General features: G+C 37.8%; 2 protein-coding genes across 3 annotated transcripts; both read left to right on the plus strand.

The window, feature by feature from the left end:
• The first annotated feature begins 4,007 nt into the window (after positions 1 to 4,007).
• On the plus strand, positions 4,008 to 37,240 carry sncb (synuclein, beta). Of its 2 annotated transcripts, none has more exons than XM_088932753.1 (6): positions 4,008 to 5,219; positions 6,158 to 6,291; positions 24,683 to 24,724; positions 27,655 to 27,773; positions 33,115 to 33,204; positions 36,454 to 37,240. In XM_088932753.1, the coding sequence occupies exons 2-6, from the start codon at positions 6,171 to 6,173 to the stop codon at positions 36,484 to 36,486; spliced, it is 405 nt and encodes a 134-aa protein (XP_088788879.1). In that variant the 5' UTR covers positions 4,008 to 5,219; positions 6,158 to 6,170; the 3' UTR covers positions 36,487 to 37,240. The 2 variants fall into 2 exon arrangements, with proteins under 2 accessions (XP_088788879.1, XP_088788880.1); XM_088932754.1 differs by having other exon boundaries at positions 6,161 to 6,291.
• Positions 37,241 to 37,645: 405 nt separating this feature from the next.
• On the plus strand, positions 37,646 to 43,696 carry adirf (adipogenesis regulatory factor). The gene is made up of 3 exons (XM_088932755.1): positions 37,646 to 37,751; positions 40,014 to 40,076; positions 41,042 to 43,696. Exons 1-3 carry the CDS (start codon positions 37,673 to 37,675, stop codon positions 41,143 to 41,145), a joined length of 246 nt encoding a protein of 81 aa, XP_088788881.1. The 5' UTR covers positions 37,646 to 37,672; the 3' UTR covers positions 41,146 to 43,696.
• Positions 43,697 to 56,546: the final 12,850 nt, after the last annotated feature.

The raw sequence follows: 56,546 nt of genomic DNA on the forward strand, positions 1-56,546 counted from the left end.
CAGAGTTGATTATCAAGGTAGCATCTCTGAAGCTGGAATTTTTTATCCTGCAGATATCCAGATTTTGTACGTAAAACGATTTTTGTATCATTGACAGCAATCAGGTTTGGCACTACTTCAATTTTCTGCCAGAGCCTGACCTGGACCAGACTAAATTGTAATATTAATCTAGTTTTGTGTTACAAACCCATTGCTTGATGGCAGATTACATTATGGTAAAAGGAAAGGCCTCTTTAAAATAAATAGCCACCATAGAGTGTCATGTTTACCATTGTGATTGACAGACGGATCTAGGTTTTTATTATCTTGAAAGAACATATTTCTGGGAGAGAAGCTGACCTTTTTATTTGTCTTGATTTCCTACTCATTAAGTGTAGAGCTTTTTTACACTCCTTTGTTGTATGTTTTTTTGTTGTTTTGCCATTTAAATTTATTTCATCATTATTTCATCAGACTGGTAGCAAGCCATACAAAATTAAAAAGACACTGTGAACAAAACCCCATCCCAATCAATACACATTCCCTCCTTCAATTATCCTCTAGTCACTGAAGACACAACATCATCTGGTTTCTGCAGTACATCCCAAGCAGAGAAGGAGGAGTGTGGTTGATCCCAGCCAGGGAATGTTCTAGTTAAATACCATCCTTCAGGCTAAGACCTGCTTAGGAGAAGCTGTGAATAATTGTGTCTTAAAAGTAAATGATTGCAATGCAGTTCAGCAAGGAGAGACAGAAGAAACTACAGTAGCATCAGTCAAATAAACAGTTCTTTGAAGAGGAGAGTGATCAATGGTTACAAATAGTGATGGCTCCAGAGGCTTTCAAAATTATTAAGTATCCTTGAAAATGTAAAAGCAGCCTGTTGTATCCAAAATTCAGTGTGAACCTCAGAACATATGAATAATGATATCATAATGACACTGTTTACACTGCTATTTTGAGTGCTGTTGACATGGAATGAGGTTTTGAAATGTTTTTAACAGGAATTGCACTGGAGAAGAAAATTTAAGATATACTGTACCCTGCCTTCTTTTCTGAATTAAAACGGACTTTTCCCATGACATTTTCTCTCGTTTAGCTCAAAAGCTGTCTTCTAAAATTTGTTTCAGCTTTTGAAATGAATAAATCTGTCAAATAATAACCCAAGCAAACAAGACACCAAAAAAAAAAAACCAAACAGGAGTGGAAAACTGAAATGCAATCTTAGTAATCAATAAAGTAACCTTGAAACTAAAAATGTAACGCATCTCAAATCATTATAATCTGTAGCATTATTATTTTGATGAAAAAATCTTTGTATTTGGCATTTCATTTGATATCATATATTATGTAAAGTATGATGTCAAAATGTCTCTAGGAATTATACATCCATTGAGAAAACAGTATTCATGCAAATGCATTATGAAAGCCAATTTCATTAAATATGCTCCAGCAAGAAGAGCAGCAGCCATTAAGAAACCACAAACTGAAATAACCAGGCTCTGGGCGTTAAGTTAATGTATTTTAAACCTACAGCAGCTCCATGACTCACTCACTGGGTATAGAAATGTTTGCAGCAAATGGAAACACAAACCAAAAACAGCACAGAAAACTGTTAAATCCTGAACGGCATACCAAAACAGTGAGGGAAATGAAATCATCATCTGATTTCTGAAGGGTGTTGTCCATACTAGTAGAATGACTTCCATTTTTTTGTGCTTCTGGTATGCAAACCATGTCAACAACCTCTCTTGATCGCAGGTACCGTCTTTGAATTTGTTAGGATTGATCTGCAAAGTGTGAAAGGAGCAAAAAGAACAGCAATCTTAAGCTTGGCCTTTTTCAGCTGCCAGCCACACAATCTGTGCCTCTTGAGTACCAAACTACAGTTCTGTGCTAAGAAAGACCTCTTTCAATATGTCAGCAATTTTGGCATTCTGATTCAAGGAATCTTTGTTGTTCAGACCTGCCTATAAAGCTTTCCCTACAATTCACATCTTGATGGAAGAAGTTAGTTTCTCTTCCTTCTTAATTCAGTTGCCAATACAACCAGACTTGACGGAGCCTCTGACAAAGGAAGCAATTTCCTAAAGACAGAAGCAATTTCTGTTAAACCCATGGAAGAATGCTGTTGTTAAATAAGAATTTTGATATCAGAGTTATCAGGCAGAGGGGAGTCTGAACTAGAAATACACATTCCTGATGGGTATTCAAGGTTGCATTTTCGCTGTTGAGCTCTGCCATTTTTACTGCCAGTTACCCAATGTGAATCCAGTGAGAGACAGATCTGCTGGAGTTTCAATATGGAGCCTTTACCGTTTGGTAAAACTAGGAGATCACTAGAAATCAAATGTGTTGTTCAATTTTCATTCAGAAAGGAATGTAAGAGACTGTTTTTAGGTCTGTTTTTTCATTTATGTAAAAGCCTTCTAGGTTTCCCTAGGTGTTTCCTACTCTGCCTGTGAAGACGTGAAGACTACACTCATTTTGCTAACCTAATCCATCATCAAGACTCATCAGATGCAGAGATTCTGAAAGAATGATTAATTACATCGATTCCAGTAACGTCAGATGAAAATCAGTTTACTTTTGCCAGCTAATATAAAATATAGCCTAAATCTAAATTAAAACCTCAATCATACAGTATGTCTTAATGAGAGTTATTAAACGGATGCTGTGAGAAAATGTTACTGTATATGACTTACAGTAGCTGAGTAGCTCATAGTGTATTGTTGCATACTCGTTCATACAGGTAGGTGTTCATGTGATATTCTTTGCATGTTAAAGGTCTGGGTCATTAATGAGAAACATGAATTGTAAAACTAGATCTATCTCTCTTTTCTGTTGCAGAGAAATGCTGGAAAAAAATGTCAGAGTATCCCGTCTACATAGGATTGCTGTAATTGGTGAGGATGTCTTTAATGTGATGATTTTAACCAGGTAAAGTGGTGCTAACGGCTTCTATACCCATGTAACATACAGAGTTTTACCAATCTGTTTCTGGGATTAAATGATTAAAATAAGAGTTCTGAGTTTTTTCATATATGTGGGTTTATAATCAATATATTGGCAATAAATAAAAAACATAGTTTTCCTCTTTTAACTTGATTATCATAGTCCAATGGAAAAAAAATATTGTATGCAATCAATCCTGAAAACTATCATATTGTTGTTATTATTAATACAAAAGTAAGCTTTCATCTTTATGAATCTGCCTTCCTTTGTGGAAATTTGTGCTAGTTCCCTTACAATCATGACGTTACAAAAAGTCGTTGCTCTGGAATTAGACCAGTGAGACAGGAGCTGTCAGATTCATTTCTGAAACATACCACACTGACAGGCCGAAGGAACCGAACCTTTTCGGTCTTGGAAAGAGAAGACCAGGAGGGCACCTGATCCACATCTTCAAAATCCTCCAAGACACTGACAAAATCAACCCAGTGGACTTTTTCTGGATCAGCCGGAAAACACAAACCAGTTGACACAAAAGGAATCTATGTGGGTTTCCAGCGTATTTAAAATTGAGAACAGGAGGCACCTCTTTACAGGGTGGGGGTGGGGGGGGTAAACCAAAATACCCGTGTGCATTGTTAAAGATGATACCCTGTTTCTGTTCGAGACCCTCTGATCAATTACCTACTAAAGAATGCGTTCGATGGGCTGAATGGGCACCTCCAGTCTGTGACTTTTCCTATCCTTTTGAAATGCCGCCAAATCAAATTGTATTTAAGCCTGCATTCAATAATTCAGCAATATTGTTTAAAATGGAACTATCTTGCACGTTAATGAAGGTTTCTTAAATTATTTATACTTTCAGATTAAACGAATGTACAATTCGCAATGTCACACTTCATTTGACTCTATTGCATAAAACAGAATTAAGAATCGCTAAACCGCCGCACATCAAATACAGTAGGTCTCAAAATGAGGTTGACGCCAATTCCGGTAAAAGTCAAGAGATGTGTTCATCTCTGCACCATTGAATATATATTGTATATACAGTATGTGTGTGTTGTAAGTGAAAGGAAGGAATAAAACTGGGTCAGCAATGTATCTGAGAGAATTAAGCAGAACTGTCGATTGGATCTACAAAGGTCCAATTTGGCGTGGCTTCTTGTATCGTCACGTGATATTCACACATATATACTGTATATATATCTCGTCTTCGTAATGTGTATCTTTTAAGGTCTGTTTCCATTTTTTTTTTACATTTACGCTGGTGCCGTGACCATCTGCTCTTCGTTTTGCTTGTAAAATCCGGTACCATAAACCGCCATGCAGATGGTTTGTACTGTCTTGTAAGAGCCAGCTCGATCCGTTCTGTTATTTTAAAGTGTTTTTTTTTCTTTTTCACCCCTAATTAATACACGACCCACATCCCTTTCAAGGTCTTGCCCTATCTGTCTCGTGAGTTTCTGTGTAGGTGTGTATTTGTGCTGCAGATCACAAAGACAGAAGTAATGAATCATATCTCCTGAGTTTCTCTGTATTAAAAAAAAACCTTACTACACGATTTACTTTTTTTTCCTCCGAGTAAAATGTAAAGATGCGTCAGCGTCCTCTTATATGTTTTTTTTAATTGTGTGATGTAATAGGTGCGCCTGTTATATAATATTGTAATCCCCGAGCTCCAGCAATTGGCTAACAAATTTACAATTTTGTATGTGTCGGTTACAATGGCATTACTATCATATCGCACGACGTTTTTAATTTCTGCTTTTTAAAGTGAAAACCAGAGGGAACACAGATAAGGCGAAAGTGGGGTGAAATAATGGCAGTGTCGTGATGACTGACCGCCTTGCATATTTAATAGGGGAATGAAAAAGGATGCATTTTAAAAAAAAAACAGTCGAAATGGTCCCTTCTTGAGGCGGGAGGGGTGGATTGCAACCTACAATGTCGATGTCTGATTGCAGGATATTTGATGATGAAATTCTCATCCTGGCTGGTTATAGGGTATCACTCTACAGGGGGGAAGCTCATTGCAATATTAACCAGGCACAACCTCACAGTGCCATTATATATAAACTGACATCTGAGGGGAATCAATGGCAGAATCAGTGTGATTCTCCTTACTGAATCACAAGAAAGTCTACACCTATTGGTCAGAAAAACGTAAAAGAGGAAAGGCCCACACAGTGATCATATTCTGCGTTTTTGTCTTCTTCTTTTGACGATATTTGAACTCTACTGGAGTACGACTGAACAATCAGAAAACGTCCTGGTATTTTTCTTTAAAGGTGAGTACGTAATCGAGCAGCCCAGCCAAATTGAATGCGAAAATAAAACGCATAATAATTTTATTTTTTTTAAAAATCAAAGTCATTTCGATCATAGCAGGTATGCAATTGTATAAGTCATTCTAGTGTGAAATTTTAAAAAGGTAGCAGGTGCAGCCGTCCTTAACGTGCCATTAGTCTTTCTTGTAGGTAAAAAAAATAGTATGTTGCATTTCTTTCAACCCATCTGAAATGTATTTCTATAGAGTGCGAGAGAAAGGGTGAACCTCTGGCTGAAACAGTGAAATATGTGCAGTATTAAGTGTCCGTGCGTTTTGAATTGATTTAGTTATGTTTGGCGATAACCTGAATGATATCTGTTCATTTTAAATCTTTATCTCCTCGGTGTATGGCTGTAACCGAGCGATGCATATTAATAATGAAATGGTGTACAGGCATCCGTCAGATGTGATTTCTGTCAAAGTGGTGATGATTGTAACATAACTGGGTTCCAGCTCATCCTAGATTCGTGCAATTAAGGAATGTACAGTATGTATAATTGACCCGTTCGCGAGCACTCCCGAGGAGCAACAAATCATAACTGCAATTGCATATTGTCGTGTGTTCCGTCGTATTTAGGTTTGGTTTGTGTTGCATTTTTTTTCCTTCTCATTTTCTGCTCGAGTGATTCGGTAGCGTGAAAGTACTGTACAGTCCACCTCCAGCTGGAGCAGGACACGCCAAAGTGACAGCTTGCTTACGTGCGCTTTTGGGTGACATCAGTACATATACGTTATGCGTGTGGCAATAACGTTTAAAGAAAAAAAATATATCGTTTGAATAATTTAACGCAGGTTCTTTTTTCTTGCTCCGCTTAACAAGCACATAGCTACAGTTGGCGTTCCAGATCAGCCCATTAATTTTAATTTGTTTTATTGATTCTTGCCCCTTTTACGCAGCAGAGAGCCCAAGATGGATGTTTTTATGAAGGGACTGTCCAAGGCAAAAGAGGGAATGGCAGCAGCGGCGGAAAAAACCAAAGAGGGGGTGGCGGTAGCTGCAGAAAAAACCAAGGAAGGTGTCATGTATGTCGGTAAGAAAGGAATTCATTCGCGAACTTATTGAGAATTGTCGACTTGTGCCATCAGGGAGTCATTAAGCGCATCAAAGGGGCGAGACCTGCAGGAAGACGCATCACATTGCGGATTGCTTTTTACAGAGAAAAAAAAAGCCACTCGGACCACCCCACCCCCCTGCTAGTGTCTTCTGTTGAACGGCAGAGAGACAACGCATCCCACTCTCCCCCATCCCCGTTCAGATGGGGTGCGATGGATTGAGGGATTAGTTTTGTTTCTACTACGCTCTCGTGAAAAATACCTTCTTTTTCTAGGACAGTGACTAAATCAAGCACAATATGCATTTTAAAAAAATAAATGGTTGAAATTCCTCCCCCCGGACTTTAATTTCCAAACCACTGCCCCAATATGGTGACCAGAGACACTGCACTGTTCAACTAGTAACACTTGGTCATTATAGATCCTACGGATCTGTGGGATGAAATATGCTATTTAAATGTAAGAAATTATTATATTGTAATTTAGTATTTAGATTGTTCACTGCTGCAGAGTCTCTAACAGGTTGGACATTTGGACAATGAGTCCCAGATACTGTACAAGACATAGCTCTGTACAAGAAAAGGCTCTATGGCTTATAGTGTTCAAGGTCTTTTGTAGCATAAGGCCTACATTAGCAGATATCATATTAAATGTTGGAATTATTCATACTATAAGTCCTTAAGGTAGTCTGGACCTAGATCATTCACTGTCTTATACGAAAGCAGGCGAATATTAAATTCCATTCTGAATTTTATAGGGAATTAATGCAGTATGAACTATACAATACCGGACATACTACATCCTATTTAGTATGTCACTGGACACCCTAGTAAGTAAGGCATTACTTACATTAATAATAATGGTCTAATCTGGATGAATTAAAAGCATGCATCAATTTTTCAGCATAAGATACAGTAAGGATCTTAACCTGACAAAAAGTTACACAGATGAGCGTTGAATGACAATACAAGGTCAAAAACAACACATAAGGATTCTAACCTCAGTCAATGTTTTGATTTCAACACGACAATCACACTGAAATCTCCAACATTGCACAGATGTTGCTGCATGCCAGTAAGCGTCACAGCAGTCGTATCATATCATAGTTTAGCATAAGAAAGACCTTTTGCAGCCGTATCGTAATATGGGACAGGCAGCTGTAAAGAGCAGAAACCACAGGAGTAGTATATGATTTTGTTAGTTTGCTAATGGCCACTAATCTGACAAAGAGCTAAAACATGTATACAATCCAGAAAAGGTCTCAGTATAGAACCCTGTTGAACACCCTTAGTAATTGGGACATCAGCCAGGATTTACAAATTGTCTCATATTAGCTAGATATCCACAAAGCCAATGAGGGGAAGTACCAGTAAGCCCTAAATTTCCATACAATACAGTAAAATCCCTGTAAAGGCGCGCAGTGCTGATGCAGTGTAATGGACCCTATGCGGAGTTCCGGGCGCTGGTCAGAAAAGATGTGAACTTGGAAAGTTATCGGTACTACCAAAGCCAAATCACTAGACAAGAAACGGGTTAACGGGTCTGATCTGCGGCATTTGCAGGGAAAGCCTCCAGCTGGTGCTTGATTGGGGCACGAACATTTGTGTGGAGGATTCTGAATAGCAGCGGGTGTGACAATACCATAACCGACAGTGTCAAAAGTCAAGAAGAGGGGAAAATTAAGTGACCCATAATCAAGAAGTCATTAACTTAACAGGCTTTGTTTCAGCACTGTCCTTGTTTAAGCTCTTGCTGAGGTCTCAGTATTTTGGTATCACATTGGCACCTTCATATGTTAAATCCTATTTTGAACAAGGGCTTCTTACTATAAGTATCACCTTGGTGATGATATATCTGACATGCACGGCTTCTTTGTGCACATGCCTGAGTATACAGGATGTTTATTTAAATAGTTAGTGCGTTACAGTAGCATACAAATTCAGCGTAGTATGTCCAAGTACGTGACAGTGCCTGAATTAGTGTGGTTGTTCACAGTAGCGTTTATGAGAACCTGCCCAGGATCTGTGAACAAATGAATACTTCAATTAAATACATTCACCAGAAAGAGATCTCTAAGTGATTTCCTCACATCTCCCAAAGACAGCTTTCTATACATTTGACTGGCTATTCTAAAGGGTCCCTTTTCTTGTGTACTGTAATCGACTGGTGTTGAGGGCAGGAGAGGTCAAACCGCACAACCCTGCCTTGCTGTACAGTACCTTACGCTTTCACAATAAGGCTTTGGTTGCTGTGAGCCTTACAAGGACAAATGTCTTTCTTGTATTGGACAGAAATGGGTGTGGACCTTTTCTTTCACACTTACAGCCATCTTATTTTTGGAATATTCATGTGGAGAAGCTCAATTGTATTTTTTACCCGCGTTTAGAAAAAAACAAATGAAAAAAGAGAAACAGAAACCGAACACCTAATCAGAACTTGGTTATACTTCTGTAGCATTGAGAGAAATATCAGTAAGACAAAAGTGTTTGAGATCTCCGGCCCAAGACTCAATTTGACCCACTTGGCAAGAATTCAGAATACAAGTACATAATCTATACCCAGAGGTGGCAACTGTACTGGTGTAAGTGCATTGCTTGCACCTTAGGCTTGATATAATAATGTATATTCTGAGTGTGTCTGCACATGGTCTAGCCTGATCACATGTGCATTTCTGGTGCAAACATTTCCATTGTGTAACCTGCCATGAATAAATTATAGCTATTACTGACTTCAACATAAGATACTTATTTTGAAATACTGTGCATTATGTGCATTATCTATTGACTTTAAGTGGAATATTTAGGAAGCCCCTGCCTAAAGAATTAAATCGGTCTGGATTTACTTTCCCAATTCTGTGCCATCTTAAAAATGCACATATAATATTTTTTTCTAGTTATATAGTTCTGGTAACATGTTTTGAAGAGTTTATTATTCATGTTTGTATATTATTTATGTTTGTAATCAAATCTTTCTGCTTTAAATTGCTTTGCGAGTAAATGTAACATAGGAATGGAGTACATGCATACTCTCATAGCGTTGTGACAAGATGAGACCTAATTGATATTCATAATTAGTGTTTAGTATAATAGCTTTAAGGCATTTCAATAGCTAAGGTACCACTGTGTCACACTGGTGAGCTCAAATAAGAGCAAAACAGCTCTGCTGAATCACAATATTGAGGGAGATGGAACCATCTTACAAAAGAGAAGTCTTAACACAGTTCCGTCTCCTGATACCTAAGGTAAGGTTTTGATACGAAAAGAGCTAGGGGCTAATTAATTGTTATACCCAAAATGCACACTGACTTCATACTCCTGACTCCATGAAGCAGCGACTGATACGGAACATCTAAATAATGGGCAAAGAGTGAAAGAAGAGGGTTTTTTTACTTTTCAATTCAAATAATAAAAAATTAATTCTTGGCAAACGGAGGGCCACAGAATTGAAAAGTGCTGCCAGAGCAGAACTGATTTTAATGAAATTAATGTCAAAAGTGTTTTACTGGAAGGCAAAGACAAACGTAGCACAAGCTAGTTTAAAATTCTGTCAAATCTGAAGACTTTATCTCAGGAAAGAAAGCAGATAAAAGGAAAAGAATGAAGCGTTTTCTAACTGTCACTCTTTTCCTCACAGAAGTCTAAAGAAATTCGTGCTTTCATACAGTACATTTTACGATGCCTCTTTCACTTCACTGAGACTGGATTGCATAGAGCACATGTCTCAGCAAGTTGTCAGAAAAGACTGGGTGTGAGAGACTCATTCTTTGTACTATACTGCATAGACAGATTAGAGATTTTTAGAATCCTAAAGAGCCTAGCTCCACCTAGCGCATTCTGACGTATTTGAGCTCTGAGAAACCACTGTGCGCTTGGCCATCTATCAGAAATGCATTCTGTCAACAGCAACATTATTCCCATGTGTGAAACACAGGAACCATGTGCTTTTATTCATAGCGCACGCCTGGATGAAAGATGTGCACTATGAACCTCTTTCAGTTGTGCACACACAGGATACTTGATAGTGGTACATATATTTTATCTAATATTCTTAGACAGAAGCTTTATTATTGTTTCCTAATAGTTCTACTGCTGTCAGTTTTCACTGTAGTGTGTATTTCTTGTTTGATGTCTCAGGATCTTCCCTGTGACTGGTTAGTTACAGCTTCCTTATGCAGGCAGTGTGATAACAGAGGTCCATTTGGGGTTTCAGCTGAAGGCTAAATAAAGACTGAGCAGTTTCTAGCTAAGGGTTTCTTGTGTGGTGCACTAGAGAGTGATGCAAATTTACTGGCTTCTGCTCTGAAAAGTGTTAGTGCAGTGACGATCAGTCCAGCGTTCAGATTCTTGGCACATTTACTCACCAGCTGTTGCACATGACTGTGGACCCAGCTGGAAGTCTGGGGAGAGGAAGACAGTTAGCTGAAGACAGTACCATGCCTTGTAGAATAAGGAATCAGGCTACAGAACTGCAGTATTTCATTTATCTGGAAGACAAGACTGTGTACCAAATGTATTAGGTCCTTTGCTTATTTCAGGTAAGCAGCAGGCATTTTGTTGTCCATCAAGCTTTTCGAGTCCAAAACCGTCCTTTTCTAATAATACTCTTTTCTCTTTATCGTCACACAAGCAACATTTGTGGATTATTTTTTTTTAGAACAGGCAAGTCATCGGTGTCTTTTAAACAGTAACTGTGCTTCATGTAACACGTTTTTCTCAAAGCACTTTAAACACTTTGAATAAGGCATTAGGAAGTATATTGTACCATGCCAGAGCACAGTGACATACAGCCAGAAAACAAGTAATATTGGCTCATTTGAAAAAATTGGCCCCTTGCTCAGAAATCCTTTTAACTAAAGTTCTGGCCTAAAAGGTTGATTTGCATACACATGGACATTAGACTTTGTTCTGTAATTTCCATCAAAAGAATGATGTATTCTTTTGATGAAAATAACAGAACAAAACTGATAACGTACAATCATTCTTTGAAACCTTTGACTTAGAAGTATTTAGCAGTGCACTGCAGCACTTCGCTATGCTAGTTTGTATGCTGAAGCTAGTTTTTTTTCCATTGTGCCACTGTTTGAAGAATAGAGCTTCTGCAGAGATTTTTAAATCATTATCCTAACACTTTTTTCATTTGACTAATGGTGAATATCCTTATTTTTCGGTTATGCAATTTGGATTTTGGTAATGGCATGCTATGAAAGAGAAATCCCCAAAACTAATCTGCCCACAAGCCTGTAGAACTGCACTGTTTTGCACTAGGAATTTAATTTTAGCATGCATGACCTCTCTAATGAAAGTTTACCAATGCAGATTTGCAGTCTGTATTGTAAATCTGCAATTTCCCTCATGGGATCAATAAAGTATCTATCTATCTACTGTATACTGCTCATAACATGCAAAGGCTTGTCTTTTCCACGCTCTGCCATGGCTTCTATAATGCTTTATCACAACTTTGATACTCTACATTTCATGTTTTTATCATAATTTCACAGGGTGTTTAATGTGGTGTACTCAGTAATATTCAAAATGCTTGTTTTGCCAGGAAATAAGTGTTTCTGGAGCACATATGCTCTCAGTCAGTACAGCTCTATGCAGTATGAAGCAGCTCTTCACTCACCTTTAATTAATCTTAATTGCAATCTTCTCCATGTACTTGTCTTGCATCAGTGACTTGTTAATGTTCTAAATAATAAGCATTGTTAAATGTGGTTTACAGGTTCCATAGAATTCTCATTTCGCAGTTTAAGGTACTTTTCATATGTTTTTGTTATAAACTGAATATTCTTTGTATTCAAAGGAAGAGGGCTTGTGTTCCTTGTTATTTAGTGTCTTTTCTTTTGTGAGCTCATGAAGGAAAATTAAATGTCTAGGATTTGTTCTGTGGACCACAGTTTACACTACAATTAAATAATTCTGCCTTTTTTTAGCAAAGCATTTTTAAGCCACACATTAACCCCTTTTGTCTTTCAGTATAAAGACTTAGATAATTCTCCATAATAAGTGTTGCTGACACCGATGTGCAGTGTATGGGCAGTATGTTTGTAGTATCCATAAAACACAGCTAATAAGCTGTCTTAATATTGCAGGAGTACTCTGGACACATCTGGGTTTTAGTCACACAATGCAGCAAATTCACAGAACTTTAACTGATTTTATTAATTTAATGTTTTGTCAAAACTGTATTTTCTCATTAACTTACAGTACAAAGCTTTTAAATGCTGTTCTGTGTTTTCAAAGATCTCTCTGCAGCAGTGGTATGATTGTCTAACCCTTCACCTTCTTGTATTTTAAAAAATATATAGTCACTATCTCTTTTTCATTGTTTTACCCTCAAATCAGGGCATACCATTTTAAGGCTCTTGGCAAAAGCTCATAGAAGAGCAGTCAATGCTATTTTCTTAATCCAACAGGGAAAATTATATTAACATCCAAGCAAGGGCTGCCAACAATCCACTTTGTTTTTGATAACAAGCTCTTGTGTTTGGCCACTTTAACAGTTAAATACCAAATGTTTTAGAATTGTTGAAGTTTCCCTGTAGTTTCATATTTCTGTCACATTCCAAGTCAAGTGATGGATTCTCCACTATCAAGAATCCAAAATGTTTTAGAGACTTTTTCAGTCATGCTGCATTTGCAGTTGAGTAGTGTAATATATAAGTAGCCTGCAAGACACAGTGAACCAGATGAAAGCAACCGGTCTCAGATTCTGTCTGTAGCCACTGATGCATGTTAAGGAAGAGTACAGATGTCTCGGTATACTGTGTGTCATGTGAATAGGAACATGGGCACAAAATGGGCACAAAATGTGTCATTGTGAAGAGTACAGTATGAGAGTAGATCAAAGGGTAAAGTTTAGGAAGCTACAATATTCATTTATGGTGTTTTCCGTGCTATGCATGACAGCTGCCTTAGTCTTGAAATAAACCCATACAATATATTGTGAAAACCCTGATGTAATAACAGTTTATCTTTAACATTGCAATAGGAATCACCTATTCTTTTTTCAGAGAGTACAGCACACTGAAATGTCTAATCCATCATTGGGTGATCTCTTTAAAAAAACATAAAGCAAACTGCTGCTCTACTTGGATCTAGTTTAAGTTTTAGATAAAGGAAGTGTGATTGAAAAGTCAATGTATTTTGAGCCTATGTTCCTTTACAGTAGATGTAGGTCACTGTAACTCGTGGAATGCATTATTTATGCCTTTGGCAGTAGACAAGTGTTTGCTGTGCTACAACAAGCCTTACAGAGGTTTATTCACTCTCCAGTATACAGCACTACACTGCAAGATTTCATGTTATACACATGTGCTGTTAATCATTGCACATTATTTCTTACTGAGAAAAGACCCTGGGGAAGTCCTATTGCACATACTCAAGGGGTGTCTTCACTATATTAGGTCCAGACTAGAAAAAGTTACCAGTTAGGCTTCAGCTTCCCAGGTGTGGTCATATGACAAAAATGGATAGGGCAGCCCCTTCCTCAAGTGTTGTTTACATGTGTAATAAAATCATTTTACCCTCCTACACCCAGGAATTTTCTCTATCATCTTTTAAAAAATAAGAAATAAGTTAAATAAGTATTTTTTTCTTTTTCATTCACCCACAATCTAAAATTGGGGCAATCTTTTAACTTTTTAAATTTTCACATTTACCTTTATGAGCCTTGCATTGGTATGATGGTACCCTTTCCTCTGTGCTCTTGTCAGAACCCTTCACCGTTCTCCACAGAAGAGCTGAAATTAAGAGGAGCTGTGATTCTTATCTCACTGGCAGCTCTTTCCAGGCCCATTGAAATTCTCTCTACACTGGATGGGCTTGACCAGTTTTGCATCCTCGAATGGGGTGTCTTGGTCTCAGTGGCTGATGACACAGCTCATATATGAACCAGTAATTCCTGGACTACTGAGGCTAGGACTTTTTTGGGGCATACCATTCAGAATCCCTCTCTGCCACATTCACCTGCCCTTCTTCCTGTCACGCCCTTTACAGCTAGAGGGCGCTCCTACTCTGTCCTGTTCCAAATTTCCCTGTGCTTTGCTTGTCCTTCCGGTGTGTCTTTGTGTGGGGCTATATATTTCCGGGTCACCCTTTCCTCCTGGTTCAGCATTGAGGGTTCGGATGTCTTGAGACCCCCCTGGCACCAGGTCGTATCCTCTGTGGCCTGAGGCCATAGGTTTCTACCCGTCATCGTCTGACCTCCTGAGCCCGGGCTAACCCCTGTTCTGCCGCTTTGCATTTTGTGTTTTATTCCTCTCCTGGCCATTCCACGGCATGCCTGACATCCGTGACTGAGCCATACTTCAACCCTGCGAGCAGCACCTCTTGTTTTCCCGCATCGCTTTTGGCCTTTTGTTTTCAGTTCTTCAGTTCTAATCGTGGGATGCCTCTCCCAACTTCCGTGCCTGTGAGCGGGTCATTCAGCATTTTGTCTTCCCAATATCCGTGTACGAATACCTGGCTTTCCCAGGCTTGTTAATCCCGGCATCCGTGATTGACTGTTGAGCTGGCTCTTCTATTCTTGTTGTGGGATGCCACTTCTGACATCCATGCCTGTGAGCGAGTCATTCAGTGGTATACCTTCCCGACATCTGCGTACGAATACCTGGCTTTCCATGGGAAGTCACTCCCAGCATCCGTGACAGAATGTTTAACTTATTTTTTGCCCTGTGTGCTGTGTTTTTTTTTCTATTTTTTGTTCCCAGGTTTTTTTTTTGGTTACTTTTTTTTTACTCTTGGTGTTTGGCTTCCTGACTTCCTGGTTTCCATGTTCCCTGCTCTACCTGTCCCCTGTTTCCCTGGCCTCTTGGTTCCTATCTGTTGTGAGTCTTTCTCGTGTGGTTTTTTGCCCTGGTCTCCCAGGTTTATTTCTGTTGTGCGTGATGTTTTATGTGTTTTGTCTCGCTCCCCCGGAGCCCTGCCCAGCACCCCCCTCTACTCAGTAAAGGTTTTTACCCTGGAGGAGGGGTAGATCTCAACCATGGACTCCCGGAGGTTTCCTTTCAGTTTAATGAGGTTTTTCCTCCCCCCAGTGCTGTGCAGCTCATTTGTTTTTTGTGTGTGTCTTTGTGTGGGGCTATATATTTCCAGGTCACCCTTTCCTCCTTGCTCAGCATTAAGGGATCGGATGTCTTGAGACCCGCCTAGCACCAGGTCGCTCCACGTCCGTGGCCTGAGGGTATAGGTTTCAATCCCAACATCATCTGACCTCCTGGGCCCGGGCTAACCCCCGTTTTGCCGCTACGCATTGGGTCTTTATCGCTCCCCTGGCCCTTTCCGACATCATGTCACCTTTCATGACACTTCCTGTAGCTCCTTAATCGGTTAGATAAAGAATTCAATTTACAGAGTGCCTGTGCTTTGGTATTATCATTACAAGTCAGAACTGAAGACACAGTAATTCACCATATATTTCTGCTTAATGAGGACTGTTGCTTTATCAAAGGATTGTCAAAGAAATAAATTAGTTAAAATGCAAAGTTTGTATCTTCCTCCAGGTTCTACATTTATAAATGTATATTTATTGAACAACTAGAGTTTACAGTATGAGGCACATCTGTGTACAGTGTATACAGTAAAAACTGTACTAGGCATTTTAAGCCACTCTGTCTTGGATTCTTTTTCCACCTCAGCTACATCAGTGTTGCATCACCATCAGGCTGAATTTAGTATCTAAATTAAAATTGGATTTAAATTAAATAGCAATTACTGTACGTATCGACCCTGCACATATACTATATCAATGTGCTGCTTGTAGTGGTGTAGTGGTGCCTTCAAATTGTGCTGTCACACATTAGTTCAGACATTTACTGATTATCTAGGCACCAGGAGACATCTACTATACTAGAATGAGAAATAAGAACTGTGTAAATGCCAATTAGTGAATGAACACAATGATGCTGTATTAGTAGTAAAACCTAATACCTTAAAATGGCAATACTGTTAAGTACTGTGATGCAAACATATCATTCTCAATTCTCACATTTGCTATGTGGTATGACAGAGTGCATAGATCTGGAAATAGTATTACTATGTTAAAAACAAAAATGTACTAATTTATCTGGAGAATACAAAAATCTAAATGATAATAAATAAGTTTGATTGTTTTATGTGCTGTGTGACGTGTTTCCTTTCCAGCTTGCGATGCAAAAGTATAGAATTCACAAATGCCAGTTGTGACCTTTAGTCTAAGTTTATAGCCTTTAAAGGCAGATGTGCATTGGTGTTAATGCTCATTTTGTATAAATATAATAATAATTAATAATAAATCCTTACACTAATGTAGCACTTTTGTGGACACTCCACTCAAAGTACTTTATAAGTAATGGGGACTTCCCTCCACCAATGTGCAGCATCCACCCCATCACTATATGGGGGTATTAGGACCCACACAGACCATAGGGTGAGCGCCCCCTGCTGGCCCCACCTCTTCCAGCAGCAACCTGAGTTTTTCCTAGGAGGTCTCCCATCCAGGCTCACACCTGCTGAGCTTCAGTGGGCTGCCAGTTGTGAGTTGCAGAGTGAGATGGCTGCTGGCAAACAGTTGCTCCCCCCCTCCCATTTCGAACCGGGGACCTTTCGCGTGTAAGACAAACATGATAATCATTACACTACAGAAACTTGGTATTTCATTACAGTGAAACACTGAGGTGACCTTCATTGTCATGTCAACTACAAAGTTGTCTCAAGAATTAAGACTAAACTACAAGTTACTTAAAGCCATTTTAGAAGTTCAGAAGCACAGGAAGAGTTGTAGAGAGTAGGCTCTGCCACTGAGTTACTGTGTATTACTCTGTGCAAAGCTCCTTAATTTCCTTGTGGCATATCTTTTGTTTTAAAACTGCTACTTTTATAGCATAGCAGTAGATTTGTTGTAGTAATTTATTATGCATTGTTCTGCTTAGACTTTGTGATGAGCTGTTTAATGTAAATATGGATGGCAAGTGCTTATTACTATATTAAAGCAGTATTTTCTATCAGACATTTGCAACTGTAACTCATTGTACTAAGTATTTATTGTACCTTTGTACTATTGAGATCAATCCAAATTCAGTTCATTTTCAAGTAACATCAGCCAGCACTCACTCACAGACCCCAACACTCACTGAGTACAAATTTACAAATTAGCCAAAGACTTTCCTAATGCTTTTCCATTGAATAACTGAGAAACGGACAATAAGAAAAGGTTTTGAACCATAAGAGTGAGGATTTTTAGGCCTGACGTGTCTCTTTTGGGCACCAGTTTCCTTCTGAGAGTTATGTTACTTACCGGCTACTATACATCATGCAGATGCACAATATAAGCTGCTCTATTTGAATCCTCCTTGTACTCAAAGTCATCATTCAGATTCAGAGCACAACAGCTCTGTTATTTTTTCCTAAGTGAATTGCACTGTTGGTCTGAATAATGTGTATGAGCTCAACAGTGTAAATAACAAAGTATAGGCCCATAATGCAGTCAATCCTCAATCCTGATATAAAAAATCCTGAAATAAAGAATCATTTGCATTGAATTTACCTGTATTCTGTCTCGGGTTGTTCTTAATGAAGCATAATTGCAATTGACATTTTTAACTTTTGGGAATGTTAAGTGAAAAGAAAAGCTGTTTTGGGAGATAAAAGCAATTTCTAAAGGTTCTGACCCTTTAATTGAGTTTTGCTGAAATAGCGCATTTCATCCAGATATGAACATTCATTAATGTGAGAATAAAGGTAGCAGGAGAGCTGTTATGCTCAGTAGTCTGGAACAAAGAAATCAGCCACAATACTGCCATCATCAGATAACTAAGAAAAACATGAAAGACAATCCTCTTTGAAGGACTGTCCTCTTATTCTGCCCAGAATAAGATTGAAAACGTAATGCAAAGTGATCTAATACATTTTCTAAAAACAAATGTAAATATGATTTAATGGGTTCATCCTTTGAAAGCTCAATGACGGAGGCTTTGTATTTGATTAGTCAGAGAGGAATTAAGAAACTGTCATGCATCCCATTCTTGATCATTTATAAGTAGTGCTGATTCATGTCAATGAGAGCAGCTAGATTCTCTCCCACAATGCAACGTTAGACCATTGAGTATCATTGGTGAGATTAGGTATCTTCACACGGTTGAGCTCCAGTGGAAGGTTATTGATGACTTAATTCCCATCTTTCACTCAAAACTAGAACATCAGTGTAAGGGATTCATTAAAAAGGCTGTAAGAAAAGACTGCTCACAGATTTTTGTCACGTGTAATTGTGGGACGTTCTTCATTGCAATGAATATCAATTTAAAATGAAAAGACTGCAAAGATTTTTGTAACACGTAACTGGAAGTCGTTGAGTGAACTCAAAATTATTTTTTAATTATTTTAACATGCATCTTGCCATACATGGAGTTTTGTGATGGAGAGCATTTTGGTAATGAGATCTTTTATGGCACTTTGACTGATGAATACTTTTCAGATCCAAATAAATACTCAAGTCAGGTTTGTACTGCCACTGAACTCAGAAGTAAGTAGAACTTTCTTGCTTTTATACATTAAAAAAGCATCTAAATGTGTCCAGATCCATTAAAATTATACACCTAAATTTATCTCTGGTCACACTGTTACCTTGAGAGTCCACTGTCATGGAAATGCACAACATTTTCAAACAATTTAAAGTATACCAGTTGAGATTATGCTGCAGAGTGGCATCCTGCTAAGATTCTCCAACTGAAAATCAATAGATACATTGAATTTGTTTCCCACATTAAATTTGTCAAAGTCATGTTAATGCCACTTCTGTAACAATAAACAAGCAGGGAGCAGAAACATCACATTGTGCAACCAAGCAAACAAATCTGTAGACAAGAAGACTTATTTGTACAATTTTGTTACTTATCTCTAAAAACTAGAAATGGCAGTGATATATTTCCCATATGCATTCCAACAGAGCTCAGATTCAGTAACTAACTAAAGTCTTCATGAGGGAAAATTTAAAAATTGTCTAAAATAAAATAACAAGTATAAACTGAGGACAGATGAATGCAATTTTAATCCCTGCATTTTTTGCAATTCTCTTGGAAATGCATAGAAAATTAGTTCATTAGCATCATCTGATATGCATATGCTGTATTTGCTCATATACAGTGCCTTACAAATGTATTTAGATCCTTCCTATAGAGTAATATTTAATTGAAAACCTGAATGCTTAAACTGAAGGCTTCTTAACGCAAAATAAGTTGCAGTAAGTGGAAGCAAAAAATAAAGAGGGGAAAAAAAGTAAATGTGTTAATTGAAAAGTTTTCTTACCCGTGAACTCATTATTTGTTGGAATCACCTTTGGATTTTTAGCAAACGTTTTACCATGAGTCTTTTATAGGTAGATCTCTACCAATTTTGCCATTTTTTATACTGTGAAATATGTGTCAGAATTTGTTAACACACCAGAAAGTTCCAATTTTGTCCCGTCTAACCACAAAGCCTGTGGCCAGATGTTTGCAGTATCACTTAAATGATTTGTTTGAAAGACTGTATATGTGGGGTCTGAGAAGGGTTGGCCACTCTGTTATGCAAGCCAGCTTTATGGAGTGACCAGAATATTGTTGACTCATGGTCACTTTCTCCCATCTGAGCCACTGAACTCTGTAGGTCTTTCAAAGGTTGCCCTGACCTTACCGTGACATCCCTCACCATGTGTTTACTTGCCCCGTTCCTCAGTTTGGAGAGACTTGGCCTGATCTAGGCAGTGTCTGGGTGGTACCTTCCATTTCTCGATGACTGAGAGGACTGTGCTCACAGGGGTATTCAGAGACTTTGATATGATTACACTGTTCCTGATCTGTGCTTTACAAAGACATTATCCCTGACTTGTTTGAAAGCTCCTTAGTCTTCATTATTAAGTAACTTTGCTTAACATTCACTGCCTGAGTAAGGGACCTCATACAGTACAAGCAGGGGTAATTATTCTAAAATCATGAAGCCCACTATTATTGCACACAGTAAGAGGTCACTCAGCTAATTTTGGGGCTTATTAAGGTAATTTTGTGCACCTAAGTGATTTCAGATTTACCATTACAAAGGGGTTGAATGCTTATGCAGTCATGTCTTTTCCATTTTTCCTTCATATTAATTATATATATATATATTTCTTTCTTTTGCATTTTTTTGTTTTGTCATAGATTTTGTATACACAGTAAATAATATTATTGCTACTTCAAGGTGTCATGACTGGAAGTTTAAAGCAACAAAATGTGAAACCTCTGCAAGGTTTGAAATACTGTACCTTGCCAGGCACTGTATTTCATCCTGGTTAATACTGACAGCTTTTGATTGATGCTGGTCTTTCACTGATTCAGTTTTACATGATCTGCATAGCAATATCTGAAATAAAACCATGTAAAGACACCTTTTTTTTTGTTTGCAGTTCTGTTAGAGGCTTTTTCCACAATTTATAAGTCTACATTTCCAGTCAGGATTAATGCAGGATTTAGTCTTCACCACAGGTACTATCATGACTTAATTCACAGTGGAGCTGAATACCATCTGCCATTCACAATAATAAATGATCTTCTAGTTTGATTTCTCATTTTTACCAAGCTTCTGCATTGATACAATAAATTAGGTATTCAAAACTCACAAGTTTCATACCCCAGATTATTTGTATTCAATTTTCCTTAATATCCATCATCTTGTCAGTTTTTTTTTCCCACTGTCACTACACACTGAATCTTCCAGGTGGCATGGATATAAAACTCATTCATGGAAGAGTGGTTATAAAGCCATGAAAAAATGAAAAATGAAGATATAGGCAAACAGATGAAGATGAAGTCTTAGTGAGTGAACTACGTGAACGGGAGCTGCCTCTGACCCAGGCAACGTGCAAGATTCAGGCACAACAGGCATTAGTAAAGGACTAGCCTATAGTACGTGCTTGTTTCCTCACGGTGTTTTTATTTCAAAACAAGGTCAAACAAAAAACACATACATAGTGTACTCTCTATATGCACTGCAAGATAGTTTATTTCCTTTAAATCCCTGTATATACACATTAGAACCTTAGTCAAGCTACCGGCCCTCAGGTTCTTGTGCTGTATGACTGCAGCTGTATTTTGGGTCAAAAGAAATAAAGAAGAAAAGTGAAAAATGAGAATTTCTTTCATGATCGATCATTCCGTCCTGTCGTGGTCTGCAGTTCCACCGGAGTGTCAAGATGCAAAGCAAGTTCATTCTTTTAAATATTGTTGAGCATGTTGTTAAAATGTCTCTTGATATGACCTTCATTGGTTCGTATGGTTATACCTCCACAGTAAAAACATCCCTTTCCTGAAGGTCTGGAAGTGCCAGAATTTTAAAAAAAGCATTACCTTGTTGCTGGTTTTGCCAGTTGTGCACCAATTAGACTAATAGATGTTGAAAAACAAAACAAGAGAGTTTATTAATCAAAGGGATACAAAACAAAGGCTTTCATTCCTCTCTTGGTGAATGTGGAAGGAAATACACCTGAAGTGAAGAGGAGGCATCACAAGAGGCAAAAAGAGAATTGTCTGTTGTCTGTCTGTCACAAAAAGAGAATTGTCTGTTGCCCTTAGCAAGTAGTTACCTGCCTCAAGACCACACTGGTGAATGAGTGGATGCCTCTGGGTCAGGCACTGAGGTTCTGGTGTCTTTTGCATCTTTTCTTTGGTTTCTGGACGGAGATGAAAGCTCCAGATTGTGTGCATGTGGGCAGTCTCCGAGGGCAGATTTGTTTCGGACAGATGGGTATGCATATGGCCCAGTTTCCTTCTCACTGGAAAAGAGTGGCATTATCGTACTGTATATGGTGTAAAACCAAAAGAAAGAAAAATAAAGAAGGAATTTTTTTTTTATTTAACATCTCAGTGAATATGAAAGAAAATACATTATCAGGATTTAAAAATAGGGAAAAAAATTCCATTTACTAGGCAAGTTCTGAGTCATTATTCAAAGCTCCGTATCATTCACCAGGCTAAAAATTCAGCATCATTTCTTCTCTTTGTTGAATTGCTTTCTAACAAGCAAAGACAGTGATTTGTGGTAGAGGACGTTGAGATGTCTTCTTGATTTGTTTTTAATTGTAGCCACTGTTCAGATAGACAGATATTGAATGGTAAAGGGTGATGTGTTTGGTTTTTCGTTCTGATGTATTTTGTCTTGTGTTATTTACCACATATATTTGCTCCCTTTTCATAACTGGCTCTAGCAATATTCTCTCTATAATATTCATGACAAGTCAGTTATGAGAATTTGAAAATGTGTGTTTTTATAAATGGGCTTTTATATTATGCATAACTGTTTACATTTCATTATACATTTATGGCACTAACACTGAAGTGATTAAAACAAATGCCTTTCCCTTCTTCTGAAAGATGGCTGGATTTCACCATATAATTATTTTGCAGAATGATTTAGTCACAATTAGAGGAAACTACAAATGGATTTTTGACTTTTTAGACTGGTTTAATATCCATTTAAAATTAAAACAATATGGTGTCATAATGTTGCAGAAAGGCTGTTGCTGTGATTCATCAGACGGATAAAAATACTGTATACAGTATATTGCGGCCAAAATTTAAGTCTGTTATGAATACATGATTCATGTTTTTACAAATTACTGCAATTACATTGTGCAAATGAATATGTGCTGTAGTTCATTTCATCTGTACACAGCCTTACAGATGTTAAATTAGAAGAATATTTTAAAAGAAAACACTGTCAACTCGTGAAATGGTGGAATTGTAATCAATATCCAGAACCAATTTATGTTATGTTCTCCTTCTGTTGTTTTTGTAATATTATGCATAAAAGGGTTAAAAATTAGAAGAGGCCATCTGGTTCATGTAGCTTATTTGGTTACTAGTTGCTACATGGTAACAGCTTTGACAGTATGTTCTCCCACAACTCTTTGTGTAAAGAAGTTCCTTCTGTTCTCACTTCTGCCTACACTCCCTTTCAGTTTCCACCTATGTCCACGGGGTTGTGTTTCACTTCTGGTTCTGAAGATGTACAGAGGGTGGAGTATGTCAATGCCTTCAAAAAATTTTATGTATTTTAAGCAAAGCAATTAGGAAGCAGAAAACAACACAAAAATAAGAAATCTGCAGCTGCTCTCCTGCTAGAGCTCAGCTTCCCTCACTTGGGTTACCAAGGCTGATTAGTCTGTCACTAAGAAGCTAGTTCTTTGAATTATTCCATAAATGGCTGGCATTATTTTAAAAGCTGGTAATCTACATGCCTGATCTTCTCTGGTCTGATTCCAGAGCAGCAATATCTTATTTGAAACGTGGTGAAAATATAGTCTGAATATCCCCCATGGTTTGCTGCTCTATCCCCAGAGCTCCTCTGTTTCAATCTCTGTCTAAAAATTGGATTATGAAGTCACATGACTCCTGACGCCACCTCAAATTGCATGTTTGAAGTGCAATCTTAAGGCATCAAATCATGAGAGAAATGTAAAAAAGATCTCAGAGGATAAATTGAAGACCTTGATGTTCACCAACACAGCATGATGCTGCTAGTGATCTTTCCTTTGATGTACCTTTGTGAGTCCTGAATCCAAAGTGGTTGTTGAAAAAAAAGAAGGGAGATGTTCAGATTTGTATCACCACTTTGCTGCATATTGACAGTTACCTTTTGGATTTACTGGAAAGTGTTTTACAGCTTCAGGCAGTACTGAAGGAAATGGATCCTGTCTTGTTTTTCCTGGGGGGTGGTTTAGGTAAATACGGTAGAAGACTCTGCTACTGTAGGACTCTCTGTTGGTGCAGTAGTGCAAAAGGTCTTAACTTAAGCCATGCTAAGTCACTTCTTCAGTTCTGTTCTCTCTTTTCTTTGTCTTTATTTTTAAGACTTTTCATTAACCAAATAACCTTACTTGCACTCTAAATCTTGGCATCATTAGCACGATGCACATGAAAATGCAACAATTTCAGTAACACGTGGGTCTCTCAGTTCAGGGCAGTGGCTGAGGGAATAAGGGATTTTTATTTGTTTGTCTGAACAGATTTACCAGCCTGTTGGTCAATGCCATACACAGAAGCATGATGTAAAAACACCTGTTTGGAAGCTCTAAAACATGATGCAGGCTATTTATTTAAGTACATTTTAATTTCATGCACTTTTGGAAGCAGACATCTTGTAATAGCCTATTCATTATACTGTATATCATGATTGTGCTGTATATATGAATAGGTAAAACCCAAGGGTCTAAATTACAGTCGATGAAGTCTTTGATTAAAAATACATGTGTACAGTAGAAAAGTTAGACTTATCATTTAAGGCTAGCTTGTTTCCTACAGTATATTTTAAGGATCCATGTTGAATAGAAGTCAGACTGTCTTTTCCGCGAAAACACACTAACCTGATTCCTTTTTTTTAACAGGAAGCAAAACTAAAGAAGGAGTTGTACATGGTGTTACATCTGGTAAGTTAATCCATAAAAGACAAAAGTCTTCTTTGTTGTGATACTGTAACGGGAGCCAGCGTTGTGTTAGGAAACTTTACATGGGTACAAATGGACTTCGCAATACAGCAGCAATACAATACCTGCACAAATCTCAATGACACAAGGAGTGCTCATGATTATTCATCAATGTCCCTAGTAAACCTTTTAAAACATGAGCTGAAGAAAGCAAATCACAAGAGGAATCTGGAAGTCTTTTGCGAAGAGATGGTCAAATATCCCCCATTAGAATTTGACGGCCCTATTAAAGACTTATAGGAAGCACCTCTTCAAGACTGTCAAAACAAAAGGAGAGTTCATAAAATACTTGCTTAGGTACGGATACATGATAAATGATTAGTGGGTGATGGGTTCGAGTCCCCACTGCAGAACTGCTTGCTCCAGTGCACTGAACAGAATGAATGGGGACCGGCTTTTGCTGGAGGAAGGCTGATGTCCCATTTAGGGAGAGAGTCTTTTGCTCACTGTTCACTTAACACCAGGATAAGCTCTGAATTAATGATCCTTTGAGGTACAGAACTACCTAAATTAATTATTTACATATTAATGAAGCAATACCTAAGTCAATTTCAACTTAACAATATAAATTAAATAGTTTTTTTCAACACTTAATGGTCTTTACAATTTTTTACTACAACTGTATGAAGCACATTATTTCTATGGAGTTTGAAATACAAATTTTAATTTATCCTTTGCCTTGTGTGTGAAAATGATTATATTCTTATCAAGTAATTGATAATATTAATTTCTCATTTTCTCTCTGCATAAATGAAAGAAAGTTTGACAGTTAAAAACAGTTAACATGCTGTAAGATTTTGGATTTGTTGATTTTAAGTAAGTACAGTGACCTAATTAATAATACCACACATCTTAAATAAATAGTAGTGTTGGGCCTTTTTCTCTAAGTTTGTATATACAACAATCATTACTCAGTGTTGTACAGTTAATATTAATTCTTGTTTTGCTGTTTAGCATGCCCTAGATTTACTGTGTATAATGATCCAGTTATTCTATCCATTTTGTTGAAAACTGAAAATTAAGAGCTGATGCAAATTCATTAACATTACATGCCAGTTTCATGGGTCTATGTATTTTTGATTAACTGAAACTGTCTGAGCTTAATTAAATATTATAAAGTGCACACCAAGGCCTGAATTCATAAATGATTAATGTGCCAACAATTTAGTAGGTCTCTTCCTCACTGAGATCTGTGTGTTTATATCAGGAGAAATCTATTGCTAAAAACATTTGAGCATTTAAAAATCACAAACACACTCAATTAAATTAATTTACTGCTGTCACTTTCTTCTTTTTATGGAAGTTTGATTTGTTACCAGCTTTTCTCAGCAAGGGGGTACAAAGTTCGATCAACGAGGGGGGACTTAGTAATTTTTAAAAACATGTACCAAAACCCAACCACTTGGAACATTATGTAAAAAGCCCATTGTGTTGTTTTTTTATTTTTGGCAATGCAATTTTGTGGTGCATCCAGTCAGATGTTTAAGGAGACTGAAGGAGGGTTTCGTAATCTTTCGCTTTGTCGCAGTCCATGGCTATGAGGTCAGCGCTCAGTCACTTGTGAAATTACACATAGAGTTCCTTCTCCGAGTTCACAGAAAATAGCTTTTACATATTCCATTAGCCTGAGCCCACTGGCCTGACCTGTAGTATACTATTGATATCTTAGACAATGGAAATCAATCCTATTGGGAAACAGGACCTTTTTTGTACATTGTTTAAGTCTGTACTGTATTTTTTTCCTCAGATATTAAAATAAACAATAATTACTGAAATGGACTGGGTTTGGCTAATTTCATAGCATGTGGTTTTTTGGAATTTAAAACTTCCAAACACTTCATTTTTAACTGAATAACACAAGCCCCCAGAGATGCCAATTACTCAATTACATAAGAATCATTAGTTGTGATCTGGCGTCTTCATTTAAGTGGAACAGGCTTCCCAGGGGTAAAGAATTTGCAGTGGTTTAATATCTGAATCACTAGCATCTATCTTCCTATATTTCTAAGATCTTCAGCGCTTCCTGTGGTATCCTGTATTTCACCTTTTAATCTCCCAGGGGAGGTTTAGATGCATTCATTGCATTATAAAAAAAGCAAAACTTTTTGCCCATGCATTTGTATTTTATTTTCATTTATTTTTCACTCATCTGTCTTCTCTCAGTTTCGTGATTTGATTTTAATGAGTGTAGGAAGCTGCAGAATGCCCTTCCATAGACAAGGCCATAGTCCAAAACACACTGGCCATTGCAAAGCCTAAAATACTTTCCAGAAAATGTCTTCTTTGTCACTGATATGTAGTCATTGCTTATAAGACAATGTGTGTCTTATTTACTAGAAACATTAGTGTTTGGCATACACATATAACAGATATCACCCTTTATTAAGTGAAATGTTTTGTTCTAATCTCATTTCCAAAGTGGGCTTGTGATTTACTTGTGTAGATCTAAGTTAGCTAGGTTAGTCCTTTTAAAGTATCATACAGTACTTTAGCCTCCTTTTTTAACTACATTTTAAAAATTGTCTTACATTAGGTGATCTTCAAATTCATTTTGACAACACAAACTACAATTCAGTTAAAATTCTAAAAGCAGTTAAGGGCAGAATATTGATTATATTTCTTTGCACAACTTTCTGCACTGTCTCTTGCTAAGTTAGTATGGTTAAACTATTACAGTGGCTTTGTAGAAAATGAAAGACACATTGTATTCTGGACCAGAAGGCCTTAAAACAAAACATCATTGCTTTAGAGCAGAACAATCTCTGTGAACAATCTCTGTGTTTCGGTGATTACTTTGATCTGTTGAACTGTGCCGTTGCATCAAGTACCAAAAGCCTTGTCTAAGACAGAAATCTGACCATCTTGTTCTGTAGTGGCAGAGAAGACAAAGGAACAAGCCTCCCAGCTAGGTGGCGCTGTGTTTTCTGGGGCTGGCAACATTGCGGCAGCAACAGGACTAGTAAAGAAGGAAGAGTTTCCAGCTGATATGAAGGTAAGATCACATGTAGCCCCTCTGAATGATGAGAATTGCTCTTCCTCTCACCCTTCCCTGGTCTTAAAAAAACATATTTATTAATTGAAGAGAAAACAAAAGGTTATTCTCCCCATTTATCTTATTATGTTTCATATGTCTTATGTAGCTAAAAACGTATTTCAAACAATGTTCACCATCACCTTTCAATCTCTTCTTTCAAAATGAATGAGATTTAGTTAAAATGAATCTTGCCACCCTCAACAAAAAGTAGAATATTTTAGAGTTTTAACACTAATACACTTAGTTTAAATTCTCCTCGATTAAATACGTAGCCAAACACCTTTTTACCTTTTTAATCGACTTCCCTCTTATCTATTGTCAAGGACAATGTCATATCATCATAAATGCATAGATCATTTTCATGGAATGCTTCCTTATATTAACAACCATTTAATCATATAGCATATATTCTTGCTATCTGCATGTACCAGGGTCTTAATCATTAGTTATTTTGCATGTCATATGCTACCACTACAGTGTTATGCAGGTTTCACAGGCTAGCTAATTAATGACATAATCTTATGTCATTGATGTCATTTATTACTGTAGGTCAGGAAGAACTGTGGACCTAAAGCTGATCCTTGCGGCACACCACTAGTTACCTCAGCAATTTAACAGATTCCCTCTTTTTTATTCATTTTTAGAGGACATTTTCTACCTATAATTCATTTTCATATGTGTCAAAGTTGGCCCTTATGTAGTTCCTGGAAGTCTAGAAATACAGTATATATAATATGTTATGCGATACTGTAAATCATTGTCACTGTTGCTTGTTCAAACACGTGTTGCTAATAAACAAGCCCTTTTTTCCTGTAGTGTCCGAACTCATTTTTTAATTTGCAATTTTACAATCTATTGCAACAGACTATAACTTTGGGAGCTCCTGGCTTACACTGTACAGTGTTACAGTTGCAGTGTTAATTTCTTTAAGTATAAATGGAAAATATCATCAACCCTGGGAGAGTGGTTGATCTTAAGTGCTTCAAGTCTTTGTAGGGCTTGCTTCTTTGTTAAACTGACATTATTCTTAAATATGCATATTTTTTATTATATGAAGCGTGATATTTCTGTGTTCTATAGTAAATACCTGTCTGAAATCTTCTATTGTAAGATCAACGTATATACAGTCGCTGATGAGTGGTAAGTTGTTGTGGTGGCTAGCACTACTGTCTCTTTTATTCAGGGTTCTAAAACATCAAGTTTACATCTTAGTTTTCACCTGCTCTTCCAGTTTCCTTAAAAGTGCAATAGAAGAGCTGAAGATAAAATTAGAATGTGTGACTGTAGAACAACCCTGTGAAACCCAGTGAAAGCCCCCCAGCCCTCCACCTCATTTAGCGGTTTGATTTGCCTGCCAGGCTTTACACACTTGAGCTTAACGATTGTTCCTGGGTATGCGTTTGCTTCACCTGCCAAGAGAATTTACTGTATTCGCTCACTGTGTTTCACTGGGGATATCAATTATCAAGGTTTACCTTGACTTGTTCCTCTGCTTTCTGGCCTTGGCAGACATCACTTAATGTCCTGCTCAAAGCTTTGCTGATCTCTTGAATCCAATAAATCACTTCCATGCAGGCAATGGGAGGTCGGAGGGAGATGAGTCCTTGCTTGAACAAAAATAGCAACACCAGACAACGGGATCCATTTTCAGGAATTACACTAGATCCAGCGTACAAAGCTTACTTACTGTACATATTTAAGACCTTATGCCCAATTGTTAATGGCCATTGTATTGAGACATTTCATTACTCTTCTTTGTCACTTAATCCCTATGAAATAGCCTAATGTAATTAATTCACAACATGCAATGTATATTTTTATATCTCAGGCATGAGTATTGTGCTCTTACTACAGGCATGTGAAAAACCTGAACCAGAGAATATTTTTGTCATACCATTTTGGGGTAATAAGTGAGGCACAGTATAGATATATTACAATACAATAACACACTCTGGAACATTATAAGAGAATTGGAAAGCATGTAGTTTATATATTTTTTATTATATTAATAATATATTCACTTCTGCTGATCACTTATAACACTGTTCATTGTTAAAAAAATAATAATAAATGTTAAATAACAACTTGCATGTACACAATGCGAAACTGTTTACTTTCAGAAGTTAAGAAAAGGAACCTTGTTTGAACACTTTTGCTAATTCAATGTGCAACATTTGCATCTTATCAGTACTTTCTTTAGAGATGCTGGAGGACATTTCTTAACCAGCTGTTGGAATCCTATTAAAAGCACCACAAAGTCATAATGTTAGTAGTCTTAAGGAAAAACTGTACTTGTAGAGGTGTGTCTGGCAATTGCACAGACTGATTGTGTAGCATACAGGATTACAGGCAAAATCAAGGTGACCTCATTAACGTGATTAGCTGAGGTTAAAAATAAAAATACAGCAACCCAGGACACTTTAGCTTTATTCTCAGAGCTAGACTGAAAATAACACACCAGGTAATGAGCTACAGTTTCTCGCAGCTCCCTTTGCCAGTAAATAGCACCCTACTCTCATCCTGCATATGGGAACATCACATTATACCTAAATCTTAAGAGAACTTGGAGTGTCAGATTCCTGGATTTCCAAAACATGCTAACTTCTGGCTACAGTAATACATGATTGGACAGGTCACAGTATGTGTACATATTCTAAAATCTGGATCTTTGCAACTAATGGCTCTGGAAAGCATTTCACAGAATTAGAGACCATGCTGGATGTTTACCATGCTCTATGTTTACAATACATTTCTGCATAATTTCATGCTCCTAAACATAATCCATGTACAGTATGTGTTCGACTGTTGTAAGTACTGCATTGCATGTTTTGGTGCAGTGGTGTGGATGAACACAAGAAAGTTTGCAGACAAGATGAAAAAAGCTCTCTAACCTGTTTGGATGCTTGTGACTAAACAACCTGAGGATCTTCTCCAGCTGTTTAAAGGCAGGACTGTCTAGCTTGTTCAAATAAAATCAGTATCTGAATTTGGCAGATTTTAACATCTATTGAGTATTAGCAGTATTAAGCACTGCAAACACAACAGAATTATGCTGAAAAAAGAGGCATGCAATTTTCATAGTAGAGAAATAGAATATTAAACAGTATTATTTTGGGTAACAAAATATAGCAGACATGAGGTCTCATTTTAAAAGAAACTCGTATGCTTTAAAAAAGTTAAAGTGTTGTATTTGTAAAAAGAAAGACACTTAGCAAGAGGGAACAGCCTTGTTAGAAAATGTTTAAAAATGTATTTCTTCCAGCAAAATGTCCCTTCTGATACAAAACCGTCAGAAACTTCATAGGGCTTCACCATATTAAAAACTGCTTCAGGCACAGCTCTCCAGTTCATCTATAACCCAAGAGCTCAGAAATATATATTGTTTTCTCAACAAACTAATCACATTGTGAAATGAATCATGAGCTAAAGGAAGTAAAAAATGACCTCTTTGTCTTTTTAAGACTCTAAATCTTTGTATCTTGTGTCACAATAATTTATTTTGGATTGTTATTTTTCTCATAAGGCAATGTTAAATTAAAAAATAAAGTTTACTATTTCCCTTTGCTTTCTGTCAGTGGTCCAGAATTCAGCAAGTGTTCAACGTCTCCTTAAGTTATAAAGCTCTTTACCTGGGAGAAGTGCTAAATTGATCTGATTAAGGTTTGACTTAACCAATTTATCCCCTCTCTACAACCCTTACAGCAGCTGCTGATGATTTAAAGGCACATAGAAAACCTGCTCTGTTCCAGACTCTGAGGTCTGAAGTTAAAAACACCTGTTCTGGAGAGCGAATGTGTTTTAAAGTCAGTCTGTGGCAATCATTTATAACGCATGTCATTTTTACAAAGTAAAAAATGCATAACTCATTCTCTTCTGAGGAAAAGTTGCAGAGCTATCTGAAGATAGCTAGGATACTGTAGGCTTCCCAGATGATTAAACACAGAGAGGCAGAGGGCTAGAAAACACTGCCATTAGCAAGCTGAGGGACAAGAAATGGCGGATGAACCAGCAGCTCTGGGAACTGAGCACACATGTGACACGTGCACTACATCCTGCTTACAGGAAGACATCCCCCTGAGGAACACAAAGAAGAGGGGCTGCAGATCAAACCCAGATAAAGGAGTTTTATCTTAATATATCTATACACCACTCTTGAGATTTTAATCACACGCATTCCCCTTCAATTTAAAATGCAAAGACAATTTTCTAGTCTTTAAACAGGAAGAACCATTATCTAGCTTCAAAATCGTTTATCACGTGGATTTAAGCCCTGAATAATCTTTCTGCCATTTTTTATAAATGTTATTATATACTGTTCTTCTTTTAAACACCACAAACATATTCCAGAGAATGTCCTGGGGTTGTGAAATATATGAATTTTTAAAGCACTCAAAATTGCAGTGATGTAACCTTTATGATTTGTAAAGCTGTCTAAAATTAGATGCATGTTTACTAGAGAAATGAGAGAAATTTGACATTTTCATTAGATATAGATGCATTTTTTCAAAATATATGTGTGGAAAAAATGCTCCGATTTAATTTAATAGCCCTTTGAACATTCGTTTTGAAACTGGGGTTTCTGTTATTTTTTGAGTCCTGTAAATACTGTTACCCTTTGTTTATAAGACAAACTTCAGAGTCATTCAGTTTGTCTGTTTAACCTTGGAAACATTACACAGAAAATCTCAGACCTTCTCATTTTCAAATGTTAATTTCCAGCAGAAAAACTGAGCCAACTGTCATATTATCAAATTTTGAACATATAGTATCACTTCTATACCCGTACTGTGATTTCAATACCAATCTATTAGATATTGCTGTGTTTACACTTGGTATATTTGTCTTTTACATATTCCTAGGTCAAGACAGCACAGTTAACATTCATTATTGCTTTATGATTCTTATTTGTTCTATGATTATTTTTAATCTGTGTTTATAAATTAATGAGGTAAAAACTAATCCACAAAAACATTACAAATTAAAATTCCAGTGTTACAGTCTGGTGGTGGTATAGACAACGGGAAGAGTATGACATCTATTAGAACATCTTTCAATTAAAGTTGAATTAAATTAAGAGAAGGGCAACGTTTTATATTTCTACTTTCTGTATCAGAGGTATTGGTAGTCAATTTAGTTGGAAAAAAAACATTTCAGGAAAATTCTCCAGAGGTCAGCCACTGTTAACAGGGATGGCAGCAGCTCGTGTGGTCCCCAGGATTACAAGTGTCCTCCAGTGTGAAAAGGGAGCTCTGTCTGCGTTGCGGTTTCCCATCGGCCCTCTATGCTTATGTCTCCGCAGCCTGAGGAACTGGGCCAGGAGGCCACGGAGGAGCCGATGGGGGAGCCTCTCATCGAGCCCGAGGGGGAGACTTACGAAGAAGCTCCACAGGTGAGTGCGCTGTCCGGGGCCGAGAGTGAGCCCTCCCCGACCAGCTCGCACAGGCCTCAGGGACTCCCGCGCTAGCCAGAGTATTAGACCAGCATTTCACAGAAAAATAATTTGTTTGTTAGAGAAGTAGCTACCTGTCCCACATTTTTTATTATTATATACTTACACTTAGAGTATATTGCTCTTTTCTGGACACTCCTCTCAGAGCACTGCACAGGTAATGGGGACTGCCCTCCACCACCACCAGTGTGCAGCCCCATCTGGATGATGTGACAGCAGCTGTAGTGCACGCTTACACTCCCACACACCAGTTATCAATGGGGAGGAGAATAGTAATCAAACCGTTTCTTAGATGGGGATTATTAGGAGGCTGCTGATGGCCGGGGGGGAGGGGGAATTTGGGCCAGGACACCAGGGAAATGCTCCTACTCTTTTCGAGAAAGAGCCTGGGATTCTTAATGACCATGGAGAGGCAGGACCTCAGATTTACGTCTCATCTAAAGGACAGCGCCTTTTTGGTAACTTAGTGTCCCCGTCACTATACTAGAGCATTTGGACCCACACAGACTGCAGGGTGAGCGCCCCCTACTGGCCCCACTATCACCTCTTCCACCAGACTCACACCTGCTGAGCATCAGTGAGATGCCAGTTGTGAGTTGCAAGGTGATATGGCTGCTGGCTTTAAATAAATAAGGGGGCTGAGGCTTGTCAGAATTTATACATGTACTGTATTTGTTCATTTTAAATTTTGACACAATCTTCTGTAGCCAAGTCTATTGTTATAAGCCTGGCTGTATATATTCTAGCACATTGCTGTGAATACCCAAACCCCAGAAGAAATTACACCTCTTTGTTTAGAATAAGAGTGTGAATGCTGCTGTAGAGCTGTTGTTCTGTAATTTGGAGGAAGGAAGACTACAAGGAGCTTATTCGCTGCACATCAGTGAAGATGGAAGAGGCACTCCCAGCCATAATATATTCATATGAAGTGATTCTAGCAATAAGAGAAATGCACAGTCCAAAAGACATTCCATTTATTCATGAATCGGGATTGCATGCTATTAATTCCTGTGTAGTTATGACTAGTTTTAGACAAAAATCAGAAAACAAATTATGTTTTTGATAGAAAAGACAGAGGTTTCTAGTTGCCTACATGTGTACGTTTGAACGTGCAGCTATTTAATATCATTTCAGAAATGCAGCTAAAATGTAGAAATGCAACTTCAAATTCATGATGCCAGTACATTGAATTTAACTGGAAACCATTAGTGACAAAATCAAAAAGAAATTTTTTTTTTGATTGCTAAATATAGATTAGAATTTATTTTCTACTGCTGCAGTAGATGCTTTCTTGTTGTATGCATTTATTGTGCCTTACACAAAGTATGAATGCTCACATTGCTCCTGTTAAATGCAAGAGTATTATTATTTTTACTTCACAAAGCCTGCACCGGTTCTCAAGCCTTAACCATACTTGTAAAGTCTTCAGTGTGCTTGGAGCGTGCTAATTCCGAAAAGGCTTAGAAAATTGCCCAGTATCTCTCCCTCCCCTCCCCCTTCATCTCCATCTTCCTCCTCCCTCCCCCATCCCTTTTCCTCTCCAAGCCAGCTGTTACTGAGCACGTGGGCGTAGTGGTGATGTAAAGATATGCAGTGCATTGTGGGAAGCACCAGGGATGCTGCCCTCATTGCTTTAAACAAGGATCCTTAGGAAAACTAAGAGCAGCACAGCATCTCTCATGATAACGATGCCACACTGTGGCAAGATCCACACAGCACTTCTGAACACAATCAAGAACAAATGGCCTCTCGTGTATCTCTGCCCCACCAATAGTGGCCTGAGTATGCAAATGAGAAATAAACAAGATAATTTCAAAGGCAGTGTTAATATGCCCTAACCTTGCCATACTCCTGTGCATCAGTCTGCTTTCGCTGTGGCCAAGTAGAGATGATGCTGTCCTCTTGTGGCTGGTGGAAGGCACTGCAGCACAAAGCAGTAGAATCTATTTCAGAACGAGAGCAGTTAATATCGACTTAAGGAACACATCTGCAAAATAATTGTTTGTAATGCAAGAAAGTTTATTTCTTCAGTATTCACCTGTGTTCAGAAATGAGAGAAGATCAGAAAGTGCACAGCTTGGTTATTGCGATTTCTAAAATATTCCACAATGTGAGACCTATGTTGTACCACCCTATATTCAGTAATTTGTTAAGTCTTATAAATATTAGAAGACATTTAAGGGAAGTATTGTTTACCTTTTAAACATGTACAGTATGTAGCCGTAGATGTAAGTATCATAACATTTTAAATTAGCATACAAGAACTTCTAATGTCTGTTAAAATGAAGGAGCGTTCAATAATTGTAGGTATCATTGTCCTGAAAGTGTAATTGTAGGCACAATTATCATGGCTTCTGTAAGTCTTGTTAAGAGTTTATAAATATCTGTGAATTTTCTTTTCATTTCTGTCTCAGAAGGTCTTATCTCCACCATGATACTGACATCCATAAGGTAATAGAGAGGGCATCAATTACTGGATCAACAGGGGCTTGTTTCACAGTCATTCCAAATAATATCAATACTCATGATAAAGTGCTTTTGTAGTGTAGTTTTGTTCCACCAGCTATTTATAGGTGTTCAATCTTCCTAATAAGGATTGAAATAAAGAGAAAAAATATGGTTCAATTATAAACTCCTAGCAACATATGTGAATTTTCTGTATAAAGCTATATATTTAGAAGCAGAAATATGTGTCCCTTAACAATCTTAATAAAATAGTAAAAACCTTATTTCATATATCAAGGTGCTGATACTTTGTTGGGTAAATGTACCTGTCAATGACAGTAAAGCTGCAAAATCAGATAGCAATTTTTTTTGTCTGACAAGGTGTGGTACAGTAGATGCACCCTGTGGGTTTCGTTGCGGATTTTGGACATGACTGTTGTCCTTGCAATTATATTTCATTCAAGAATCTCCTAAGAATTATTAACTGTACAAGTATTGTACTGATCTGCCCTTTAGACAACAAGATCCTGCTTTCTCAAATTGTACTTTTGCTTTGCTCAACATCTTTGAGACTCACGTGTCGTTTATGGATATCTCACGAGGACACTTACAAAGCTTGAATGAAATGACTATGGCACTAATTTCTCTGTTCTCTGACAATGTCCAGAGTGAAAATGTACATTAAACAGAATGAAAACTCGATGCTTTATCATCTCAGTTATTCAATGTCTTTCATGTTTGCAGGAGGAATACCAGGATTATGAACCAGAAGCGTAAACATCACCAATTCCCTGCCCCTGTCTGACCAGCAGCAGCACAATAGTTAAAATAGTTATATCAATAAAAGGACAACTCCCTAACCCTCACAGTCACCCCTGGTGCAAAAAAAAATCCCAAGGATCTTCCTTAAAGAAAATGGAAAAAAAAACTTTTATTAACTGATTTGAATTGTCATGTTTTCTGTAACGTGTTTGTTTCAGATATTTATTGAATAATTTGTCAGCCAGGCCTCACTTCCTTGTTTCCCTCCCAACGAAGTGAGGTCTGAGCTCAGTACGTGAATCTTTGTACTTGTGTACTCGTGTGTATGTGCGTGTGGTATAGATGTTTTGTATCTTCCAATAAAACTCAAAGATGCATATACAAGAACAATAATCCTATATAGCTGTACAATGCTTGTATGTGAGTTATCTTTTTTTATTTAATGACTTGATTATTTGGTGTTTCACATTAGGATTTTTTTACATTGTATCTTTACAGTTGCTTGTGATATCATTCCAGTGAGGCATTCATTAGAAACTGACAAATCTATATATATATATTTGTGCGTGTATGTATTGATGATCAAAAATATTCAAAGTTAGTGTACGTGTGTCTTAAAAAAGAATATTGAGTGAAATGCCTGTCAGTTCAACATGTGCTTTAAAAAAAAAAAGAGACAATGCAGGAATGATCAACACTAAATACCTATGTGTCAAACCAGATACATTCTCTGTAAATAAAAAGAATAAAGAAAAAAAGTTGCGTTTTACTCTTGCTTGTGTTTGTTTGATTTTTGCATTGATAGACATTCCCAAGGTATTAAAACAGATTGGTAATGAGGTAAACAACAAAAAAAGAGAACACAGCCAATGCCTGTCACTAGTTGTGCAATGAAGTGCCAAATGAATGATATCAGCAAAGATTAAATATCTCCAGGATGTCTCCTCTGCCAGCACTATACCAGCTTTAGAAAAACATGCTTGCATTAGCACACAGAATAGAGCACATCACCAGATAAGCTCATTTTTGAAATGCCACAGTAATCTCTTCCTTTTCACAGCTTTTCATCCGTAATCACGTCGGTGTGTACTGACTCAAACTGGCTGCCCATAGGGGCTTCAGTGGGGAGGGTATTAAATGGGCATTTTGTGAGTGGCATTCCTGATGCCAGGGCAGTCCTGCAGCCAAACAGCTATCAGCCATGGCCTCTGTGAAGAAGTCTCTCGAAGGACTCAAAGGGACAACGCAGGCAGCTGCTAAGGGAGTCACAGATTCTGCTGGTAAGAAAACGTCTAACGCTGAATCCCACTATCTCTCAACTCCAGTCTAAGGTCTAATGTTGACATCTGTCGATGTGGAAATGCTGTGTTAAGGCCACTTCATGGCACAGAACCTTTTTTTAAGAGTTCCCTTCTCGTTGTTGCATCACACCGCTAAGCTGTTGTCACCTGCAAAACATTAGATCAGGGGAAAGAAGACTTCTCCGTGTCGGCTCCGTGCGTGTTTTGGATTTTTATGTCAAAAGTTCTCCAAGCTTCTTAATTGAATAAGTCACCAGTGTAAGTGGTTAAGATTTGTTCTAGGGGTGCAGAAATTGATGTCTTAAGGGTGACCCATAAAACCTTCTGAAAAGTGAATCTCTGGGGTTGTCCAACCCTAGAACATACAACAGCATATGTCCACATATTGATATTTTTTCAAAAATGTAACTGGAATTTGAGTATACCTTTCCTATGTTAGTTGTTCCCACTCTGGATCCTAGAATACTACTGTCTCTTTTGTTTTTCAGCAGAGCTCTTAATTAAAAATGATTGAATTCTTAATGTAACCAATTGCTTGATTTTATCCATATTGTGCACTCAGGATCTCATTTTCAAATTGTTTCTTTCTCTTAGCTTTCTGAACAAACTTTGACCAGTTATCAGTTAGAGATATATATAAAGTAAGTGCAATAACTATAATTTCAGGTATTCAAAGTTTTATTAACTCACTAGTTAAAATCCAGATGGTCATTTAAACAATAACCCTTGTTATCGGGAGGGGTTCTGAAAACAAGCATTTTACACAGGGTTTAATCTAACCTATTCTAAAATTATTTAAGAGTTGGAAATATTTAAAAATAGTTTAAAGATTCAGCAAGCTTATATACTAAACGGAATGAAAACAAAGACACATTTGTACTCCAGTACCAAGACTAGGAAATATTTAGTCATATGCCATTGTTAAAACAGCTCAGTTAGCTTAAAATCTAGTGGGGTTTTTTGTTTTTTTATATTGCTGTTTTTTCAGTCTCCTGTTTTCAAAAAATATTATAAGGCACAATTTAAAATCATCTTCATCACAAATAAAGATTAAAATCAATATAAGCATCTATCTAGATTACTGATGACAATAAAGGTTAGTGGATTAAGTAACCCATTCCTCTTGTAGGAAAAGGTCAGTCTGAAATTCGTACTTTACACTGCAGCCAACACTAATTTATTTTCACCATTAGATACTGAATTAAGGAATTTCTGTGGCTTTAGTCTAAACTAAACTTGCTGCAGAAATACACATATTAAATACACATCAAAATCTGCAGAATAGGCAAAACCTAATACTGTACAAAGCAAATGAAGATACCATAATTGACAGAGACTACTGTTTGCTATGGAGAAAAGAATGAAAGAGAATGAAAGCTTTCCTTCTTCTTTTAGAGACCTAAAACTGGTCTCGTAATTTGGAACACCATACATGATCTTGAGCTACAAAATGAAACAAACAGCTCACTTATTGTTGCAATAACTTCGACAGGAACTAGGGAGCACACCTTGATGGACAAAAAAAACACACAGCATTCATTGTCGCTCTTTTAATTGAAGAACATATTTATTCAAATGACAGCTCACAATGCCTGTTCTATTCATTTTAAACCTTTAAATCATTCATGCGTTGCTTAATGTTGCTGTACTGTTTTTCAATCATGTCTCGTCATTTACATTTTTAGTCTGGCTTCAAACTGTCTAATGTCCTTCATCAAACTGGGAGAAACTTTGGCTGTTAAAAGGTTTTTTATGAAGGAACATTCAGAGTTTAATTCTATGCTGAAAAAAAACCACAAAAAATGGTTTCCCCATAAAAAAGTATTCTTTTTACTGTTCACCGTGGAATTAACCTTTACTTGCTCCTCTGTTGCTCACATGCTGACACAGCTATCTGCTCTAAAGTGTTTTGAAACCAGTCCAACTGCTCCAAATCCATTTACTGAAATTATGAAGGCACTTTTTTAATAAAATGCAATACAAATTAAATGAATTATGTTCATATTTCAGAAAAAAACATGTCCTTTAGACTGAGCATATCTAGGACTTTACCTAGATTAGACATGTGAAGAATTTTGCAAGTTAGAATAGAATAAATCATAATGTACTACTTAAAGAGGCTGTAAAAGGAATGGCATAATGCATTCAGACATAATTAACTGCACAAAGCAAAAGGTCAACTGAGAGAATCAATGCATTTTCATAAGAAATGAAATTTATTTCTCTCTGTTTGCATTTCAGTCCAAGCAGCACAAGAGGCTGTGCAGCAGGTGGCAGAGTCATCCAAAGAAACAACAAAAATAGGTATACTGTATCTCTTATAGTACCAGCTCTGTCATTATACCAGCTCAGCCACTGCCAGCATTCATCTGTTGTTATGTTTACCGAGCTTCACAACTGACCTGCATGGCCAAACCGATTTACAAACCCTAGGGATTTCTAAATCCTTTCCTTTCTAAAACACTTTGTGGACGTTTAAAGAAAGTAGGGAGAGTTTCATACAGTGCATTTTCAAACTTCCTACACTAATTACCTTTTCATTTTATCTGTCAAGGGCAAGTCACCCTACCTAAATACATTTATTTTTTAATGTGAGTGGTAGGCAGTGACTGAGCAATCAGCAGCTGAGCTTTCAGGTTATCTGTCCTTCAAAGCACTGTGATCCAGGACTGGTTCTCGACCAGGAACCCACAGGGATCCCATAGACCATCCCCCGTCATACCCTTGAGATAGAGAGGGAAAAGCTCCATGGGTTTGCTTCAGCACATCGTGTAGCCCAGTTATGGGAAGGCATGCAAACCAAAACTGAGATGGCTTAGTCATCCAGGCATGAATTGATCGAATTCACTAGGTGAACAGAGGGCCTAACAGGGACACTCACTCATCTGCCTTCTCCAATGTACCTTGCACAGCTGGAATCAGACACATGTTCAGTTTTAAGTTTCTGCTGCTCTTCAAAGTAGTGTTTCCAATCAAAGTCCCTGTGCAATTGACGGGGCTCACAATGTCATAAACTGAGGTGGTATACTTGGTAAAGAGTGGTGGAGCTTATGGTTATGTAACAGTGCAGGGGAGTCACAATTGCAATGACATCACCACAACAATAGAAAATAATTGGGTTTTGGGTTTGTATGCTTGTGATCAGTAGCTGCAATAATAAATATTTCTTATGCTTTATTCAGATTTGCTTCTGCATTGTTTTTTTTTTAAATGGGTCCCCTGGAAATATCATCAAACTTCAAGCAAGGCTTCTCTGTTTATATTTTCAGCTGCAGATGAGGCCTCCAAGCAGACTCAGAGTGCCATAGGCACAGCTGCAGGCAAAGCAACAGATGCCATCAAGGAATTTGGACAACAACTTGGTCCAAAATGAGGAGAGACAAATTCCCTATGATCTCATGTAAATGCCGCAGTCTTGACAGACTGAAATGGTATATGAAAAAAAAAATATTTTATATTTTTGCTAATTAATAAGCAAACAAGCTGAAGAAGTAAGACTTTGTAATACTGACATGGGACTCATTCCGCTGCAGAAGTGAAATTGAGATTATGCATTTAGATAACACTTACACTTTGTCCTTGACAAATCTGTTTTCTTTTTATGCAGTACGTAACCATAATTACGGGGATGAAAATGCAAGGGAAAAAAATGCAGTTTTCACAATACTAGTACATTTCTTGATGAAAATCCAAACAGACCTGCAATCCTAAAATGAGAAAGGTTACTTTACCTTCTGTAATTTCTAGAAGCAGTCTATCACCCAACAAAAAAGCTGTGACAGTTAATTTGAGTTTTTTTGTATTTTTTCACACATTTCTATGTTTGCTTGATCTCCCCAGCCTGTGATTTTTCATTTTCACCTTACCTCATTCTTTAGAGATAAGGCACTGCTGTGATCAGCTAGTGTCTTTAGGAAGACAAACCAAATATACCAATGTAGACATACAGTAGAGTGCTGTCCTTGGGATCTTTTCATAAAAGCAAGCCAGCTTACACATTTTATTTATTTTGGAAACATTGTTGCTTTAGTCTGTATATGTACCTGAAAAAATTCTAATGCTGAAAAAGGAACAGTCTAACACAAAGAATCTGAATTCTAAAATGTCTCCCACAGAATTTGCTTTTGTCACAGAACATTCAGATTAATTTATACTGTTTTGAAAGACAACATAAAGACTAAGTTTTTGTACTTAGTTTCACAGTAAACAATTTATTGTAAAAAAAAAACCTTGGTTGGTGATACATTTATGAAATTATTTTAACTACTAGGATTGAGTGGCCTTTAAGCTTGAAGAATAAAATGTTCCAAGAAACAGTAATGGTTTCTTCCTTTGTTTGTGGTTAACAAACGTCACATTGGAGCATTCTATTTACATCAGTCCTTGTTTAAACTACCCAAGCAAGAGAGATCAAACTTTATTAACAAACAAAACCAATACGATGCTACTGTAGAAGATCACAACAAATAATCTTCGTATTTCTTGAGTACAAACAGGTGGTGTTTATTGCACCTCTTGGAATAAAACCATTTACCTAAACAGTAATCTGGGAAAAATAGGTTTCATGCTCATTGAAAGGGGTTGAGTGGTTAAAATTTGCCCTTTCACTCCTGACTCTTTTAGGCATCAAATTTGTAAATGCAATGGTATTGAAAACTCTCTGAGCCCAGGCAGAATAACTGCTTTCAGAAAAACTGGTTTCACATCATGTACTAACTGGACAACCGAAACATTGGAGTTTGGAGACCCAGTTTTAATGCCACAGTTTTATGTTGTTGTTTTGTTTGTTAGATCTAAAATATTTGAAGTCTTTAACTTCAGAAATAGGTTTTCTTTTAACAGTATTTCGTCTGCATGTCCGTTTACGTATGTTTCCTGCTCCTGTTTTATTTCTTAAGCTTACATTCTGATTTAGGATGCAAACTAACTGTTCTGAAAAAAGCTTGTTAACAATTAGTCTCAAAATGATTCTGTGGCATATACAGCAGAGAAGCAAACTGAAGGCAGATTGCACTGGAGTCCAATATTGCTGCGCTGCACATTAAAGCCCCTAGCAAAAAAATCTAATAAGATCCCTCGTTATTTTCTCAAAAAAACAACCCTGAAAGATTTCTTTTTAGACAGGAATTCTAAGTTTTGTTTTAATTTCCGACAGCATTCCCAAGCAGAAACAACTAGTGAAAATCCTAGTGGATACCTAATACAAAGGAAAGAATGAAGTAGGAGGTGAAAAAAAGAATGAAAGCAGCAATATAGGAGATGACATAAAGGTACCTCCATAAGAACTCTTTCAGACCTCCTTCTCCCTCATGAATGGCTTGGTTCATGTGTAAAACTCACTCGAGAACAAACACAACTGAAACTCCCACACATACCCCCACGCATACAAGCCCTGGAAGATGAATAGCAGTGCACGTCACTACGGAACAATACAGAACAGTATTAGCAGGTAAAAACAAGAAGGCTTTTTAAAAGAACCCCCAAGACCTCCCCATAGGAGTTTGTTTGTGGGAGTATGTGTGAAAGTGTGCGTTTTTCACACAATACAGTATATGGCAATAGGAAAATCTGTTTTGGAGGGAGGCAAATTTCGGATATCTGCCTGTTCTCACAGGCTTTTTTTTCTACATTTGTTCCAGATATGCCTGCCAAATACTGCCATCTTTAACGTCAGGAGAATACTGTGGTTGGTAGGTATACAAGAAAATGTATGCATCTCCACAGTATTTCAGGGACTATGGGATCATTTGATCGGTTCAGTACCATTAAATGCACTTGATGAGGGATAAAGTCATGGATAGAGGGAAAGGGCCTGTTTGAAAAAAAAAACAGAGTGTATTTAACCTTCACTTCTTTCTGTGTAGATTGTCATTGCATTAATATTTATTTACCCTTGTGTAACCATCCAGCAATAAAAATAATTGTTGATATACTGTTTGAATATCGTATTGTTCTTGATTGTATCTCTGCTGGAGTTATATAAAAAATAAAATAATAAACATTTTTACTAACATGTTAAGTCAGTACAACCAGAATCTAATTTATATTTAATGCCTGTCATCTTTTATATTTATACTTTATATTCTAGAGTGAAATAAAAGACAAATCTGTAAATATTTCTATTAAACACACACATATAACAAAATGATACACTGACAATTAATTGTTTGACACTTATTGTAGACAGAATTAATTCTAGGTTCAAAGCTAAAAAAATATATTTATTCTTACACACAAATGAGACGAAATGACAAAACATCCCACTATATTTTCACAGGTACAGCTTGTGCACACTGAAAGCTTAACAGAAACATTTAAAAATAAAACACTATGATAATTGCCAGAAAGGTGAATTATTGCATTTCCCTAAGTAACAAAACTTTCAAGTAACTATATATTTAATATCATATCAGTCCCTAAAATAATTCCAGCAGTTTACTAAGAGTCTACTGAATTGGAAACATTCAGTATAACAGTAAATGTTATAAAATATTCTGTAAGCCAACACTTGTATATTGTTGATTCTCCTGTGCCATTAACATTACAATTAATATATCACAACGTTAGCTGAAGTGCAATATATATGGTTTTATTTATACTGCTTTTGATAATTTAATTAAATTCTACCCTAATAAACAGCCTCCAGTCACTTGCTTGTTTTATTCATGTGTACTGATCTCTTCACTTCGGACCTGATATTCCAGTTAATGAGCAACTTTAAATAACCCACTGCTGTTTTATCATCCGTTGTTTAAATATTTTTTTTTAAGTATAAAACGTATTTCCCATTTGGCAAATTATTAATCTTAGATAAAAGAAACGCTAGTTAACTCTCTAGGAAGAGAGTTCCATTCAAAAGAGAACTGCAACGCTTTTATATATTTCGGGGTTAGAACGCATTGATGAGTGCATTTCAAACCACAATGAAAGTAAAATGTACAAAGTAACGTGCAAAACTGCCAATTGACATCACAAAATAGACGAAATTTCCAAGTATGCGCAGCGCCATGTTCTGCGATTCAGAACAAGCCAACAAAACTTCAGGTGATGTGCTTTATTACACTGTACAAATGCAGGCTTGTGCATACTTTTTAATCCAATATCAATATTGCTCTCGACCCCGAGATGGCTTTGCCGACTACTTACGCCTTAACTCTGCATGCAGATCACGTTGGAAACATTTTGCGGCGAAATATCAGCTGCACAACCTGTACTTGTTCGCTCGTACATCACAGAACATTAGTCATTACAGGGCCGCGTCACATCGCAATTCGTGCAAACTTGTGGTCGCGTGTTGTCAGACACGAGTAGTTTGCGACAAAATGGAGGCCATACAATACTTTCACAAAATTCACGATTTTGTAAACTTTTGCGATACCATCAATTAATTTAGTTACCAAGATTTAAAAGGTTTGAGAAATTGGGAATACATTACAGACGTTATATCGTGATCAAGCATTTTTCAACCAGTGAGCTTCTGTGCATAAATAATTCCATAGTTCTGATGTTGCTCAGTTGTGATTGTGTTTCACTTTGAAACATTTACATTTTCTGATTGTTGATATGTTTTGCAAAAGAATTTCATACAAAGCCTAAACCTATACTATGTTTTAAATGTTCTACTGGATAATTTCAGGGCATATTATACAATGTCAAGCAGAAGTCTGTGAACCCCTTAGGAGTTTCACATATTTCACATCTTTGAAACCTAAAATGTATGTCCTTATAATAGATAAAGTTAACCTGATCAAAAAAAAAATAACTGACACAAAACATGGTACTCTTTCAGCATTTATGTGTCCTCAAATGATGCAACATTCAATATACAGTATGTGTGTGACAAAGATTGTGAACCTTTAGATTTTGTAACAGGTGTTACTGCCTAGAGCAGCAATGACTGCAGCTAAACAGTTGTTAAGTCTCTCATATGGTTTTGAGGAATTGTGGTCCATTCCTCCTTACGGATCTCCTTCATCTCTGTGACATCAGAGGGCTGCCTGCAACCCTTGGATTTCAATGCGGTTTTGCTTCAGACTTTGACTAGGCCACTACAAAATGTGGAATCTTGGTTTCTGCAGCCATTCTTTTGTAGATCTGCGTGTATGTTTCGGATCCTTATCTTCCTACAAGATCCACCGACGGATGGCATTGCCACATCATTGCATCCCAACCACCTGTAACGAACAGTTCTTTCCGGACCCTATGCGGACGACACAATCCAGAATCGTGAGGAAACACTAGGAAAAAGTCATGCAGGAATACGGGGATGAAAACAGGGGGGCGTGTCCAAAGTGCGCTGGTGCACGGGGAGGTGTGGCCGAGGCAAACAATCCAAAAGTAATCCAGAGAGGGAATCCAAAAAACGCAAGAATAAGTCCATAGCCAGGTGATCCATCCAACAAGGAGTTAAAACACGAACCGGGTCGGAACCCGCGGACAGAGAACGGGAACAGAGATTAAAACCTTAACGAGACCAGGCGCTTTAAGGTCCCGGACTCGCACGGTGCGGAAACCAGATGCAGAGCCCGGATGAACGTCCGCGCCTGGCTTTTAAGGTGGGCTGGGAACAGGGGTCAGGTGCACAGAATTAAATCCAAAGTGAAAGAGCCGGAGCACCCTTAAGGAGGAGGGACTACAGTCGTGACACCACCACGCTGGATGGTCAGGATGTTCTTCTGTTTGAGAGCAGTGTTCGATTTTTGCCAAACAAAATTTCTTTCTGATAGGTGAGACATGAACAGTCACATTTGCCAAGGTAAGAGTGGCCTGCGGTTCCTTTAATGTTATTCTGGAGTACTTTGGCAGCTTCTTGATGATTTTCCAGTCTGTTCTTGAAAGATTTTGGTAGGATGACTCCTGGGTTCGAGTGAGTGTGGTCTTGAACTTTCATTCATAACTATCTGACAGTGGAGGGATGGAGCCCCAAATCCCTTGAAATGATTTTGTAACCCTTTCCAGACTGTTGAGCATCAAGAACTTGTTTTCGGATGTCCTCAGAGATTTCCTTAAATCATGGCATGAATTGTTTCCACACACCTGTATGGCGAAGACTAAAATCACAATGTTTCTGATCTTTATACAGGGGGGTGGGGCCTTACAAACTCTGCCCCCAAGATCCACCTAATTATTTAAACCCCTGATTCTAATTATTCCCTTCACTGAGCTCATGAAACTAGAGGTTCACTTATTTTTTCACAACCCCTGTACGTTAAATACTCATTGTTTGTTTAATTCATACATCAAGAGACGTGGAAATGGATACCATTAACTCTACATCTGCATTTACAAGAATGTTTTTGGATTGAAGGCAGCTATCATGGATATGCCATGAAATTTCCATATTTATCTCTGGGGTTCACAAACTTTTAATTAAAGTACTGTAATTACGTTGCATATTTTAGTGGAGCAGCAGCTGGTGCTCTCCCCTCTGGGCCAGAATTTTCATACCAATGCTCCAGTATTGGAGCACTGATACACTGAACACACAGCTTTGTGACACTGTGCAGTAGGAGGTGCCATCTTGCAGATGAGCAGTTTAACGAAGGTCCGGACTCAAGGTCGTAGCACTATTTGTAAGATTTTGAGTGTTAACTTCAGAATCCAGGGGAAATTCCACTCTGGATCTGCATTATCTGGCCCTTTTTAAAGTTCTCCCTGTAATTCAGCTGGTGAAACAGTTTCTCACATCTCCAGCTGATCTGCTTTGTAGTGGGTCTGCTGCTGCGTAATGGTATAATGGGGTCACCCAGGAGGAAGCTGCACTTCAGTGATGGATCGAGTGCTGTGGATCCATCCTTCAGTATAAATGCTGCTTTATAAATGCAAGGAATTATTATTAGGATAATAATGAATACTAAATGTATTTCACTGTATATTTTACAGGTTATACACAATATAACCTAAACATTTTTCAGCAAAGTCATCTTGCCTTTAACTGGGACATTAATTTAAAAAGAGGTTTCTGTAGAGGTTCAAACATCCAGTAAACTATGTCAGCAAGGAGGAACCATGCTTTAGCTGTTGAGCATGATCTATTAAATAGGAATGCCTATTGCTCATTACTATTATTTTATCCTCATCCAGGATAAACTCGCTTGCAGGCAAGTATCTTCAGTTCTCAAAAAATACTAAATACATTATTGAATATACAGTGTGATGCATAACCCACTTGGGGCTTAGTTACAAGTTCTTATATCTGAAACTGTAACAGTGATACTACGGAACTTCAGCAATATCTCATTATTCAACACCTTTTACCTTTGTTAATGCTTTTCTGTGGGGGAAGGTTAATATTAATTATAAAGATAATGTTCTTTAGGGGCCCTTGTGATATGTGGAACTGCTACTATAATTTCTGGTATCACTCATACAAAGACCAATGAAAAACCATTCATATTAAAAAGCAAATCCCCAATCTCTTAAACTGGCTGCAATTGAGCATTTTCTAGGATACAATGTCTTGTTCCCAATGGGCATGTCTTAAATGTTAGATTAAAAAAGACTAGCTAAAAGAGGATGCATATTTAAGACATGATGGTCTAATCAGGGATCTTTTCAACATTCAGTTATTTTTCATAATCAGTCACTGCAAGGTTACTGACTTTTTATTTACTTGCATTCTGTATTAAGATGTGGAAATTAAAATGTCATGATAAAAGCTCTAAAATAAATTGCCTTGTGGTCCTGGGTAATTAATAGTAATTGTCTTTCACTTAGAGACAGCAATATAAACACAAAGCCTGTTACAGTTTTCTGATGTGCTTTGATGAAAATAAAATCGCGAACAACTAGAAACATGTTTTATGCTAATCTGCCAGAACCACTACTGAATAATTAAAGAGTACATGATAACTGAGTAAGACCCCTGTACATACAGGGGTTGCAAGGAATCAAAACGGTAGGCAGACAGGGCCAAAGAAGAACCTTCCCTTTGCTAGGTCTAATCTTTACACCCCTCACTGTAGCTTGGGAGAGCAAAAATTAGAAATGAATTAGTTCTAATGGACAGGAGCCATCCTAGGACCAACTATAGAGACCTCTGCTCACCTTGTCTTGTACAGAAGAGGCCTGAGGAAAAAAGTGACTGACTACCACTGGTTCGGTACAAAAAATATATTCCAGTCCTTCCAAAAATATTTATTTGTCCAAGATGTTGTCTGCCTCGCCTGGTAATGACAAAATTCAAAACAAGACATAGCTTAACACTCTGAGTAAAGGAAGGCTGTGGTATGTTCGAAGTATTGCTTGATCATGAGACCAAAGATGGAAAAGATGGCTGTTGTTTCACACACATCACTGTGCCCTGAACAATGTGACAATACACTGTTTCTCAAGGTCAAGTTATACGACACAGACATCTGTCTAGGATCTTCTCTGATCCTGTGGAATATAAACTCTCCTAACAATGTGCTCTTAATGAGCTCCTGCCATCCACTTTCAATTGAATGAAGAATTTGGTTAATATTAATACAAACCCTGAATTCCAATAATCATGATACTAAGCTACAATGCTGGGAGATGTTTTTTGCTACTCTCACAAAATCAACAGATGTCAAGGTGAGGAAATGGTATTGGTGAATGCTGATCTTTACTATAATGTTTAAAGACAGACTAAATTGCCAAATGTTTGTTCACAAGACAGAGTCTTGATGCAGAGTGACATTTATGGATTGCCTGGGTTGAGACAGCACTGACCTGCACTGAGCAAAGCAGCCAGTGATCACTGAGATGCAGGACTGTTCTGGGCCCGGCCAGTTCGCTGGGGTATTGTGCACTGATAGCTGGCTAATCAACAGATGATCTGGTACTGTGTGCCAAGCCATTAGCAATCTGATTTCCACCCATTCTCAGTGCCCTGCAGCTTGGTGTGATGTCCGACAGTGCGCTCTGTGTTCATCCAAATCTGGAATGTTTTGTCAGATTAACTCTGGATGACTCGGAGATCCATTCATAGCTTTTGTGCACATCACAAAATTATTCATTATTCAAATAATGATGTCAGGGTCTGTGGGTACAAAATCTGCTGTGCTGTACAAATTTAATTTTACCTATGCTAAATGCTTAGCATATTCCATTTAGCCTGGTTATATAAACTCTATAATGTATATTCAATATCATTTTTTAATTTGTGCACAATTATGTGGGCATACAAAAATCAAGTAGTTTTTAACACTGTATTAGACATCATGGTTCAGTGAGCTGTGTAGATTTAATACAAGCTTTTTCCAAGCTGCAATCTACAACAGAAAGTGTATTATTTTTATTACTGCTACAGTATGTGTTGTCTGAGCATTGTCTCAGTCTGACTAATCTTGTGTTAATAAACAAAAGAAGAATTTAATCTCTTCAGCTACCTGAGCTTGGCAACTATTAATAGACTGCCTACCAAACAGCCAGACCAATACAGCTGAAAAGGAAAGTTGGACATGATATCTGCCTGATTGTTATTTCTGATTAATAATGCATAACAAATACACACAAGAGACAAAAATGAATAGAAAAGGATAGAAGGAAAAAATAAAGCACAGCTTTGCGGTATGTTATGCTTCAATACATTTTTAATGTGCTTTGTAGATCTGTTCTTCAATTGATGCTTCCTTCCTATTTTTGGAAAATGAATGGCCTTACAAGGCCTCATACACCGTGAAGTGAGTTTAATTAATTCAGTCTGTAAAAAGGTAGTTTCACAGAAATTAAAATCTGTCGAGAATTTAGCAAGCAAGCAAGGACTTACCAGGCAAAAGTCAAAAACAGCGATATCTAACTATGAAAAATTAGGGCAATCAAAACAATAAAACAATGCTTCTGTACTGTGCTTAAACATAAAGAGAATTTCTGATTGGCTACAGGGACCTCATAATGGAGCATGAGAGATAAAGAACAAGGTGTAAAAGTGACTGAGATAATGTAATACTGTATATTTAGCCGAATAAACCATTCTAATTTAAATAAAGCTGTGTGCATGTTATAAGTTACTTATCTATAAAGGAATAGAGAAATGTGACTATAGATCAGAACAGAAAGTTTAATTCCCATCACATTCACATTATCCTGAGGGATGAGCAATTTCTCTTTTTTGTAAACCTAAAATCAAGTAATATTTGTAGTATTTAAAACCATATTCCCCACAGCAGTATATGAGCGCATCTGGGGAGGACGATTTTTTTCACGAAGTGATGACTCATTTAAAACCCATTTAAATTCCATGAATACCTTTCCAGGACTGCTTCTAGCTTGATGCTCCATTTTGAGTTCACAAACCATCAGGATGAACTCAAAGCTCACATCACATGGCAGAATGAAGTTCCAATCCTTTTCTACAGAAAGGTGGGGTGGGTGGCAGATGAAACGATGTAATCATGATAATTATCCCTTTATTGTATCGACTGAGAAAATCCTGTGTAATTACTGTTAATGACTTTGTTTCAGAGTGTGCATTACATTAATAGCTACTTATAGATTCCAAACCTTTCATGAGACCCTGTCGCTAACAGTAATTCCAAAAAAGAGCATTAACTGCACAGCAGACCAGCTTCAGTCCAGAAGGGCCAGTGTCTTAAGGGTTTTTAGGTCAGTTTAAGCAGAAGCACCTGAAGAGGTGAGATAAGTTGAGAAATTGGTCCAACTAAAGCAATAATGATCTCAGTTAAATCATTAAAAAATTATATAATACCGAAATAAATCAAAGGAACACTTAACATAGATGTTAATGAATGAACAAAATGAACCCTGAAACTAGCTTCTGTGTGCCTACCCTGTTTTGAGAGAGGGATACTCAACCAACCAACTTTCCAATCCAGTCCATCGCAGGAGTTTGCCTCAATCGGATGTATAAATATTGAATTGGCAATCAGCAGGGTAAACATAACAATTTAGGGGCACATTGGAACAAAATGCTGCAACGTATCATTTCCCACGTGTGGCATAACGCGGGGGCGTGTTCAGTGTGGAGGCGGAGCCCTGGATTAAGGGCGACGCGTTGCCTTAGCAACCACAGCTGTCCCGCCTAAGGAAGGACGAGCCGCAGCTGTGGGGGCCCTTTAAGACACACTGAGCACCTCCCCGGAGGGATGAGCAGACCCCCGCAAGGGGAGAACCTTCCAGCGACAGTCCCGGAGGGGACTGTTACTCCAGCGTAAGGCCGTCGTTTTTCTTTTCCTTTTCTCTTGTCCTGCCTGTCCCACTGGGACAGATCAAGTCTCTTTTTTGTTCTGGCCTCACGCTCCTTTTCTTTCTGGGGAAAAAGAAATGCCTGGGACAGCAGTATCCAGACTGGACTTGCCCTATCTAACGGGGTCCAGTCTGGATACTGCTGTCCCAGGCATTTCTTATTCTCCAGGCTGGACCCCACTAAATAGGGACCGAAATTCCTCTTTCCACTAACCTCACACCTGTGCCTCCGCCCCATCAGATGGAGTGTCGACTCATACTGGTGCTCTGCACCACTCCCCCCACGATCGCGTTGTTACACCTGTTCTAGATTTTTAATCATTTTTCCTACAGTTTTTTCAGAAGGCTCCTGGAAAGAAAAAAAAACATCTCCAATAGTTACATTTAAAACTGACTATGTGTTATTTGTATTCTATGACTTTCTCAGTCAGAATAGCCCTGTTTTGAATTCATGTTGCACAAATGTTATGTTAAACATATTATCCTAAAATGCCTTTGGCTTCCACAATTTGAGGCAATTCATGACTTCAGTAATGACATACAGCACAAGATGTTCACAGATGTCCTCGTGTGACCGTTGCTGTTCCGTGCAAGTTCGTGCACTCGCTGCTCTACCCCACCAGTTCATCCCGCAACACCTGGGCACGAACGAACGTCTCTGGAGTAACGCAACAGGGAACCAGCCGAGTGAGCTAAAGGAGACCTTCCCCAGCCTAGGCAGCTGAGGTCCATGCTACGTGCAGGGAGGGCGATGACGTCATTAGCCAGGTCTGCTTTTGCCTTTAGTGATGCACCAGGCACACTGAGAATTATCATTCTTGTGAGGTAGCTTACATTATAAACTTTATAAACTAGAAGGCAATTGTTAACACTGTCCTATTTTGTTTAATTCAAATGAGAAGAGCTGGTACAAATGGCGCTGAAGTGTGTCGATGGTGCTCTCCAGCAGGAGAGATGTCTAAATGAATGTGCAGTTGACATGAAACCACGTGATGTCGTTTTTGCAGTGCGGGGAGTCAGAACAAAGTCGAGGCATGCTGGCTAGTATCTGCCTGCTAAATAACACCCTGCTGCACAAGTGTGCTTTTTTTCAGGTGTGTGATAGTGGCCATCACAGTAGGAATTCCTGCCAGTGATAAAATGCAATATTAATGCTTGTTGTAGTGGAAAAATTGTGGGACGCTGTAGTATTCTAGTATTATTGTAGTTTACAAATAAAATATTTTTTGTAAGTGGTGACATATTAAAACATAAAACAGATGCAGAAACTAGTTGTTTTAGAAGGTTTGATTTTACAAGGCACAGTATGCAAGCTCCCTCTCCAGCCAACATAATCAAAAAGCAGTCTCATGGACATAAAAGAAGCAAAATACGTTGCATGCTTTCAGAGAATGCGATAAAAATGGGAGCAGCATATCAAAATGAATACAAATAGTGTGCTAATGCATTTCAAGTGGCCCTATCTTCACAGTTTTGATTTCTGAATAGCACATGGTTTGCTCATACAGTGTTAACCATTTATGACCTTAAATAGCAAGTTTAACCTACTAGTGTAATACAGTAGGTACTCACGTGCTGTGCCCTCTATTTTATTGATTTAATTCTGTGTGGTTTACGTCTATATGGTTACAGCAGACCAAAATTAATACTTTTTGCATTCTTGATCTGTTAGCCTTATTTTCTTTCTATTTTACAAATAGCAAATAATTGACCTGTCATGGGGAAATTATCTATGAGCTGCCACTCTGCCACTGTCTGCAAAATTGTCAGTGCATGTAAGCTTCATAAAAGCTGCACTATAACTGAAAACAAAATCCCATCTGCTGGAGATTTTCAGGATGAATAACATCTCTCTTTCCTTTATTTTTAGATACTTTTATCACTGCTGTTTACTCACGAGGCTCTTACAAGGAAACATCCTCCAGTCCATACGCCTGGTTGCTAAGAGACCAGGTTCTGAGCGAGTTGTGATTGGATGAGGCCCTTCGTGTTGATGATGAAAATACAGCTGACAAAAACAGAATGTTCAGGTCAGACTTGTGGCTCATGAAAATTGATCTGAGTCACAGAAAAGCAGTGTCTTATTCAGCCATCTTTATCACCAAGGAAAGAAGAAAAAATCTCACTTAATAACCATGTTAAAATATAATATCACGTAGAAAAAGCATTAATATTTGCCAGTGCCGATACAACTCAGCCTCATGTGTATACAATGCTTTTCTTTCTTTTACCCTTTTCTCAGTATAAAAAGAGAATTAAACCCATCTCAGTCATTTTTCTTTGGCTGCTTCCTGCTTATTAACAGCCATTGGGTGATTAAAGAACTGAAGATGAATATTTACAAATAGATCATTCTAGCATGCAGAGAACACATGATCAAACAGCTTTTCTGGCAATTCCTGGATAATCCATGACATTCTGGTGAAAGATTCTTTTCCTACTTGGTAGAAAAAGTCATTTATATGTATGAGAAACTGTTTGTTACCAAGTTATTCATTACACCATGCAGGAAGGAATACCCCAAGCAAAACATACCATCTACAAAAAGCAAGTGCTTTTAAGAAGAATATAAAACCCTCTGTACAATAAGTATATAATGACACTTCTCTTACTTGTTACAGTTGGGTGCTTATTACAGACTAATTTAGGAAGTGTTAGAAAGTCTCATTTATTCCCCCAAAGTAATATGATGAAGTAAAAGTGAATTCAAGCTCCTCCCAGGAAGAAATTATTTTATTAATTCAGTTAATGGAGTAATAATCTGAAATGCAAAAATAACATTTTCCTTCTCAAATTTATTTTATTAACACAAGACTGAGAAGGAAACTCAGGACACCGCACAGTTGGATTCCCTTAATTGGTGTACAGAGCCAAGTACAAGAATGTGCAGGTTCACATCCTGACACTCTGAAATGATGTTCAAATGTTGCAGTTGAACACCTAAAGGGTGCGTCATGCTGGTGGTGGCAAGCACACTGCATTATCTAAACAATCCGCAAAAGGTGTACTTGTCCGCTGACATTTTTTGAACACTCAATGGGGTTCCAGACCTATTGTGAATGCATGCTGCTTTAAGACAGTGTCAGTCCTTGAGGACAGTTACGAAGTGAATGATAACAATGAAAGCTTTTGTAAGCTGTGACTGACTACATGGTGTCAATTCAAAGGAACGTTTGACTCCACAAACAATGAACCTGCGTGATACCAGAGCTATGCTTGCTCTTTCTTCAATCCCTTTTCTTGTACAAACCTTGTATCTCGCTGAATGCAGTGTATTGGTCAAACAGGCACATGGTCAGAGGGCTATCCACAAGAAAATCCACATGATGTTACAGCATATGTGTAGCATTCCTAATGGATTACATGGGATGTCAGATGACTAGTGTATCTGCTAAAATAAATTATACTCTTAATGGCAGTATTTGTAGTTCTATTGAACTTCTTCCTACATCAAATTAAGGAACTATGAGACAAAATCGCACTCAAGGACCTTGTAGAAGCAATGGACAGTTATTCAGTTGTGCATAACTTCTTCAACCAAAACCCAAGGATGGAAATGCATTCTATTACCAGCTCTTTTCACTACAAATAAGATTAATAATTTACACACTAAGCATGATGTGTGCAGGATTTTATCCAGCAGTGCTTCCTTGAATCTTGTCACCATCATTTATTAATCTTGCATTTCTAGCTTCAAGTGTGCTTCTGCTGGTGGGTATGTCAAAATCAGCTGTGACTTCGTAATGGGACTGACAAAACATAAATTGAATTTCAGCAAATGGAGCTTCTCAACCCTGACCAGTTTCTGTCAGTTCAAAGTGCATTGATATGGAGTGATATTCAACATTTTACAATGATCTCTACAAATAAATAGAACTTAGAAAAATGGGTCACACAGGTAGATTCATTATTTCCATGGTGTTTTAACAAATGGAAGTTCTTAACTGAAGTTCAGGAGGATGACAACAGACAAAGTCAATTTCACACAGCTGTTTTAAAACACAATGGTTTCTGACCTTCTACTGTGTGTCTTGCAAACACTTTTTCTCACATTTTGTTGCATGCATTGATTCATCAACACTTGGACTCCACATAACAAAAACACAGAAGAAAAAAGAAAATTATTAAACTGTTCCTGCTGCTCCTGATGCCATCTCCTCAGCCCCTGGTCTCTGGTACATCAGGCTCAGTCAGCAGGCATCCTGCCTTTCCTTCTGCCACATCCCTAGTGTCCAATTAACTAAATATGTTTAGTGCCTTTGTCTCTTGGTTCCTCCCTCTTGGCTCCTGCTGTTCTTGATGCCATCTTCTTAGCCCCAGATCTGTCCGGTGTCCTACCTCCGGCTCAGTCAGCAGGTGTCCTACAGCTTTTAATGTCTGCCTTTCCTTATGTCTCTGTCCCCGGCATCCAACATGGCCAAATTGCTGCCTTTTGCTGCCTTTGGCCCTGAGTTCCTCCCTCTTGGACCCTCTAATTCTAAAATTCTAAATTCTAAAGGATTCTAAAGTCCTCAGGTCTGTCTGGCACCTAACATCTGGCTCAGTCAGCATCCAACTACCAACATCTCCCTTTTTGAATTATTCCCAAACATCGTCGCTGCCTTT

The sequence above is a fragment of the Atractosteus spatula genome, chromosome 14 (assembly GCF_055471065.1).
Source record: "Atractosteus spatula isolate fAtrSpa1 chromosome 14, fAtrSpa1.hap1, whole genome shotgun sequence".
Taxonomy (NCBI): Eukaryota; Metazoa; Chordata; class Actinopteri; order Semionotiformes; family Lepisosteidae; genus Atractosteus; species Atractosteus spatula.

Coding starts and splice junctions, on each gene's coding strand:
- adirf (XM_088932755.1), top strand. CDS start 37,673: ATGGCCTCTGTGAAGAAGTCTCTCGAAGGACTCAAAGGGACAACGCAG. Junction 37,752..40,013: donor GGGAGTCACAGATTCTGCTG/GTAAGAAAACGT, acceptor TTTGCATTTCAG/TCCAAGCAGCACAAGAGGCT. Junction 40,077..41,041: donor CAAAGAAACAACAAAAATAG/GTATACTGTATC, acceptor TTATATTTTCAG/CTGCAGATGAGGCCTCCAAG.
- sncb (XM_088932753.1), top strand. CDS start 6,171: ATGGATGTTTTTATGAAGGGACTGTCCAAGGCAAAAGAGGGAATGGCA. Junction 6,292..24,682: donor GGAAGGTGTCATGTATGTCG/GTAAGAAAGGAA, acceptor TTTTTTTAACAG/GAAGCAAAACTAAAGAAGGA. Junction 33,205..36,453: donor CTTACGAAGAAGCTCCACAG/GTGAGTGCGCTG, acceptor TCATGTTTGCAG/GAGGAATACCAGGATTATGA.